Source organism: Phycodurus eques, chromosome 8 (assembly GCF_024500275.1).
Source record: "Phycodurus eques isolate BA_2022a chromosome 8, UOR_Pequ_1.1, whole genome shotgun sequence".
Classification (NCBI taxonomy): domain Eukaryota; kingdom Metazoa; phylum Chordata; class Actinopteri; order Syngnathiformes; family Syngnathidae; genus Phycodurus; species Phycodurus eques.
In genome coordinates, this window is record NC_084532.1 from 15,756,092 (window position 1) to 15,816,515 (window position 60,424).

Here is a 60,424-nt window from a genome sequence, read left to right on the forward strand (position 1 = left end):
CAAGAATGGGAACGAATTCCACCCTCAAAGCTTCAACAATTAGTGTCCTCAGTTCCCAAACACTTATTGAGTGTTGTTAATAGGAAATGTGATGTAACACAGTGGTAAACATGCCCTTGTCCCAGCTTTTGGGACCGTGTTGCAGACACATCCATCCATCCATTAATATTTGCAAAAATCTAGTTTGTCAGTGTGAACATTAAATATCTCATCTTTGTAATTGTATTCAATGGAATACCAGTTGAAAACAATTTGCAAATCATTGCATTGCTTTTATTTACGTTTTACGCAACGTCCCAACTTAATTGGAATTGAGGTTTGTAAGATATTGGCATGAAAAACACTTAAATATACATCTTACCCTAATAGCATGATTGGCCAAGTCATGTTTAACCGACTGTCACAATATGAAGAAAAAATACCACTCTGCTTGCTAAAACTTTTGTTTTTGCTTATTGTCTGTGTCGTTAATCTGCACTCTTCTTTTTTTTTTTTTTTTTTTCTTGTTATCTAAAAACATTCAAATATGACTAATGCAACTATGGTATTAGACGAACAACGTAAAATGACCAAATGACAAGGAGTATCAAAAAAAAAAATATGCGCTGGCCACGACCTTTGCAAGCCAGAGGCTGAGCTGCACTGTACTTGTTCACCGAGTAGCGTATGGCTAGAGCAAAAGGCAGTTATACTTTGTGTTTCTCAGCTAATATGTAATAATAATCCGTTTGGAAACTTAGCACGCCTCTGTACAGTATCAAATGTTCCGTACAGAAAAATCTGAATATGAACACATGTATTACACCCCTATTTAATTGTATGCATAGTTTTTAAATCCAGAGCTGTAATACACAAAGCAGCTAAGTAGAAAATGACATCAATGAGATACTAATGACATTAACAACTACATTATGTTCTAGCGATTCTATTTTCACTGTTAGTTTTGTATTCACAGGCCCAATAGATTTTATAGGCATGCAGTTGTTGAAAGACATCAGATGGCTGTGTTCCACGCCTCAGCAGTTTGGGGGATGTCTGGTTCCTTGCTCAAGTGCACCCCCAAAGAGCTCAGAATTTAAAATTACTTGTCAGTTATAGACAAACATCTAAATATATATGAGGAGTCAACGATCAGTTGTGTTGGCATTTATTTTGGAAATATAGACAGAAATAATACAAAAAAAAAATTGACGATCATCTTTTTTATTGTATCAATTGATATGTATTACCGATAAGTATTTTTCATTAAAATAGTCATTGTAATTATGACATTGTGAGGTTAGGAATGGGATGCAATTAATTAGTTTGCACAGCAGTGCAAGAACGTCGTGAAGTGGCACATGAAGGCACGGTCAGTTACCGCCATACTTACTGTTTTTTATCATATCGTTTTATATTTATTGGCCTTGAAGTGTTTTGCATGCAAATATTTTCTGTAATTATGACTTTATTACTGAATTAGTGATACACTACGACTTGTTCCGACTTACATACTTCGGACAAAAACAAACAAAAAAAAGCTTCTAACTACCTGGGCTTCCTCCTATCGTCCCGCTGTATCCAGGTGCCGTGTTCGGCTGTGACATTACGTCACCAACAATGAGGGTAAGTTAACTTGTGTGCTTATGTTGATAATTATAGCCCACAATAACTTTTCACTTTTGCAGTTGAGCCTCCTCACGTGATTGTACATCGTATAAACCACAGGTGTCAAACTGGTGGCCCGGGGGCCAGATCCGGCCCGCAACATCATTTTGTGTGGCCCGCGAAAGCAAATCATGTGTGTCGACTTCATGTTTGTTGTGAAAATACCAAAAATTGGGGTCTTGTATAATGTTGAGATATTGCAAGCATTTTTTGTTACAATCACCTGTTTGGAATAAATGTAATAATAGTTGAACATTTTTTATTGGCTTCTGATTTGAAAACTAGTTATCCATCAATTTGTTGTGTATATGTCATTATATGAGACAATATTTTATATGGGCTCACAGTCATAATGGCCCTCCGGGGGAAGCCATAACTACAATGCGGCCCGTGGCAAAAATGAGTTTGACATCCCTGGTATAGGCTATCACCCTCTCGGTATGTTTGATTCTGCTGGACATTCAGCATGCACACAGCGTCTGAGAGCTGGCCCTTATTATTCATGTTTTGAAGCCTGATTTTATATACCTAGCGATTGGTTTTATTCATTAAAATTTGGCAGGCTTGTTAACATTACTCTTCTCTGTGGCGTGTCGGATTTACATGATATTTTTTGGGCCTGTTAGGTACCACTTTTAATTGTTGATTATGGAAAGCCATTTGCGCTTTATTCAATATCCTTTGGTATCCAGCTTAATGTCCATGTATTAGTATGGTCTTTATCCTCACTACTAAGGCGATTCAGCGCACAAGTACAGCGACAAGGGCGTACTAGTAGAACAACTGTCTTACTAGTCAAGATTTTTTCCTCTACTGCCTTCCACTACTACATTCTTGCTCACTAGTAGGACAACTGGCATACTGAGACAACTACATTACTAGTGAGGCAGTTAGTCGACAAAGAGTGTGCTAGCACATGAACCTTAAGATGAATATCAAGGATATTGAATACATTGTTTGAGCATTTATAAAACAATTTAGGGCATGAGTAGAAGGACATGCGTATGTTGCACTAGTAGAACAACTGTGTCTTACAAGTAACGTGGGAGGCAAAACTGCTAGTGGGCATCCTAGGATTTAGGCGGTCACAAGTGCATGACACGTGCCTACTAGTTGCTTACTAGTATTGTAGTGCAGCACAGCAGTTTTTTAGAACGCTTTCATTGCGTAATAGTAAGACCAAAAGCGGCACGAGTCGTGGAAAAAAACATGACTTGTAAGACACAGTCGACTAGTGCGCCTTAGTCTTTCTGTTAGTGACTTGTCGTTGTAGTATGTGGTCCTGCTAGAAATCAAGGGTATAGAATAAATGCTCAATCGGCTTCCAACAAGCCTCTTCTCTGGATGGAAGCGCTTGTAGCATTGCGATATAAAATAGTGACATCTAGTGGACAGAGTAAAAATGACTGCCCACCCAACATTCATATCTATTTAAGGCAGAGAGGACGGTGCACTTGAAGTAATGTTTATTAAACTGTCTTTTCAGACAGTGCTTTCAGCATTCTCACGTACAGACTCAAGAGAGAAAAATATATAATTGCAATAGTAACAGTTGCGATTATCGTTATAAGTAAGCACCATAGCACACAAAAAAAAATGTACACAATCTTGTGTGTAAAAAGTTTACACAAAAAGGCTGTTCTAAATGTTGGCACATAATTAGTATTTACAGTAAGATCGGTTGAATATGTTGGCAAATAAAGATGGATAGCTGGATACATCATCATCTTGAAAAGTGAGTGTTGTACACAAACGTGAAATTACAACATGACATTCAGAGTGACAAAAATCATACAAGCCTGAGAAATTAGATTTCATACAAACTTTGGTTGCTGGCAAGAAAGGCCAACAGCTCAAGCCTTGTTCAATGATGACACTATTAAAAAAAAAAAAGAATGTGGGACGTAATTTTCTTAAAAATAACCTGGATATTTTCACAAAAGTTTAGTCAAGTACAAATGTAGAAATAGATTTGCTTTCCTAAGGCAGATGTGCTTTTTCAAAATCTGAGCTGAGCATGTACTGTCATGGGTTTTTTTTTTGCATCACTAGGAGAGGTTGCACTGTAGAAACAAGTGGCATCTGTATGTGTCAACAAGAGCCTTCAGAAGTCATTTGCACCTGTCAGCATTGACCCTGCCTCTTTCACTACATCAATGCTAAATGTACACAAGTATGGCTGAGCTGCATGGACAATAAACTGTGCATTGATGCAAATCAACTGAAACATATATAAATGTGCACGTGATAAAACAATTTAGAAAAGTGCTTTCCCTGGTACCTACTATTTGTACCCATAGAGTGTATTGTTGTGACTTTTTGTTTTGTTTTGTTTTACTAGTTGGGCCAGCCCGGGAACAAAGACATCTACTTGTTTACCTACAACAACAAGTGAGACATTTCAAAAGGATCAATATTCATGCACTAACTACAAGACAATGCTTTCATCCTACACGCTAACACTAGTCATTGAAGTGCTTTTTTTCTTTTTCTTTTACCCCCCCCCGTTCAATAGTACACTTTTTTTCATATTGTGTCATTGAAACATCAGGTCACTGTTCACATTTGGAAACATTTGTCCATGTAAGATATATAATTGTTCATGACCAAGCATGAGAAGGTCTGAAAAGTATTTACTACATAATACATAATTCTTAAGTAAATGCAAAAAGCAGAGATAATTTCATTATTAATTTGTTAATACACTAGAAATGCATGGTTGTAGATGACCACAATGTCTTTTGGATTTTCTCATGCATGCCATTATGCAAGTGGATACACTGACAATTAAGAGTGTAATTATTATACTGAGAAATTAAATACAAAAGTTTTATCAACCGAAACAACAGTAATGTGTCAAATATGAAAAAGTAAATTGAAAAAGTACTGTTATGAACACACCAAATGTGAATATGGTCCAAATAAAAATGTGATCTGATTTTGGCAGCTCAAGAGAATGATGGGGTGGTAACAGATTAAAATACTACAATGAATCTTAGAAATAGTTTTGCTGAGGGACGAAACATTAACATCACTAATAACTTCCCTTTTAAACAGAGGAAGAGCATTGTACTAAATTAGAGCAGTATGTTTGCTGACTGTCTATCAGCAGTGTTTCCAAACTGCTATGTATCATGTGACTTGACGAGGTGGAAGATTTTGTTCATTCATAGGTATTCATGAGTTTCTCAACAGGCCAGTAGCCCAAAGTTTTCTTTCTAACCATGCTCACACTTACAGATGGTACTGTTGTACGTACATTTTTCCGACCCGGGTCATCCTCGCCGAGGTTACTATTGTACACACATATTGCAGGGTTCCTCTTTACTTTAAGGCCAGGCAGGTGAGTGTGGGCTTCTTCTCAGCACCTTTGGTCCAAATAGGCCGACAGAGGAAGTGCAGGAGGCAGGAAGTCCTCCTGTTTGTTCACCACTTCAGTCTGACGAGACCCATGCAGATTACTGCCTGAGAGACCAACAAATGGACAAACATGTTTTACATTTAATTGACCTTTAGGATAGGGTCCAGCACACCCGCGACCCTAGTGAGGATAAGTGGTACAGGAAATGGATGGATGGATGGATGACCTTTTCCATACTGAAAAATAGCTTTAATCTAATTGTTTATGTACCAAGGTTATTCTGTGATCATGGTGTTCCTTTGCTGATGAATAGTGTTGTATTGGCACCAAATATTCCATTTGGTTTTAAAAATTTGCAATAACAAACTTAAAATCTCCTGAGCGCATATGGGGAAATGTTTTATGGTCCAATGCAACCAAGATTGAAGTTTTTGGCCATAATTCCGAAAGGTATTGACGGTGGCGCTATCATGCTTTTCAATCATCTGGAATCAGGGCCTTCGTCGAAGGGGCGGCGATTATGAATAGTTCCAGATATCATTTAGTGTTAACACAAAACCTACAGACTTCTGCTAGAAAGCCAAAAATGTCAGGAAAGCCTACTAGAACTTTATTTAGGGGTTTAATTTGAGGCACTTTAAATGGTGTGGTGGCAAATGTGTGCTGAATCCCATTTAACACAAATCTGAATGTGATCGGTTAATTTGGAAAACAGCCACATCTCCATTTTTAAGGTATGCACACTTGTGCATGGCAACCAGATTATCTCAGTTTTTTATTTTTACTTCCTCTCACAAAAAGATGTTTGTTGGTTTTCAATTGACTTGTACAGGTCACAATTTTTTTGCAAATGATTTATCTTGGTCTCTGGCATTTGAGCAGGGGTGTAAAGAGTTTTTATATCCATTGTAGGTGGAAAGATAAAAAAGTCACACTCACTTGAAGAGACGAGGTCCATGTACTGGCAGACAGCATGGAGCAGTAGCCTTTCAAAGCTGAGCCACAAACAAGAAAATCCACATCACGGTGAATCACTTGTACAAGCAATTAACTGCAACCCTGATGTGATTTGAGCAGCACATTCTTGGAATATTGTTGCTTTGCTATAGTGCAGTATACTGTAGTTCCATTGTTCATAGGCTGCACCCGTCCCCACCTCAAGTCATCAAATACATGTGGGTATACAAAAAACAAAAAGAAAAACTACCTGGTAATTGGGTAATGTGGGATGAGAGACCCATGTTATTTAAAATAACTACTGTACCGAACCAACTTTAGAACTTAGAACTGCCCGCATTGTAGCGAAACCGTAGCTTCTTTCACCAGTGTAGCTTTATGAACGCATAAAAGTTGTTTGACTAAACACAGGTTCCAATTATAAGGTCAGTAGTGATTGGCTGATTTTCTTTCTAACAATCTTACATATACAGGTGGGTGTACAAGTAAGTACTGTATACAGTTTTTGTTATGGACAGTAGTTTCTACTAGGGGTGTCAAATTATTGTGTTAGTTGCGATTAATTAATTACAGTCATATTTAGTGCAAAATGTGTTTTAATCGCGTTAATCTACTTTTTAATCTATGCACTGTTTCCTGTACGCAAACAAGTTGTCCTGTGAGAGGTGGCTTGTATTTGTGTTGCTTTGCCTCCCTCTGCTGGTGTTTTAGGGTAATTATTTTCTTGTCAAATACAATAAAAAGTGTGAAGCAAACTTCTTTGGAATACAAGAGGAAAAGCAACAAGTTGTCTTCGATACTTATATATTGCTTTGAAATGTGTTCTCGCCGTTTTTAATGTGTTAACTTCAGCACTTTAGGACGTGAGGTTTTATTTTATTTGTATATTCTAATTACTTGGAGCTTGACAAAAGAACACAGGAATATTTCTCCTCATGGTTGAAACTAAAGTTTGTAGGCAGCACTTAAGAGTAGTCTCAAAAGCAGTGGAATGTAAATGGATAGGACTCCATCTGTTTAAGTCTGTTAAAAAAAAACAAATGACTATTAATCTACTTTTTTTGTTTTAGCTATATCAATCTTTTGATCTGCCACAAAAATAATAATTTTAAATGAAAATATCTCAAGTTGAGGGTTCTTTTCAGCAATCTTTAGGTGAGATTAAAAAAGAGATCAATTCGATCCAGTAATTAAAAATCATAATTATTTAATCGCTGAACAGGATAAGAGTGGATGGATGGATGAAAATTTGTTTGACTTTTTTCAGGGTGAAGAATGACATTGTGTGTTTGAATATGCTCGAACATAGTCAAACAAGAGTGCGCAGCTTGCACGCACGCGCGCGCGCGCACGCACACACACACACACACACACACACACACACACACACACACACAGTAAAAAAATAACATGAAAAGGATACCTGCTGGAGAGGTTAGTTGTGTAAACTGAATGAGGTTGAGTGAGAAAGAAGCTCAGAAGGTTTTCTTCAAGCACTTCCAGAGTTCCCTGTGAGCAGAAAGTAAAACAGCAGTGAGAAAAAATAGGGGAAGCAACAAAATGTCTTTGTTCTTACTAAAATACTGAACAACATGAGTTTCTTCAGAGGAATGGGCTTAATTTTGGTTATTGACTCCCATGAAAACAAATTTACAGGTCTGAAATTTCGGCTTGGTCTCATTCCCTACTCTAGCACTGTCCTCTCCTCTACAGCCATTTGTTTACTCTGATTTGCTGTTGGTGTGTACAGCATTCAGTGAGCAGCCTGCCACATGCGGTCAAAGACAATACACGTTTCACTTCCATTTCTATAGTTACAAATGCAATTGGGAAAACTACATTCTATTGCAAATCAAAAGTTGAAAAAAGGTATAGAAAAAGGAAAATTAGGTTTTTATCTGCCTTCCTTAAAGTTATTACTAAACTAAAAAGATTTGAATTGATTTTCCTTTCCTGTGAATCCCTGAACTAATATTTAGTTGGTTCACCACTTTTTCTGAGAACTGCTTTACATCTGTGTTGCATGGAGTCGATCAACACTGGCCGCTGTGAACTGGTATTTCTTTCTTCATTTCTAGGTTTCTCCTTGCATCATTTACAGAATATCCAGTGTTCCCAATGCATTTGCGTGTATGGAAACGAAAGATAATATATAAGGATTTTGAGTTTTTCAGTTTTTTTTGATAGACAGCTTTTGTTTAGCATTAGTGTAAGCGCAAAGATGGATAAGACCATGATCCCCCCCCCCAAAGAGCACACTCACCACAGGGATTTGTTTCCGTCTCAGAGTTGTTCGCAGTCTCCGGTCGATTCTCTGGAAACATTCCTGAGCTGTGAAGGCAGGATTTACTGTGGAAAAACAAACAACTAGCATTTAAATTCAGAATCTGTAAGTTCTGTCGCCCCCTACCCTGGAATTCAGAATCAAACCAAAGCCTCCATCGCTTTGATATGACAGAGGCTGTGCCTATTTCCCCGTCTCCCCACCACTCGCGATTGAATATACACCAACGTGTAATACAGCTGTTTCCAATTGCTCACTGTGATCGCAAGGCTGTCACTTGACACTTGACAGCGGGATAGTGGAGGATGTTTGTGCTGGTCGTTTACCCAGGCGTGTCAGTCTCCGATGCGCGCCCCTCCTTTAATTCCTCCTTTCCCATCTTAATCATGCTTTTCGTGTTGCGTCTCCGGACCTCAGCTCTCTGTCATCGGCAATCAAGTGTGGAGGGGAGATAAAGAAGTTGCGGCTCTGAGAAACTCTCCCCATTCTGCGTTCCTCCATGTGGTGCAACAACGTTATGACGTTCAGTTATAATCAAGTGGATAAAAGTTCTGGCTAACCACACCGCTGAGTCACAAGCAAGTTAACTTATACACACACATTAAAAAGAAATGAGATAAGGATCAATAAAAGCAATAAAAACAGAGAAGCATACCTGCCAACCTTTGAAACCAGAAAAATCTAGAAGTCCTGGTGGGGTGAAATCCCCCGACAAAAAAAATATTTTAGCTTTTAGACAGGTTAAATTGTGGCTAAAAACTTCACATTTCTGCCACAATCATAGGGCTACTTTCACCAAATACTGCAAAAATTAAAAGAGGTGATGGAAATTTTATTAGCTAACTAATAAGTATATTCATGTTGACTATTCGCATAACATCAATATTTTTACAGTGAAACAGTATTGGTTCCCTTCTCAAATTATCAGATTTCTGCATATTTTCTCCACTTTAATGTTTGAGATCATCAAACAAATGTAAATATGAGACAAATATAACCCAAGTGAATTTAAAATTGCTTTTTTAAAAATGATTTCATTTATTAAGGAAAAAAAAATATTCAAAGTTACCTGGCCCTATGTGAAAAAGTAAAAAAAAAAAAAAAAAAGTAATTCCCCCCCCCCCCCCACACACACACACACACAAAGTGCGTGTCGCGAAAACCATGTTTTGTATGTGTTTACCGGGACTTGTCTCCATGTTAACCATCCACAGACAGCCCGTTACTGGGTCACTCAGTTCACTACTGCAAGTGCATGAGGAGTTTGCAGTATGTTTTTAAGTACACGGCTAAAAGAGTGTACAGAGAAAGTCTTCCATTCACAGAAGAATAGACTGAAAATTTGCATTAATTCTCCCTCTAACCAGCACAAGACCAATGTGCTTAATATGCCAGGAGACTATAACTGTGAAGAAGTTTTAAATTTGAAACGGGATTATGAGACAAAGCATGAGAATTTTAAAAAGACCATGTAATTCAAGAGGTAATAACAAAAATAAATGTACTGAAAATGGCATTTCATGCTGCAAGCAGGATTCTTGTCACATCTATGACATCACAACAAGAAACTGAAGCAACAAAAGGAACTTCGAACATGAATTACCATTCCTCTGGTCTTTAAGGAGACAACCGACACATTTTTTCTTGGCCACCTCTTGCTCGAGCAGAGATAAAAGTCTCTCCTGTTCTTCTCCAGAGCAATTCATGAAGTCGCTCCATGGCTGAGCGAACAAGAAGAGGAGAATATCAGTGGGTTTATATATTTGACATGAATTTTCCTTCGATTGGATCAGATCACTTCAAGTCCATTAGACACAATACATCCATCCATCCATCCATCCATTTTCTGAGCCGCTTATCCCCACTAGGGTCGCAGGCGTGCTGGAGCCTATCCCAGCTGTCATCGGGCAGGAGGCGGGGTACACCCTGAACTGGTTGCCAGCCAATCGCAGGGCACATACAAACAGACAAGCATTCGCACTCACATGCACACCTACGGGCAATTTAGAGTCTCCAATTTATGCATGTTTCTGGGATGTGGGAGGAAACCGGAGTGCCCGGAGAAAACCCACGCAGGCACGGGGAGAACATGCAAACTCCACACAGTCGGGGCCGGGGATTGAACCCGGGTCCTCAGAACTGTGAGGCTGACGCTCTAACCAGTCGTCCACCGTGCCGCCAGACACAACACAACAGTTAGTCAAGTAAACTGGAATTGAGAAGGAAACAGATGACAATACTGTGTTGGAGAGTGAATTGGACTCCTCACAGTTTAATGACGAAATGAGCATATGTATGTTTGTGCACCTACCTCAATGTAATTGTCATTGGTCCAAGCTTCCGTGAAGATAGACGGGATTGCCGGACTACTGCAAACTTCCAGTTCATCTTTGGGACACTCGTCGTCCCTCTCAAGAAGATTGGCAAGATAGCGTGCTGTTTTGTGAGATGGACAGATATGAAATATAGAAAATAATTACCGATCGTTTGCTATCAACCAAACTTCAATTTAATATATGATACTCAGGCATTGACATTTATAAAAAAAAAAAATTAACATTATGGGCTCTATGCTTGCCATTTTTGACCACCTATCCACCAGCTTTCTTTTTAGGGGACCATATCAGTATTTTATTTTCCTATATTTTAGGGCATTTTAAAAGGTACCCTGCCATCAAAAGCCATTTTTTTCCTACTGTTTTATGCAAAACATAGGTAAAAATTAGTCTATGACTTGGTTTAAGTTTGACATCTATGCAGTCTGTTGATTAAATGCAATGCAAGACGATAAATGGCATAAGGCTTGCAAAACACCCGGATCAGATTTCCGTTTATTTGTGACCTAAAAAGTTAATTAATTATTCAAGTCCTTTCATGATTGCTACACGCCCACTCATCTCAGGAAAAATGGCTGAGGAACAACTCAGCTGTCAATGTGCAAAGCTTTACATCACCTGCCAAACTCAAGTCGAGTTGAGGAATAAATGGCTTTAATTTATTTTTGGACAAATTCCTCGGAAACAAATTTGGAACCAGAATTGTGCTATGTTTGGAACCATTTCATGGAGAATGACTTCGTATATAAGCTTTCACACACTGCTAGAAGTGCATTTCCGGGTCTGGAGCGAGGGAGCCAGTTGGGCAGCCACCGCGCCATCAAGCCATGCAAACACAGTAAATAAAAGCACACGTGGTGGTTTAGAACAATATTTGACTATATGTTGTTGAATGTAGGGATGGATACCGAAATCAGTACTTTTTTGGGTATCTCGGTTCACGTAAAATCAATCAGTACCATGTTTCGGTACCCAAGCGCTCCCACTGTGACTGTGCGGGCAGCTGGAGTGGACGAGTTGGCAAATTTCCATGGCTGCAGGGTGGCAGCAAACTGGTCCAAGCAGGGAGTGCTTCGTGTGGCACAGCAGAAGGCTGTCCAGCCACAGAGAGCGAAAGGGAGACACACAAGAGTCCCACAAAGCTGAGCCCCGTACAGGAAGTCCTCGAGTTACGACGTACTCAGCCTACGACGTTTCGACTTTACGACGCCGGTGCCTCGTCCGCCATTTTGTCCCCAGCACCATAGTGTTTCTGCTTAGCTAGTGCGTAGTGCTTGTCTGTGTTTGTGCGCTGGGAGTATCTTTGCCTTTGTCACCCTCCTTTTTTCAGACTCTCAGCAGTAATGGTAAGAACAGCATCTTATTTTTTTATTTTAATGTAGTTGAGATTCTTTATACGAAATGTTAACCTTTCCTGCTACGATCACCTGACCGTGGTCGGCAGATGCAGGGGAGACGCCTTCTCCAGGGCCGAGGTTGTCCTCCTCGGGATTAACTCCCTTCTCTCGTTGCACATCTGAACTGGGTGGCGGCAACAATAAAGGCACAAAGCACCAATTTGCTGCTTTAATGGCTTTATTAGCTCCTCTGCACATTCAACGTCAACGGGTCTTCCGCGAATCGCTACTCTTCCCCGGTCGCCGTCACTACATTGCCACTGTACACACTCTCACCTGCACGTACTCCTTCCTCCTTCACAGTCCCATCTCACTTACACATCGACGCACACGGCCACACACACTTAGCTTGCTGTCACAATCACGTGGGACAATACCCGTAACGGAAGTATTTCGACATAAATTTCGACTTTATCGGTGAAATCCGATTTACGCGGAAATTCGGGTTACGTCGCCAGCTTAGGAACGGAACTCATTCGTAAATCGAGGACTTGTAGTAACAAGTGAAATATTACATTACATCAGAGCGCATGGTGGATAAAAGGTTCATAAAAGGCATGTGAGCGGATGTTCTCTCAAGTTGGAGAACTTGCATGAAGACAAATGGAATCACCTGATTGCCAAGACATTAGAAAAACTCTTTTTGAAAAAACAAATATATAAATAAATGTAGAAACCTGCAGATGACTATAGATGTGATTTATTGCTCTCAAATTTGTCGTGGAACTGTGTAAGGCTTGAGGAAATAGAATAATTATATTCTAATTTAGTAAAATGTAGCTGTATATAATCAAACACCCTACCTCAAAGACTGTCTGCAGCCAGGTTGGCATTCCCAACGAGAATCAGTTCGCAATTAAAGGTTTTAAAAATATTTTAAATTTAGTTTAAGATATAAAAAAAGACATTAACTTGAAAGCTTGGAATACCAGCACTTTTTAGATCCAGTAGATGTCAGTATTGCGCAACATCAGCCCCTTTTGCTTAAGCTACCCTGAAGTAATAAGTGTGATGGAAACAAAAACCACATGGGCCACAGGAACCTTTTGCTACATGGAACTCCTGCCACCAGGAACTCAAAGTTCCTGTGGTGGTTGGTGGAAAAGCCCCTATAGTTTAAGTTATAACCTGCGATTTCTGGCACCCCCTAATGCTGGAATGCAGCATTACAACAAAGCCTTCATCGCTTCGCTATGATGCAGGCTAAATGCTTGCCCAGCTTCCTCCTCCTCCTTCCAACCCCGCATGCTTTCTCCTTTCTACATGGCTCAATCGACCTGCGCGCTGTCAATATATGGACCTGCCCGGTCGTGGGTAAAACACTTAATTTCTGCCACGTCATTTTAGGGAGCCACTAAGTGATCCAGCGAGGGAATGTATAGGCCAGTCACTAAATATATTGAAATATTGAAAAATATAGCAAGATGTGTCAGAAGGTGATCAGCTTTCTGTCATCGACTCTTGTAGTGGCTTGGGTGAAAATTACTTTTTTTTTTTTTTTTTCACAGAAAATAGTGGATTATAGGTAACTACTGGCTTACTACACTCAACTGAGCAAACAAATGTGTATTTTTTTTTTTTTTTATTCAAATTTAAGAAGTGGAAGGCTCGCCCTGCTAAGATGTAGCAAGATAAAAAGGTGATACGGAGCATATAGAAACACTTCATTTTTTAAGGTTGTTTTACAACCTGTGCATTGTACAAACAAACTGAAATTTGAAGGGGTTAATTAACATTTAAAATGACAATACATTTTAAAGGATATTTATGCTAAGGACAAGAACTGATGATGATGGTTAAAAAACGTATGCAGTACAAGAAACAAAAAATTTTGAAAATCTTGAAAATCTGTACATGGACAAAATAGCCAGCCACGAACAAGCCCGAAGAGTAGCAAAATTGAACAAGGACAGAAGGTAAAGTCATTATTTGTCTATTGTTACTTTGCCATGGAGGTACTGTTTTCATTGCTGTTTATTGTATATATTTTTTTGGTCTGCACACTACTAAGTGAAAGTCTCGTTGGATTCGACTTGTTATCATCACTTGTGTGATGATGACAATAAGGAGCTTACTGTTCTCCAGTCGGCGCAGGCTCTTCTTGCCTTTGGCTCGTGGCGTGAGGTCAGAGTTGCGGATGGCTTGGTTGATATAGAACTGCTTCTTTTTGCTGGGACACGCTCGCTTGGCTGGAGAGTTGGGTAGGGAGGTGCATTTACGCTCCTCGATCAGGCTTCCAACACAATGAATCCATCTATTAGTATCAAAACATTGACCTCATTCTGCATTTATTAGAATCGGAATCAGAACCCTCTTTATTTCCCAAGTATGTCAAAAACACACAAGGAATTTGTCTCCGGTAGTTAAAAGGTGCAGTCTCCAGACTGCACCTTTAAACTGGACGAACGAGTGAAAGCAACAGAGTTATGGGAACTTCCACAACAGAGGCTTCTGAGGAAGAACGGCCTGCCACAGGAGAATGCAGCCCAAAGCGGGTACTAAACTGCATCTAAGGCTAAATACTGGCACGAGACCGATAGCAGTTCTACGGAGCAGTCATCGAATCAATCCTGTGTTCATCTATCAGTCTGGTTTGGTGCTCCCACAAAAAGGGGCAAACTCCGAATGCAACAGACAATCAGGACTACCGGAAAAATCGTCCGTACCCCCCTACCAACCCTTGAGGACTTGCACGCTGCCAGAACTAAGAGCAAGCAAAATCATCTTGGACTCTCCACATCCTGGTCACCACCTCTTCCAGCTCCTCACGTAACCATCAGATATTCCAACAGCTTCTTCCCTCTTGCCATTAAATTGCTACAGGCTATGTGACTCTCCGTAGTGTGTTTTTACGTCTCAAAAGTATATCTATTTTTTCATTATTTTTTTGGTCAAAATGGCTGTCTAGAGCGGCTCCAACTACCAGAGACGCATTCTTTGTGTGTTTTGACATAGCCTGCAAATAAAGAGGATTCTGAGTCACGGGTGTGCTGGAGCCTATCCCAGCTATCTTTGGGCGAGAGGCCGGGTACACCCTGAACATATAAACAACCATTCGCACACACCTATTCACGCCTACAGGCAATTTAGAGTCTTCAATTAACCTACCATGGATGTTTTGGGGATGTGGGAGGAAACCCACGCAGGCACGGGGAAAACATGCAAACTCCACACAGGCGAGGCCGGATTTGAATCCGGGTACTCACAACTGTGAGGCAGGTGTGCTAACCAATAGTCCTCCGTGCCGCTCCTGGAGAATACACTTGTCTATTACTGTGGTTCCGCTGCATGCACTGCATCATACTGAGAGCTGTGGCTAATTGTTGGTTACATTGTCATCAAAACTAAGCATTACTATGTTTCTTAACGCAGATTAATATCATTTGTTGATCTCTTATATTGGATCGCATTTGGTTGTGCAAGTGTACCCAAAGAAATGTTCAGTGAATGTAGGTCAGTAGGTAGTACTGCAGTGGCTGATGTAATGTTTACCCTTTTCTTTACTTTAGGTTGCAGAATGTTACAGCTCACATGTAAAACGAATAAGGGTTGAATAAAGCGTAAGAACAAGTAAATTACAACGAAATTCGGAGCGTAAATTTGGTAGATAAATAAAATCTCTTCAACACGATAACCAAGACACCCATAAAAATAAGTGTTAACAATGACACGGGAAATCAAATCTTAACAAAAAATCGCAACTGTAATTTTGACAGTTCAATTTAGCGAACAGAGCAAGCGAAATGTCGGTGCAGCTAGTGTGTGTACAGTCGCGAACGGGTGCAAATATGCCCATTAAATGGACATTAGCGCAGTGGCTAATGATCGGGACGCGTCATTTACTCACATATAATCCTGCTCTTCATTGTGTTTTGTCAAAACGACCATCTTATTCCGAAGGACTAAACTGAGGTATCTAAACAAAGCTTTTCAAATATATATGACTAAATTCTGTGTCCAAAACAAAAGGTTAAACGGTGGCTAGAGTGAAGCTGAGGTTTTATGTTAGCAGTGGCTACAAGGAAGAAAAACAGCTGTCCCGCAGCGTTATTAGAAAATCCCACTCGTGTTGTAGGCCGGACTGCAATGTGATTGGCTGCAGACACGCGCCACTGCACTGAGATTGGGCCCTGCGTCGAAGTAGGGCGTGCTCTGGACGTGGAATGTGATTTGTGCGGCGGCGTTATGAATCCCACGAAAAACGCAACCAAACACCAAGCCTTGCCCACATTTGTTTTTATTTTGCCCTAGCAGTGGCCGCCATCTTGAACCAGGAGTCCCGCCCCGCTGCTCACCTGCCTTGCCTCAGCCCATTAATCCATAAAGTTTAGACATCGGTAATTTTTTATATTGCAGTGCACATACCAAAATCCACCATGCCAACAGGTTTAATTTCAACTTTACTCTCACTTATCCACCTTTAATATACATACATGCGTCAGGTAAAAGACGGGCATACAAAGTAATCTCATTCTTTACAGTAGTGGCAATCACAACCGGGCATACAAAGTACATGTAATCTCATCCTTTACAGTAGTGGCAATATGTGTCAGGTAAAAGCCGGACATACAAAGTACATGTAATCTCATCCTGTACAGTAGTGGCAATCACAAACCCAAACATTCGGTTTCAAATGTAACAGCTGAGAATTACATTCAGTAGTAAAGATTTTCATACATCAAGATATTTGAGCAACAAGGTTAGGTTCATTTGGACCCATTTATGTCTATTGGTGTCAGTTATGGCTTTGAAATACCATCAAATCACATCAACCTCCAGTATAACATCAACGGCCAGTCACTGCTTTGGACAGTCAAGTCAGGTAAAATTCATAGTATTTGTCACTAACACTAAGCATGACCTTTAATACTCCTTGGTGTTGCTGCAGAACCCCCCCCCCCCCCCCCCCTCCCCCCCAAATTTGCAATAATGTTGTGCCACATGGATATAGTGGGGGACTCTAGTTAACACAAATATCAGCACACAAACAGTTGAACAAGATAAATGTCTGAAACGATCTCCAAAAAAACCTCGTCATTTCCAAATGCAAAATAAAGTTGAGATGCAAAGAGGAACAATTATTTTGGTTCTTCACTCAATATTTTAGGATGCATCAAATCTTCCTTTTTTTTTTTTTTTTTTTAAACCTCTCCTGTTCAGCTGCATGGTCATGCAGAATGGTGGATGGTGGATCTGTATAGCTTTTGGGCTGGAACAGTTTTGTTTGAAACACTCCCTCTGCTTATCTTTTAATTATTCTGTTTATTGAAAATGCAGCTGGATAAAGGGTTTTAGGGATACAGACGGACAGTGGACAATCATCTCTGCGGCCTGACAACCAAAGGGGGTTGGAGGGGTCCCCAGGAGTCAAGAGAAATGTGAAGACACACCACCCACCCTATTACTATGGTTATCAGGTGCTGATTGGCAAGCATTATTTCTGTTCCATGATCGTGTGTGGTGGGGTGTTAATTTTCAAATCTTCATTTGAAATCACAAGAGCAAAGAGGAGGCTTTTGAACCTGAGTGAAGAGACAAAGCTGAAGAGTGTGTGAACAAGGCACCAAACAATTTATGTCTTACTTGAACCTTTTCACTAACGATTTGTGGATATAGGACATCAGCGACCTTTCCAGGCTGAAAATAGGTTAAGGTCCAGATAGAAGTCAACCAGCATGTTTATCCTTACTACTTTGTCACACTGGCGTGTCATCTGTGCTGGTGTCAACCATAAAGAGAGAAGAAGGATCTTTGCTGTTCTGGTTTGATTGATGCACCTCTCCCGTGGTGCCACCATGACCACTGAAGCTGCTGCCGTTCCTGCTTTTTCGACCTCCCTTGCTCCTTTTGCCAGAAGAGGAGGTCCTTTGCTGCTGTGGGACGGGTGCCTTGTGCGAGATGCCTGCAGGGTTAATCTGAATGGGTTGGGCAGTCAGGTTGGACTGAACAGTCCCATTACTGACGATCATGTCTAAGGGCTGTTCATTACCAGTCTGCCCCTTAGCACAGTTGACATTATCATCATCATCAGTCTGGTCCTTAGCAAAGTTGACAAAGACCTAGGCAATGGAGAATATGTTTGTTGTGGTTCATTTAAATTTCAGAGGAAGGGTTCAAGTATCAAGTGAAGGAGCTTCAAAAACATTCAACAACATGAATTTTAAGGATACACTTCATCTAGATCAGCGATACCCAACCAGGGGGCCTTCAGGTGTGACGTGGGAAATTTCACTTAATGCAGCACCCCCCCCCCCCCCCCCTCCCACTCACCCAAATTATCTTTCTTTTGCACATACACTTTTAACTGGAAGCTAATGACGGTTTTACAAGAGCAGCTAAATCCTCGTCCTCCAAAACTATCATCCTCCAAAACTATCACTTTTCAGGAAACCCCCAAAAAACAAAACACAAAAAACAATGTATGTTGAGCCATTAACATTGCATCATCAGAGAGAGCAAGCCATTTTCAAAACTTAGATGGAATTGACCAAACTTGGACATAGGTGGTTTTGGCCCGACACCATCGATATATCATCATTGGTCACCTAATCGCAAAAATAATCGGTGACTATTCGACTATCCAAATAATCGTTTGTGGCAGCCCTACTAGTGCTGCTATTTTGTTGAAGCTGGATATGCGTTCTGACCACTGTTTACTTTAATCGCATGCAATGACGAATGGCCATGTTTTGAGAATCACGCTCATGCTACAAATAATGTATATTTGTTGATCTGTCTATGCAAGTGACGTATAGAGTAACAGGCCAAATAAGTAAGATGGCAGGAAGGACAAAAATAAACAATGTGCATATCCATTTTTGTGACTATTTTGTCTGGTGGTCTGCCATGAGGTTTTTTATAATACAAAATATGTGCCTTGACTAAAGTTTGAGAAACACTGTTCCAGAGCACCTCAGAATATTTAACAAAGGTGACAGTTGACTCATTGCTCACAGTGGCAGGATGTAATAATCTCAGTGACCATTACATTTCTCAATTCAGTTCAAAAACTTTTTCCAAAATTTAGCCAACGCAAAGATGATGATATTACTCATGTATTGACTGAAAAGTATGTTTATTATTGTTGTTGTATGTAGTGGTGCTGAACTGCTCTGCGTCAGACTGAGTCATGTGTCCAGCATGTAGCGAAATATTAGAGAAAGGCCTGTCGCTCTGGGTGTTAAAAAAAAACCTCATTTTTTGAGACAGCTTTTCGATTAGATCTCGACAGGTATACCTTATGAAGTATAGTCATGATCAACAGTGTATCGCTGTGACGTCGTTAGTTTTTTTAATGCATTTTTGCACCTACCCGATCTTTGTATGAATCTGTATCTAATCAAGTGACCAGTGTGATTCCTTTCATGCTAAAATCTCAACACTGATTATCTCTGCAAGAATTGTACACGATCATAGCATCTTCCTTCACATATTCAGTCTGTACACCAAACGTTGGCTAATTGCTCGTGTCTTGTCCTCACCTGGTCCAGGGTGGTCTGTGAAACAGAAAAGTCACTGATGCCCAGCTCCTCATATATGTGGGCCAGCACATCAAACACGCGAGCCAGGCAGCAGGCGTGCGCTGGAAGCTGGTACTGCCGCACGTTCTGGTGCTGCTCCTTCAGCTGGATCATGGGGAAGGTATTCTTCATGTAGTTGCTGACACGGCATGTGTCCGAATTGGATTCACTATCTGTCAGACGAATGATGATGGTGTAGCCATCGCCAAATCTGTTTCAATAACCACATGTTTATTTGTAGCCTTTTTTGTAGCAAATTGGCATGAATGTACATCAAAAACATTGATTAAAACATGTCTCCAACTCCATCATTGCATCCATTTTCTGTACCGCTTATCCTCACTCAGGTCACGGGTGTGCTGGAGCCTATCCCAGCTATCTTTGGGCAAGAGGCGGGGTACACCCTGAACTGGTCGCCGGCCAATCGTAGGTCACATATAAACAAACAAACAAACAAACAACCCTTTCCACTCACATTCACACCTATGGGCAATTTAGAGTCTTCAATTAACCTACCATGCATGTTTTTGGGATGTGGGAGGAAACCGCAGTACCTGGAAAAAACCCACGCAGGCACGGGGAGAACATCCAAATTCCACACAGGCGAGGACGAATTTGAAACAGGGTTCTCAGAACTGTGAGGCAGATGTGCTAAGCAGTCGTTCACCTTGCCACCATGTCGCCATCTCCATCTTATAAATTTGGTAGGAGCTTGTCCCACACAATGATAAGATCCCACATCCTAATTATTCTCATGTGATCAACATATCGCAGAGCTGTACGTTGCACATGCAAGTGTGATTTTAGGAAAAAATTAGCAATTTTTCTGGCAGTTATTAATTTAAATTGGATTCACTATTTTCTTCAAATCAAGCTTCAGTGCAATATTATGTACAATAACATTTACAAATATATAATACCATCAAAACATTAAAAGCTATTACTCTAATAATGCAAGACACTAAAAAGGCTCTGTGAGCCTGTGAGGCTGTCCCTTTTCAAGGTTTTAAAATTGGTTCAATAAGGAAATAAATACCACATCAATCTGAGCACTTGCTATCACAATGCAGTATTAACTGACTATTAAGAGTCAAATACAAGCAATTAGCTTTGTAAAAGCACTTGTATTAGGGTTTATTTGATAAGATCTTACTAATATTGTGCTCTAATTTCAGTTCTGTCAGCTATAAACAGCATCGAGTGACTATGTCAAATGCCTCAAATTGATCTCATCAGATCAGAGTCTAATGTTTTTAGTCAACAATACTAAAATTAGCCCAGAGGGTTAATGCAGTTGGTGACCTGGTAAGGAAGTGGGGAGTCAAGCGATGTTGGCATTTCAGTGAATGGCGTTACACAAATTAGCTATATTCACTTTATTTACACAAATGATTTTTGTTACCTGGTCTTCAAGTGCTGCACAGAGCCAAGACACTGGAAACGGCCATTGACCATGATGGCCATCCTGGTGCAGAGAGCCTCACATTCCTCCATACTGATCATACAAGTGAAACATAGAAGCACCTTTCTATTGCACTCGGAAATTGTTTTTACAAACTGTACACTAAACATGTCCAATAAAATTACTGCTTCTCAGTGCTGGTGTCATGACGTTTATGAGTTTGATGGATAAGTAAATATTTCCCTCTACCTATGTGAAGTCAGGACGACAGCTCTTCCCTCTCTGGTGAAGGAGAGGATGCAGTTCCACAGGAACCTTTTTGCCTTTGGGTCCATGCCAGTGGTGGGCTCATCCTGAGAGCAAAGATGAAGATATACAATGTTGGAAAAGATAATTTTTGACGCGAACTTGTTCAAAGTTCAGTTCACCATTCCAAAAATGAACTAGTTCATAGTTCTTTTATGTTTTTTCTCAATATATCGCTGACGGCCTATTTCCTTTAAAATACTGACATTTCATTTCCCCCATTGTTGCCACACTAATAGCCATCTGCAGCTTTCACCCTACAAACTCTTTTTTACTTTTGTCTTAATGTGCAAACAAAAACGCGCAACACAGTATGACAGGAACGATGGTGAAAGGACATTGATAACTTTGCATTCCTCCCAGCTTTGGCTGACTACACGAACAAAATATTATAATTGTTTTCTGTTCTTATATTAGAAAAACAATTGAATTCCATATCATGACAGTTTGATCATACAGTTTTACTAAAGAATTCTGACACAAATAATAATTTTCCGAGTAATATTTTTTTACAATTACGTGCTGTATTACAAAAGAACCACCAAAGAACATTCACTCTCATTTACGCAGTCGCAGTGTCCCTGAACCCAGCTCACATTCTCACGTAGCTGTAACGTGCCTGCCATGAATGGTGGCCATGGCCGCACTGTATCGGTTGCCTTTTTACCACCGACATATGAAGGCTCGTAAATAGTGTATTCAGCACGTTTTTTCCTTCGTCCCTAACAAAAACGGGCGCTCTTGAATGAAAATGAACTTTTGTACAAAAACCGCTCTCATGTCAGTATGAGCGCATTCTAAATTACCTTCACCAGGCAGAAATGAACTAAGTTCAAAGTAGCTCATGAACTTTCGTTCATTCAACTCGTTCAGGTATGACACTGAAAATGTTTAGAGAATGCATGAAGATATATTTGCAAATCTACTGTACTTCTGAACAACAACATACAGAGGATTCCACTTGTGAAAAATATAGATTTCCTGAGACAAAATGTTAACTGTAGCTATAGTGATTGGTAAATATTGCTTAAAATATCAAACTACTTTTGAGCACCCTCCTAGAAAGGATTTTTTTCCCCTCTAGTTTCTGCCTCTTGATGACCAACTTTCATACTTGTATCAAATAGAACAGGAGAAATAGGCTTTAAATCAGCTTTTTGTTTGCTTGATTTTGCTGTGTCTTCCTTATAATTATTTAAACATTTAGGTTGATCAGTTTAGTTTTATAAATTAATTACGCTCTAAATTTGTGTCTTCATATACACACAACCCTGTTGCTAAAACCTTTTTAGCCTTCTAGATTAAGAGAAAAAAGTGAGCTACATTCCTCAGCAGATATGACATCAAGCCAGCTGCTCTGACCATGGGTTGACGTAAGGTAAATCCTCTTCTATTTTTCATATTTTTTCTGTTTTCAGCCATAATGGGATTGTGTCACTCAAACCAATGCAAGCGTTATTCATATCAGAAAAATACATTAAATTTTTTTTTGTCCCCAATAATATAGTTCTGAACAGTTAACATAGCAGCTAACACAGTGAGCATGCATTAAACTAGTTTTCACATTATTTTTAACTTTAGGACTTAATTCAAAGACATTTTGGAAATATATGTTTTTCAGGTGTCTGAGTACCTGTAGTAGGGTTGCGCCACAGCGAAATATTTGATATAACTAATAATATGTGTACCATTGATGGCTGAGCTGGACAAATCTTATGATATAATGGTTTATTACCCGTTTTTCTTGAAACATAATAATGATAAAATAAAGGTCTGCTTTTAAAAAATGTTGGTGCCTAAATTGATCCCCATCTCCCTGGCCTGGAGACTGGTTGCCGACCTGATGGTGACTCGAACACGTTCACCAAGCATTGCCCCACTAATTGAGAACGTAACCTGAGATTGGATGTGTGGGTGACATAGGAGAGAGAGAGAGAGAGAGAGAGAGATATATATATATATATATATATATATATATATATATATATATATATATATATATATATATATATATATATATATATATATATATATATATATATATATATATAGTGCCAAAGACAAGCTCAAAATAGGCCCCTCTCCTATATATATATATATATATATATATATACACACACACACACACACACACACACATATATATATTCACAGTGGGTACGGTAAGTTTTCAGACCTTAAATATTTCACTCTGTTATATTGCAGCCATTTGTTAAATGATAGTTCATTTTCCCCCCTCAGTAATCTACACACAGCATCCCATATTGACAGAAATAAAATGGAATTTCTTGCTAATTTATTAAAAAGGAACAACTGAAATATTACACAGCCATAAGTATTCAGACCTTTTGCTGTGACACTCATATATTTAACTCAGCTGCTGTCCATTTCTTCTGATCATCCTTCACTTGATTAGAAAAGCCACACAACTGTGTATATAAGACCTTACAGCTCACAGTGCATGTCAGAGCAAATGAGAATGAGGTCAAAGGAACTGCCTGAAGAGCTCAGAGACAGATTTGTGGCAAGGCACATATCTGGCCAGGGTTAAAAAACAAAAAATTCTGCTGCACTTAAGGTTCCTAAGAGCACAGTGGCCGCCATAATCCTTAAATGGAAGACGTTTAGGACGACCAGAACCCTTCCTAGAGCTGGCCGTCCGGCCAAACTGAGCAATTGGGGGAGAAGAGCCTTGCCAAAGATTACTGTGACTGAGCTCCAGAGATGCAGTCGGGAGATGGGAGAAGGTTCTAGAAAGTCAACCATCACTGCAGCCCTCCACCAGTCGGGCCCCGGTTTACGGCAGAGTGGCCCGACAGAAGCATATCCTCAGTGCAACACACATGAAAGCCTTCATTGGAGATTGATTTAAAAAAAAAAAAACTCTCCAAAAAGGACTCCTGGTGAGAAACAAGATTCTCTGGTCTGATGAGACCAAGATATAACTTTTTGGCCTTAATTCTAAGCAGTATGTGTGGAGAAAACCAGGCACTGCTCATCACCTGTCCAATACAGTCCCAACAGTGAAGCATGGTGGTGGCAGCATCATGCTCTGGGGGTGTTTTTCAGCTGCAGGGACAGGGAGACTGGTTGCAATCGAAGAAAAGATGAATGCGGCCAAGTACAGGGATATCCTGGACAAAAAACCTTCTCCAGAGGGCTCAAAACCTTAGACTGGGCCGAAGGTTCACCTTCAAAAAAGACAAAGACCCTAAGCACACAGCTAAAATACCGAAGGAGTGGCTTCAGAACAACTCCGTGACTGTTTTTGAATGGCCCAGACAGTGCCCTGACTTAAACCCTATTGAGCATCTCTGGAAAGACCTGAAAATGGCTGCCCACCAACGTTCGCCAACGTATTAGCACAAAAGAGTGCTTCTACTAAATACTGAGCAAAGGGTCTGAATACTTATGCCTGTGTGATATTTCAGTTTTTCTTTTTTAATAAATCTGCAAAAATTTCAACAATTCCGTTTTTTTTCTGTCAGTATGGGATGAAAAATGATTTTAGCAAATAGCTGCAATATAAAAAAAGAGTAAACATTTAAGGGGCTCTGACTACTTTCCATACCCATTGTGTGCGCACACAGGCTTTTTTTTATGGCTCTGTAGCGGCTGAGTCTTCAGTTGCTTAAAACCCGGAAATGCAGTGCTGCCATTCAGCTGAGTTGAGTGAGCGGAGACCCGCCACGAACTGGTCACGTCTAATATACGATTATACAGTATGTATGTATATAATTACCAAAACTACATCACACTGTCTGCGATTTCAATTCCTGTCGTTTGCAAGCGGTTTTGGTGTTCAAAGGCTATTCAATTCAAACAACAAACCACACAGATGTCAACCTTTAACCATGTCAGACTATTTGACCTATGTGATACTAAAATATTTATATTGTCATTTATTATATATTAAGAAACACATTTATTCTGATGGGAGGGGACCTTTAATGAGTTTTCTTCTCCATATGCTCATTATATGGAAAAAGCGTAACCGCGCTCAGTGTCACAAAATTGCAATCATGTGGCCATCTACGTATGCCCACTTTAACCTCTGAAAATATCAGAACGATTGCCCTAATTTATATACATTTAAGGGCGTTATATCGTTTTCACCCAGTGTCCGTGCTCCACGCTCAGCCGACGGAGCACGGACACGTTGTCCCTGCACTACAGAGTTTGACAGCAAAAGAAAAGAATACTTGGGTCACTAATGATGTAAGTATTCTTTTCTTTTACTGTCGCAGCTGCACTTGCACGCAACAACCGTCTCCCAGACATCTACCTGGTGACGGCGGAAGCAATATTTTGGTCTCCTGGGTGCCGGAGTCTCGGCGACGTCTCCGCCAGTGCTATGGGCCCTTTATGGCAGCACTTCTCGTCACATGCTGTCTTGACTGTTTGTCAATAATGCCAAATTTGAAGTCACATCTGTTGTGGTGCTTTCACTTTCACCTTCTGTGTTATCTAAAGCTCCATGTTGGTCAACAAGTTCAATCCTCACCAGAAATATAACAGGCGGTGCGCCAATGAGGGCGATAGCAGTGGAGAGCTTCCTCTTGTTGCCTCCACTGTAGCCTCCAGCCTCTTGCTTGGCATACTGGCTCAGTCCCATTTTCTTCACACCCCACTGGGCCACCTTAACGACAACACATAATGCACAATTGTGTGACATCCTGTTGAGTGGCCTTAAGGTTATGGGGAAATCTTACTTTACAGATAAAGTAACTGCTTTGGCTAAACACATGACATTTTTATTTCTGACTGAAATTCTACTATGGGCGAATTGTTATTATTGGTACCTCGGTGACAGACTCCTCAGGCACCCCCCGTAGACGGGCATACAGCTCCAGATGTTCGATGCCAGTCAGTAGGTTGCAGATGGCATCAAACTGTGGGCAGTATCCCATCAGGTGGTGAACCTTGTCCATCTCTCTCAGGACACTACGAAACGCAGGAACGTATGTGTGCTGTCACGTCTACTTCAGTGGATGCCAGTGGCGATACAGCCGTTACAAAAGAGGATGGTGGAGAAAATCTGAACCTGTGCTTGTTGAGGAAAGCCTCTCCAAAGGTGACAGTCGTGTCTCCCGTCAGCATACGAAATGTTGAAGTCTTCCCTGCACCATTGACACCGAGCAGGCCAAAGCACTGGAATATATGCGTATTAAAGTATATGAATTAAGACTTTCAGGTTTTCACAAGGTTCTGCCCTTCAAGACCATTCATTTCTCAACATAAAAAATGTGCATACTGTATCTCAAATGGAAAATTTAAGATAATATGGCATATTCACCTGACCAGATAGCACAATCACGTTGTCCAATACAAGAGCTGAATAAAAACGGTGTTAGGTTATTCAGCTACATGAGAAAGTCAATAACTACAGACAACTCTAAATAGGATACAGTGCAGTTATACACGACAGCAAACTACAGTCACAGAAATACGTTAAATGAATACCTTTGAAATTGTCAATCAACACTGGGCATTATTATCTTCGCTCTTCTGTTAAAAGTGAATTTGCTTATGCAAGTGGTCCTAATGTTGTGGCTGGTTGTAAAATGCTTATCGCTCTCACCTCGCCACGAGGAATCCCCAAGCAGAGTTGATTGACTGCTGGCTTTGTATTAGCTTTGTAAATCTGAAAGATGCACACCAACAACAGGATTTAATGCACTGAATTTATGTGTGCAGTTAATGTTTGAATCTTGTCCATTTTATTCTAAAAAAAAAAAAAAAATTCTGAGACATTCAACTATAAGATCATTAACAAAATATGCACTTTGGTCAGGTCAATCATGGTGAGGATGTCAGAATCAGCTTTGCCACTTTTGACCCGCTTTCTTTCCCTGGCCACGTCCTCATCCTCTGGGCCACGAGGAAGGCTCTCAGAGACAAACGACCCTGGCCTGAACACACAAAAGAACAACTGATAGTACATTTACAATTAAGGCACACACTGAGTTCAGTAAGAATTGAATAACATTTTTAAATTGATAATCATTCAACACAGCAGAGGCAATTGTCTCTGAAAAGTGAGCATACCTGACACATGACAGACCAACACAGGAGTTTTGGATACGTCTGTAACCAATGAACTGCAGCATTAAGGTGAAAATAAAGAAGACAACACCCTGTACTGCCATAGCGAAGAGGTTCTTCCCAACAAAGTCCCACTGGAAAGGGTCCAAGGTCTGCTTGGCGCCTGAAGGAACAACGGAATCATGAACGTTCTGGGACTACCGGTTCATGTAGCCTACTATGTAATGTATGTTCATGTTCAGTGTACACAAATGTAATAATTCATCGCACAGCTTCTGCATTGTACTGCATGTGGTTTATTCAGGTGGACCTGATGAATGTACAGTAATTTACTGGCAAGTTTGCAAGTTAACTTTTGACTATCGCCATACCTAGTCTCTGAAAGGTGTCAGCCATGGCTTGGTTCTTAGCCATATCCATGAGTCCTCGTCCTAAGCAGTAATGAGGGAAAATGAGTAACACCTTCTTCAGGATCCTGTTCAACTCTTGTAAATGCTGTAAATGCAAAAACATCCAGAAATTCAAACGCGAGCAAGATTTTAAAACTGTAAATGTAATATGTGAAGCCTTAGACACAAGCACAGTTCGTAGCTGTATTGAAAACTGCCTGAAAATAAATATTCAAGACTGATGATTTTACCTCATCTACAAACAATTCCAAAACAAATGTTGCAATGCTGCCATTAATTCCAATGAAGAGGTTGACACAGGTCAAAACAATGTAGGCTGTGCTGGGAACGGTGAACACAAAGGATGCTGGGTACATCAAGGGGGTGATGGACCACCTGAAGTGATTGGTGAAATTAGCAATACAGGACATACATACTGATGGTGAAATTAGCAATACAGGACATACATACTGAAAGCTTTCTTATTTATTTTTTAAATTCTATCGGTTAGCAGAGAACAAAACAGTCTGTGCTACATACAAAGTCCATACAAACGAAACCCATCTTTTTGTTTGTAATGCAGGCTTTGTATTAGTAATAGTGGTAAACATAAAATAAGAATTCATCAGAGTCAAGATGAGGGCATATGAAGTTGCCTCGCTCTAAAAATAAAATAAAAATCAGTCTGATGACCAAATATAATTAACAATATTGTATATTATACATACTGGAAAATATATCAGTACTAACGTGTGCTGAGCTATGATGAATTTAGGAGGATAAGAGGAAAAATGTGAGCACACTCCTAATGCCTAAACGTACCCGTACAAGAGGAGAAGCAGGATGAGAGCCGGCAAGTTGGTCCTTGAGACATATGCGTCCTGCTGGAAACCGATGAAGATGAGCACCACGATAAAGGCCGGCACTGCGTAGTTCAGCTGAAGCAATGGCGAAATATAAAACAAAAATAGGATTAACCCTCTTGGCTCGATAATAGCCATTCGTGTCCACCTCAATTGATGATGTGCCCCAATACATTTGTCCATTTACTGTAGTCCTTGGTATGTACTGACCATGTCCCAGCAAAAGCTTGCCACCCAGTACAGAACTGGTTGGACGCCGCTGACAAACTGGAGGTGTTTGGCTTTACTGGCTCTTTCTTCAATCAGGAAAAGCACAAAGCTGGCTGGCACAAAGGACATGGCAAAGACCACACAGACAGAAACCAGAACATCCACTGTACTTGACATCCTAAAAACAAAAAGGACAAAAGAAAAAAGAAATACCAAATTATTGCAACAATTTATTCAGTCAATTTATTCTAATAAAGCACACATTCCTGCCAATTATCTACAGTACGTACATTCACCATAAACCACACCAGTAGAATAGTAGAATACTTACACGGCCATTTGGCTAAGCTGCTCCTTGGTGAGGTTCAGTGGGTGATTATAGGCAGTGATGCTTCCTTGTCTTAGTGGACCGGCTCTGAGCAAGCCATTGTTCAACACATTAACAAATGACACCATAGCGTGCCAGCCTTTGTTATTGAACCATAGCTGTATGCAGCAGAGACAAGAAAGATATTTGACAATGACGAAGTCAGAAAATTCCCTCGGTTTGTGTTTTTGGTAATTCTTTCAAGACAAAAAGAAATAAAGCTACCTTGACGTTGTTTTGTGTGTCAAGGCGTTTCAAAAAACCAGGCAGTTTGTTTAAGAATTTATTCAATGCACCATTCTGTGAAGAATCAAAAATGTTACATAGCACAAGTGTTGGCAAAGATATACATACAGAAGGGGTAAATTTAAAAAAAACATAAATACCTGTGGAACTGAGTAGCGTGTTCTCATCTTTCCGACTGAAACTTCGACGTCCTTAAATGCATTCCGGACACCTCCCAGGGAGAAGCCCCCATACCTGCAACACAGTGACTTCAGTAACTCCCACATGGATGAAATAGGACACGCCTTGATAAATGAATTTTCCTATAATTTACCTTAATTCATTCACCAACTTCTTGGTCTTCAGGCTGTAAGACAAGAGGTTTTTTTTGTCATATTCTGTCGGCCTAGATTCAGGGCTTCAGAGTTTAAATGCGCTCTGTAATTAAAAAAAAAAAAAAAAAAATCATATTCCTAAAATGAGTCAAATATAAAATATCGATCACATTCTGTCGGCTAAGATTCGGGACTTCAGTTTAAATGCGCTCTGTAATTTGAAAAAAAAAATCAGATATTCCTTAAAAGAGCCAAATATAAAATATTGTAACTTAAGGTCTCTGATGATGTATTGAGACAATTTTCCACCTGAGAAAACACCATACTACTATTTGATCACTGTGGCAAAAGTTGAATGATTTCCTTTTAACTCGCTTGATGTCTAAGATGGAAAAAAACAATAAATATATTTTACATTAATCTCAATGAAAAAAAACAAATCTAAAGTTGAAGACAGTAGAAAATGAAAATGACATCTATGTATTATTTGATGTACCTTTTCTTCAGAATTTGTGAGTAGGTCTTCACCAGGTAATCTGACATGTTATAACTTGTCAAATTTTGCAGAATGACACCATTATGCCTCATGACCTGAAATTTCAGTATGACGAAATCAGAAAATATTTGACATCATACACTCAATGCGTTATCTGCTGCTTAAATAAAAATAAAATCACATGCCACTTCATCATTAAAAAAGGTGTGATGTGTTATTTTTTCTATGTATTTTTATTATCCTGCATTTATTGCTGCAGTGTTATATATTTGTAAACAATTTGCATTAGGCCTAACACCTGAATTTCCCCTCTGGGGCGCATTAAAGACATATCTCAGTATATGTATAACTAAATACAAATAAAACACAAGAAAGTCCATAGGGGCTGAGAGCAGCATAGAGATCACATTAGCGCAGACTATTTTAACACAAAACATGTTCATGGCTGAACAAGTAATTTTGTTCTATGAAATGAAATGAGCCATAGAATTCATGCAGTATTGAATTTAGTCAGTAAGCATCAGTTACTGTTAACAAATGTTTGATCCATGTAAATCAGTAAGGATGCAACATCATGACATCACACTGACCTGTGGAGGTGGAAGTCCGCCGGCTCCCTCCGGACAGTCAGGGAGCATCCGTTGGACATCCTTTGTGCTGCACTGACAGTCAGGAGAAGGCCTCTCCTTGGTCCAGTTGCCTTTACTGACCATTTGCCAGGTAGAGTAGGGAACCTGAGGCCGTTTGAACAAATATCCCTGTTTGCTATCGCGCTGGTGGCTCCTGCAGTCACATGGGACAGTGGACAAGGTGGAGTCAGCAATTGTAGTCCACCAAAAACAAAACTTGCAAGGTTGAGTTTAAGTCTGTTTGAATCTTACGTAACACTGTTCTTGTTCTCTATACACTTGGTATCAAAACATGGCATGTCCAGCACAGCTTCCAGTAGCTTTTCCATGGCTGGATTTCCAGGAGCATCATTGCTGTAAACATGTGACCCCAGAGGGTGTCAAGATAAAATACTGGGTCATACAAGGGTCATGTGGCTCACCAATAAAAATTAAACACAGTACAACAAAGTTAACAGAGGATATTCAGCACTTTTATTTTTTACACATTTATTTTTCCTTCTATTTCTGTCACAAAGTAGTTAGTTCTTTACATACCATATCGCAATGAGTTCATTTGGTACTTGTCACAACTTTTGACAACGCTATAGTAAAACACAACATACTGTCTAGAACTGTACGGTGGCCTGGAAGTGCAAAACAATTTAACAAATTGTGAAACACTTTTACATTTGAGAAAACAAACTAACAAAAGCAGAAACACTTTTGCATTTCAGAAAACACTTAACAGAAACACGATTACAAAAGACGAAACAAATTACAAATCGGATAGAGAACGTCCAACATTATTGGGAATTCCGCGCTTTTTCCTGGAAGGACACGCCCTGCTCCCATATTACTGGCTCAAGGACACGCACCGCTGCACTATGATTGGCTGTTGTATCCATGTAGAACACACACTACTGCTTCCAGACGGTAAAAGTAGTATGTGACTTATTAATAAGTGTGCCGGCGTTAATGTACATAAATGCCACTCACCCTAAAGCCTATCGAACACTGCGCAACGTGGTCGAGCCCGACTGGACCAAAACATCCCATAAAAATAGTTGCCGACGCACCCCGGCACATTGAGCGATTGATTAAATAGACGCCCTAAAAAGCGAGGCTGTATAGGCGTTTGATGGCTGTATATACAATATATTGTACTTCACTATGCCATACATTACTAATAAGACAAAACTCACATTTCTTAAACCATAAAAAAAGAATATAGGTTAGTATTGATGTAAAACAACATTTGATGCTTTACATACTATTTATATGGCATGAGCAGAGGACGCGGTGGCACGGCTCGCAAACCCGGAAATGTATTTTCACCTTGAGGGAAAGCTACTGTGCATTTTGATTGAATGTAAAATGGGACATTAAAACGGAGATTCTAATTTTGAATCACGTTAAAACCTGTGGCCAACCGATCGGCCGCTCATGGAAACAGTTGCCAAACCATGCACACTGCGCCATAGTTCAGTTGGGTTCGGCGGCGGAGCTCGGTGTGGGCCAGCCTTAACCACCATAATCCTAACGTTAACACATCCTAAACTGCCTTGACCCCAACCCTCGTCCTAAACCTAATCGTATTACACTTCTTTACGAGCAATCATGTTGAAGCGGGGCAGGTCTTGCCGAGAAAGTGCGTGGAACTTCTCGAAGAATGCATGTTGGAATCTTATGCGTCAATCTGTGATATGGGACGTTCCCTTCCCGGTTTGTCTCAATTGTAATTTGTTTAGTCTAAAATTGTTTCTGCTTTTGTTAATGTGTTTGCTGAAATGTAAAAGTGTTTCGTTTTTTTGTAAATTTGTTTCCTGAATTTAAGTGTTTCTGCTTTTGTAAAAAAAAATTCTGAAATGTAAAGTGTTTGGCAATTTGTTATAGTTTTGCACTTCCAGGCCACCGTAGCAATTTACTAACAACAAAGTACAGTACTTACTCGTCCCCTCTGCTGACCAAGAAAATACATTCAAGTTTTATGCATTTAAAGTAACGAAGCAAGTACAGAGCGAATTGAGTGACTAAGTTTACCTGAAGAAGGTGTACTGTTCTCCATACATGGAAGGATGGAGCTCCAGGGCTGGGTACTTCCCTAACTTTGGTATAATAAGACTGACCAACAGAGCGACCAGCACAAACACAGCAGGCAGCACAATCTGTAGCCAACAAACACAATACAGTGAGTGAACCCCCGTTTGCGTTCCAGACCTTCAATAGGTGAAAATCTGCCACGTAGCAAGACCATATAATTGTATATTCACGCGCACGCACACACACACGCAGAACAGCTGAAATATTTAACGTGTCACAATTGTTCGCACTAAATATATTTCCAAAGGTGCTGTTGACATGACATTTTCACCAGATGTTGGGAACAACCCAAGTTATCCATACATACAAAGAAAGTAGAACAAATAAGCTCAGAAAGTTATGTGTAATAATGTGAAATGACACAGGGAAAAAGTATTGAACACGCCAACTGGTATTTAACACATTCAGTGCCACTGACAGCTTTAGAAGTCAAATATCCATGTTAACTGGGAGGGCTGACACTGAATGAGTTAATTTGTACACTTTGTACAAAAGCCTTTGTGTGCAATGACAGGTTCAAGACGCCTCATCACTCAATCTGATACTCTTTTCACCTCCAAGACATTCTTAGCCAACTCTTAAAATAACCCCGACTCCATTTCTCTTCCCATCTATACCAATGTATCAACCTTTCTCATCATCATCATGTAAACCAACTCCCGCAACATTCAAAGTCCCCACATTCAGTTCTAGGCTCTGTGCTTTCCTCTTCTCTTTCTGCCGAAGAACCCGCTTTCCTCCACTTTTTCTTCGACTTCGACCCACGGTAGCTGAATTTCCAACGGCGCCGGTGACGGACGTTGTTAACCCGGGCCACGACCGATCCGGAATGGAATTCTTTGGATGAACGCTCATATTTGTTTGGCAAAGTTTTGCCCTTCCTAATGCAACCCTCTGCATTTATCCGGGCTTGGTACCGGCCTACAGTTTGCACTGGCTTGCGCCCCCCATTAGGGCTGCATTTAGCGTGTTCCCCCCATTGCGGGTTTTGGCGTGGTGAGCGTGCATTGAGCCATGGCGGCGGAGTGCATTACTCACTGTTTCCATTGTGACAACAGTACCTGCTAATTCCAGGTCTTTTTGAAGCTCTCCACAGGTCGTCCTTGGCTCTCGGACACTTCTTTATTCTAGCACTCCTGTCACAAATCTTGCAAGGACCACCTGATCAAGGCAAATCAATGGTGGTATGATTGGCTTTCTACTTACATATTATGGCCCCAACCATGCTCACTGGAACATTCAGAAGCTCAGATATGCGCCTGTAACCAATGCCATCGTTATGTTTTGCAACAATGGCTTTTTGACGGTCTTGAGACAGCTCTTTGCTCTTTCCCATCATGAGATGTGTCTAGACTCTCTAGGTCAATAAGACCTTTTTGTAGGCCATCAAGCGGCACGGTGGACGACTGGTTAGAGCGTCAGCCTCACAGTTCTGAGGACCCGGATTCAATCCCCGGCCCCGCCTGTGTGGAGTTTGCATGTTCTCCCCGTGCCTGCGTGGGTTTTCTCCGGGCACTCCGGTTTCCTCCCACATCCCAAAAACATGCATTAATTGGACTCTAAATTCCCCGTGAGTGACTGTGAGTGCGAATGGTTGTTTGTTTCTATGTGCCCTGCGATTGGCTGGGAACCAGTTCAGGGTATACCCCGCCTCCTGCCCGATGACAGATGGGATAGGCTCCAGCATGCCCGCGACCCTAGTGAGGAGAAGCGGCTCAGAAAATGGATGGATGGATGTAGGCCATCAATTACTGAACCCGCTGATATTCATTTGTACTGACAAGGGGCTGGATTTGCTGTTTGATTATTGATAAATCTTAGGTCATGTCTTGGCTTTCCATCCCTTTTTGCACCTCCCTTTCTTCATGTGTTCAATACGTTTCCCCTGTGTCAATTCACATTATTACACACAACTTTTCTGATCTTATTTGGTTTATTTTCTTATATGTATCAATTACTTGGGTTGCTCCCAACATTTGGTGAAAATTTCATGTGTGCATGCGTGTGTGAATATGCTGATTCATCCAGATCATTTCATTGTTAGGGCACTGAATCGATCACAAACTGGAGTGTTCTGCTTTCTTAAGACGTTTTGGCTCTCATCCGAGGAGGCTTCATCAGTTCATGCAACAAGGATTAGTTAGGACGCACTAGCCCACTACTGTACATATTGTAGTGGGTACATGCATGTGCCTTTCAGAGGCGTGGCCTGGTGGGTCAGATGTGACATCAGCGAGTTTGCATGAGTGTCTGGTTGAGAGCTGTGGCGGATAGTGTGTGTGCTCACTATATTTTACTGTTCTCCAAGCAATCAATGAACAGCTGAAAAGTGCATTGTTGACTGTGGCGCTCCATTTCCACATGTGAGGGCATTGCAGTTAGTATTTTGTAAAATTCCATAAAAATATAATTGCTTAAAGAAACACGATACAGCAGGTGAACACGTCATTTCTGAGTGAGACAGATCGGATCAATAAACGGGAAAGAATGCCTTATCCTTAATACTGACACACATTTCCTCTGCTATTTGCCCTTTGTTCACCTGAGCAAAGAGGCCTCGACGACTCCTGCGAGCATAGAGCCATCGTTTGATAAAGAGAGCTCTCAGCTGCTGCCTGGTCAGCCTCCATCCAGTCAGTGTCAAAGCACCTTGGCCAGCTCCGCTCAGCAGGTCCGTCTCTTGAGGTTCTGTGACAGCACATTGCAAATGCATACATCATCACACAACAGCATTGACATTATCAATAGATTTGAACTCATCAAAGAGCAAAAAAAATCTCCTGCAGCTTGTTAGGGAGGTAAGACATTTTTCTCAGTGCAAACACTTTTTGGTTCAGAAATATTTGAGAAGTTTAAAGATGACCTCATGGACAGGATAGGAATGTTGCGACAATTGTCTTGGTACAACTAAAAGATAGCGCTTCTAAGCTTCTAAGACATCTAATTATATTGTTCTTTTGTCATACCTATACTGCTTACAGCCCCTAAGGGGCATATTTACATGGTCAGGGGATCGTTGTTTGTCTTGACATTTTTGCTCTATATATGCCCTGTGAATGAGTGGTGACCAGGCCACGTGGGTGTAGTCTGCATTTCAGCCAAAGTCACTTGGGATAGGGTCCAGCGCCCTATAATTATTGACCAGATTAAGGTGCAGAAAATGAACTGATGGATGCTTAAACTAGCCAATCCTGACCTCATTTGTTTGTTTGGCACAGTACCTGAAGTAAGTTGCAATTTCTTTTGTATTCAGGCCTGTTCACACTGCACTTGCACAGTGTGAAAGGACGACGACAACGGCAATGGGGGTGCAGCCATTGCATATTTGGAAGTAGCGCCGCAACAGCCTAGAAGGAAGTCGAGAGACTTTCCCCACTGAGTGGAGCGCAACTCGGTACTATGTATTTCTTTGTTGGAAAAGAAAGCCCTAACTTTGCGTATTTTGAAGAGGTGACGCAAAAAAAAAAAGGACAGCAATGTCCTATACTAATTTCACGGCAGCAACTCCAAGTTCAAACTGTGGAGATGTGAAAAGGCAGTTTGAAAGTCTTATTATTTGATAATGTATTATAGTTCGGGATTGTGGGACACTGCAATTATTATGCCTTTCTCCACACACACAATGAATGGGAAAGTCGAGGGCATCAAGACGCTTTGCCCAGTGCAGGGAGAAAAGGCCTTTAACTCAGGTTACCTTGCTTACAAAGCTGTGTCCGTCCTGGCAGCAGTTTGGGAAATAAAACAATCAGAGGTAGCACAAATACACCGTGCGACAGTGCGGCAAACACACACCTATCTTTGGCTCTTCTGCATGCCTGTGTTCGCTCTGCTCTTGCGATCGCTGAGGATCATTAGCCTGCAGCTTTGGTTCTGCATCAACTTCAGTTTCCTCTGCGACTCGTAGAAAGATCTGGAAAAGATATCACTCTTTCACACTGTAGTAGTACTTGATAGTTTTTGAAGGCTTGATAATTTTATTCAAACAACATTTGGTTCGAAAGGGTTTACACAAATAACTTATCCCCGCTCATCATTTAGTTAGTTCGAGCTCTCAGTGCCATGAGGCACACATGTTTTTTGTAATCTGAAGGTTTCCACAGGAGCAGGTGATTGGCCCACTGCCCAACCCCAGCACCTGGTATTCCTACATGGTCTCCCATCCAAGTACTAACCAGGACCGACACTTAGCTTCCAAGATCCGACGAGATCAAGCACTCTCAGGGCACCGCGTGGGCGTTCATTATTTTAGATAGGGGTTATTGCACCACCTGTTCCTCTGGCATGGACAGCCTGCAAATGTGTTTTCATGAGGGCAGCGATTTACTTACGTCCTCCAGTTTACTGTCAGACAAGCCGTAGCTGATAATTCCAATCTCACTCATATTCTGATCCAGTTCTGACAGGAAGACAGCCAGGCATCTGCTTTTGGCGGATTTCTGGGGTAGATTTATCACCGCCTCACACCCTGACTCCTCCACCAGACTGGCACCGGGAAAGTGGCGGTGTGCCAGGGACAGCAGTGGAGCCATGCCTACCAAAAAGGGGCCAATCAGCACGTCAAAAAATAAAACAAAAATAATAAAACTGTACCCTAATCAATCAACTGAAATCAACCATCTCTATCATAGAACACTCACATGAGCTATCCCTATTACCCAGACCTGTGTCTCCATTGCATGGTCTGGGTATGTCGCCACTCCTCAATAAATCGCTGTCCTGAAACACATTACACTTGCACTGATTCGTTTTTCACATATTATTTCTGATATCTTGTGACTTTCAGTGTTAATCAAAACTCAACATTAATGACTTTGTAAAGGCATAATTAAATACCCTGTAAAGTGGAATCATGTATTTGTTTCTAAACACATACACATTTGAAGATCATTGCTAAAACGATGTGGAAAGTTTGAGAACTCTGTAGGACTCAATTATGTTAACATTGTTTTTCATCATTTCTGTCCAGCATGATCACCCCTCCCCCACTATATACTGTAAGAACTGTGTGCATTTGCAATGGCTACATCCCGAAAAATGCATCTTCCCTGGATGCCACCGCTTACAGAACAGCTTAGAGTCATCAATGCACATGTGTTATGTATTTTGTATTATTCAGACCACCGTATGTTGAAACGAAAAGCAATGTTGGTACAGTATATATAACTAGTCTGAAGCTTGTACTTAAATGTAATGTGTGAACCACAGGCTAAATAACGTGTGCTGAAGTGTTTAATAAACAGTTAACTATCCTTGTAGTGTGTGTTATGTGGACCGACACACCAATTGAGGAGCTGACAAATTGGACGGGCCCGCCGCCCATCTACGGTGTCCGGAAGCCAGTCAGCTCATGAGCTAGCTGGTTGCTAGTGACTCGGTGGGATACATTCCTGCCACTGGAGGCAGTGAGTGGATATATTTATTTTCTCAAACATATACGGAAGTAGAGCCGTAAGAAAAATGCTAGATGTACAAACCCATTTGACAGTTGAGTGGAGCATGGTTTCAGCGCATTCAGCGGAAAGGCCGCAACGTCTGATATGGCTTGTTTTTTTTCATGATTTTTAAGCATCATAAAAAAGGTGCCATTTTTTTAATTCATTCAAACTTGGCGGGCTTGTCAAAAACACTTTTGTGGTGTGTCACATTTATAAGACATTTTTATTTTCTTTGTCACCGATTCTGTTCATAACTTTTATGGACAGAATTTCAAGTCACTGCCGAGGCGTAGAGGGGGTCCGGTTTGGTGGCCTGAGTATTGCATCTCTGCTTTTTGCAGATGATGTGGTTCTGTTGGCTTCATCAGGCCGTAATCTCCAACTGTCACTGGAGCAGTTCGCAGCAGAGTGTGAAGCGGCTGGAATGAGAATCAGCACCTCCAAATCTGAGACCATGGTCCTCAGTCGGAAAAGGGTGGCGTGCCCTGTCCAGGTCGTGGATGAGATCCTGCCCCAAGTGGAGGAGTTCAAGTATCTTGGGGTCTTGTTCGCGAGTGAGGGAAGAATGGAACGGGAGATTGACAGGCGGCTAGGTGCAGCGTCTGCAGTGATGCTGACTTTGTATCGGTCCATTGTGGTGAAGAAGGAGCTAAGACGAAAGGCGAAGCTCTCGATTTACCGGTCGATCTACGGTTCCTACCCTCACCTGTGGTAGAGAACAAGATCCCAGATACAAGCGGCCGTAATGAGTTTCCTCCTCACAGTGTCCGGGCTCTCCCTTAGCGATAGGGTGAGAAGCTCGGTCATCCGGGAGGATCTCAAGAGGAGCCAAATGAGGTGGTTGGGGCATCTGATTCGGATGCCTGCCGGACGCCTCCCTGGTGAGGTGTTGCGGACACGTCACATTGGGAGGAGACCCCGGGGACGACCCAGGACACACGCTGGAGAGATGTCTTTCGGCTGGCCTGGGAACGCCTCGGGATCCCCCCGGAAAAGCTGGATGAGGTGGCTGGGGAGAGGGAAGTCTGGGCATCCCTGCTAAAGCTACTGCCCCCGCGACCCGACCTCGGATAAGCGGTAGAAAATGCATGGATGGATGGATTTTTATTTTCACTTTAAAGGCACTTTAAAGTAAAGTGTTAGAACAGAATTACAATTCCGTTTCATCTTTGTACTGAGACTTAATAAAATGAAAAAAATTATGAAAAAAAATTTGGTGTGAGAAAGCAGCTTACTGGTGCTGATACTAGTTACTGTTGGTACCTTTTTGACCACAGTCAGGGAGTAGCCAGATCCCAGTTTAGATTTAAGAAAGAGTGGTGACCCGCAGCAGCACAGCCTTCCTTGGGAGATGATGGCAATACGATCACCAAGTAGCTCTGCCTCGTCCATGTAGTGAGTGGAGAGGATGATGGTTCGGTCTGACAAAAAAAGAAAGAAAATGAAGCGCATTCAATGTTATTATGGTTGCATCTCAAGCCTTTTCTCTTCCCCCCAAAATTCACTATTTAATTGTTGGGACCTATGTTATTTTCCATCCTACAGTGTCACTTTGTTAAGCAAAAGTATACTAGCATGCACCTCCAACTGACAAATTCAGTTCACCTTTGCGGTATTTCAGCAGCATGTCCCAAATGCCCCGACGGGAATACGGGTCCACCCCTGCTGTAGGTTCATCCAAAACCACCACCTTAGAGCCTCCGACAAATGCAATTGCCACTGACAGCTTCCTCTTCATGCCACCTGGTGATATTAAAGGGGGACAGTCAGCATCATTTTTTAAAAAGTTATCAACTGTTAGAGCAAAATTGTAATGTTTGTGAACAAACCTCCCGATCATAAGTATTTTTTTGTGAAGAATGAACTTAAAATGCACTGTTTCAAATTATTACCCACAACAGTTTTAAAGGACTGAACTTGATAAATGTTGAATTGGCAGCATTAGGGGGTCATTTACTGAAATCAAGACATTCAATCAAAAACATCTTCACAGCTAAAGTTACATTTTAACATAGGACCCCTTATTTGATAGCAGCATCGCAATTCTTACATCAATTCAACTTAATTTTTTTTTTTTACATAGGACCCCTTATTTGATAGCAGCCTCACAATTCTTACATCAATTCAACTGAATTTTATTTTTTTTAAAGTCAGAATATTCTCCCAGAGCTGCTGTTTGGATGTGAACTGCCTCCCACCCTCCCTCATAGATCTTTTGCTTGGGGATGTGCCAAAGATCCACAGATTTGAGGTCAGGGAAGGATAGGGGCCATACCATGAGTTTCTCTCCTTTTATGCACATTGCAGCCAATGACGCAGAGGTATTCGTATTCCTCGAAGCATGAGATTGCATTAATGTCATGCATGAAGATGATTGTAATAGACAGCGTTTTTTCTTTTTGTACGATGACGCAATGTGATCAGTAAGAAACTCTGCATACTTAATAATTTACACACCTTCAGGGACCCTAAAGGGTAGACCAGCTCTCTCCATGAATCTAGCCCAAAACATGAATCTGCCACTTTCTTGCCGATGTCCCAGCCTCGTTGGTACATGGTGGCCATCCACCAACTATCCACTACTCCATCCGTCTGGACCATGCAGGATTAAAAGGCACTCAGCAGTGGTGTACCTGAATAAGTTCAATGAACGAATAGTTCATGAACTAGTTCATATTTTGGGTGAACGTAACTGAGCTGAGTTAGTTCATTTCTGCCTGATGAACAATTAATTATATTCAAGAGTGCCAGGTTTTGTTGGGGACTTCCAGGACAAAACTCGTCTGAACACACTATAGATGAGCGGGGGATAATTCAGTGTAGCCCTGGCGGCCATTCATGTTTACAATAGGCAGGCACGTTGCAGCAACCTGAGTGCGTGAGGTGCGTTCAGGGACACTGCATAAATGGGAGCAAATGTGTTCTTTGTTTCTTTTGTAATACAGTACAGAATTGTAAAAATGGATTACTAGGAAAATTATTGTTTTTGTTGAACCCATAATATAGGATTTGTTTTTTTAATTGAAGAATAGATAAGACAAAATATTGTGTTTATAGTCAGCCAGATCTGCGAGGAATGCAAAGTTACCAATGTCCTTTCACCATCGTTCCTGTCACTGTGCTCCATGTTTTTGTTTGCACATTGAGGACATTAAGTCCTGTTTTTGTTTTGATTCCTACCTTGCAAGGAACAAGTTTTTCCTCATGTTTTTGAGATTGTAGGGTGAAAGTTGCAGCTGGCTACAACAGTGAACTGAACTTTTAACTAGTGCATGAATGAATGCTCATCAGCGAACAAGCTCATGTTGAAAGGAATACCTCTGCTTTATTGGCTGCTATGGGCATAGCAAGGAGACAAATTCATGGTGTGGCCCCAATCCCCAGCCCCGATTAGTCGTGGATATTTATTTATTTATTTACAGATCATTTTAATCATGTACTACTGTCAGGTCATACTGACAAGTATATATATACATTTTTACCATGCTGTAAACATATGGGGGCACGGTGACCGACTGGTTAGAGCGTCAGCCTCACAGTTCTGAGGACCCGGGTTCAATCCCCGGCCCCGCCTTTGTGGAGTTTGCATGTTCTCCCCGTGCCTGCGTGGGTTTTCTCCGGGCACTCCGGTTTCCTCCCACATCCCAAAAACATGCATTAATTGGACTCTAAATTGCCCGTGAGTGACTGTGAGTGCGAATGGTTGTTTGTTTGTATGTGCCCTGCGATTGGCTGGCAACCAGTTCAGGGTGTACCCCGCCTCCTGCCCGATGACAGCTGGGATCGGCTCCAGCACGCCCGCGACCATAGTGAGGAGAAGCGGCTCAGAAAATGGATGGATGGATGTAAACATATGAGCTTACCAGAGAGGGATTTAGTTTGTTCATGGCGTTTATGAAGCAGTCCAACATCTTCAAGCCACGAGTCTAGCTCGGCCTTCACTTCTTCCTCAGACATACCCTTCAGACGGCCATAAAACCATATATGCTCCTCCACTGTTAGACTGCAGCAGAGAGACAGAGACAATATGACAATTAATGATTAATCAAGCGTTTTATTCCTGACATACAGCACATTCCCAAAAGGTTAGGGAGACAGCTTTCAGGTGTGATTTGAGGATGAACCTAAAATGCAATATAACCTTTACAGGTGAACTTAATTTGATCTCTAAACTTTCGAATATGCGTGTTCAACGTCTCAGTACTTTTTGCACAATTTACTGTATTCTAATAAGCTGCTGAATGGCAAAACAGGTGTTTGATTCATGAATTGACATACTTTTTCCAGTTCAATTAAAATTGGTATTAAAAACATTTGGACATCACAAGAGCAAGACAACGCCTAACAATTGACAGTACCTCACTCCATTGTAAAGCTTTAACAGCATGTTCTCAGAGTGAATGTTGCTACAGTGATAGACTAGCGTAATCACAGAAAGGCATACAAGCGCTCCTTGTTAGAGGACAAAAACCTCAGCAAAAAGTCCTAAAACAATGAAAAGTTGGACATGTGCATTCTCGTTTAGAGAAGGTCGAATTAAGCTGACCTGTAAAGATTATAGTGCGACTTTAGATTCATCCTGAAATTTCACCATGAAAACCATTAACCTTGTTTTTGTGAGCAGTCATCTACCAGTCATGGTACTTAGTAAGAAACCATGCCAAAACCTTTGACTGATGGTGTATACAACAACAATGAAGCACACACACTCCGGGCCACTTAAGGTTACAAAATTCAAACTTCAGCCTTTACACTTTACAAAGACACTCATGTTTAGATTTCAATGACGATGTCAAGAGAGGTGCTAATACAACAAGGTTTATCATTATGCTTGCAGAGATTTTGGCTCACATGGAAATAACTTTTGTATTGGCTCTTAGGCTACCTTAGGTACAAGGGCCACAATTGTGACGTTTGTTGCTTTTTGATTACATAAACTGTAGGTCGGATGAGCGCGACGGCAACGTCCATACTGGACTCGCATTGACAAAAAAATCAGGGCAAAAAAAATTTGAATTGACCGAAAGCGTTACCAGATTTCGGTAATGAACGTGCATCTTATTTCAGTGTCACTGAGTATAGAATAAGCAAGACAATCCTTACATATCAAACAGGACATTGTATTGTGGACAAACTCCTAGTGTCCTTCGGATGGTGTCAACGTCTTGGCGGATGTCCATCCCATTGATGTAAACAGTCCCCGAGGTGGGCGGGAACAGACCAGTCAGTACAGATCTGACACACACATTTTTGTGATTAGCACAGATGCTGTACGAATTGAAATCAGTGACATGATCTTACTTGTGTATAGCAAATCAAATACAAACAAGTATTTTGAAACAAGGGGTGCAGGTGTTTATACACATGGCTTCAGCTTTAAATCAGAAATACTACAGAAACCTTCCAAAACTAAATCTGCTCGTACATGGTAGTAGTTTTCCCTGCACCATTGTGACCCAGAAATGAGGTAATCTGCCCCTCATAGAACTTCAGGTTGAGGTGGTTGACAGCCATCTTGGCTCCTTTCTTGTAGATTTTCACCAGGTTACTGATGCTGACACCAAGGACCAGGTTACTTGGGTCTGCTTCAATGTGATCTACATACAGTACATACACATAATTGCTATGAACAGCCCATGAACTGCACATTTGAACAAACTATGCTAATGTTAAAATGACAATATTCTAAACACAGTATGCAATGACTTTTGTCCTTAAGGTGTAGCTGCCTGCCAGTGAAATTAATGAATACACAAATAACAAATTATATAAACGGTATAACAAAATAAGTGAAGGAAATTAAAAAAAACAAAAAAGTGGCAGTTTTTAGTCTCACCTTTATCCTGCTCGGCAGGGGCAGAGGGGATTTGCATGCAATCCTCCAGCGGAATTCCCCTCCAATAGTTGATATGAAAGAGGAAGTACCACGGCCGGGGCACGCCATATTCACCTGAAACACACAATCGTCCGCTCTTGTATGAATTATTGTTTAAATTCTAGAGTCAAAAGCATTTTTGTCATAGTATAATGCTAGTTGAAAAGAGCTAAACAGCATACAAACAATTCACGCCTCAAAATTTGGATTGTGCTGTGTATAGTGAAATGACACATTTTATGACAACAATATAGAGCAGCCTACTTCCCTCCCTAGGAGGTACTGTATACTCAGCTGTCTAACTATGTCTACACTGTCAGACATTTAATAAGGTCGTTACAGTAAGTGTTGTCGGTAAGTTAAACTTGAACTACAGCAACTTACCGACAACAGTGTCGAATCAATGTTTCTATTTATTGCGGTGCTGATGAGTTACACAAGGTAAGCAGGGGCTCTATTGGCTTGCAGAAGAAGTAGGCCAGGTAACTCTCACCTTACCTTCACTTAGCATTGAGCAGAACTACCGGGATGTCACTATTGCACACACAACCCAGTCAGGGTTTCATGAAAAAAAAAAAAAAGTGCAACATACATTAAATCTAGAGTTGAGTAAGAAACACATTCAACGAATTACGGGTAACAAACACACATGATCAATGTTATGTTAATCCTTATCGTTTATTAACATCAAGTATTAACGTCTTAATTTACGGCAAGTTCATTTTATAGCTGAATGCATGCTGGGAGCACACGGCTTCACAGTTCTGCTCCATGCAAAATACAGTAACTCTCTGTGTGACGTCAACCAAAATCCCATGATGCAGTGGAAACTGTAGTTAATTACTATCGATCACCTTTAAGTGTTTTACTCGACGGCAGGGGCCTCAAACTCATTTTTGTGACGGGCCACATCATAGCTGTGACTTCCCTCAGACGGCCTCTACAACTGTGTGAACCCATATAAATAACGTATCACCTCATATAATTACACACAGTATACACAACAAATTGATGAATAACCAGTTTTGAAAAAAGAAGCCTCTAAAAACATGTTTTTCAACTATTACATTTCTAAGCAAAGGCGGATTTGTAAGCAAAGGCAGATTGGTAACAAAAATGCTTGCAATATCCCAACGTTATTACACTACGACACAATTAGAAATTTGGATTTGCTTTCGCAGGCCACATAAAATTATGTAGCATGCCGGATCTGGCCTCTGGGCCACCAGTTTGACACGTGCGCTGTAAGGTATGTAGTAAATAACTATCATTTACAGGAAGTCTTAAAAGTTGCTAACAGACAAAATTAGTCAAAACATCAAAAATTATATGGAAGGAAAATATAATGAAATCCAAACCTGGGTTTACAGGTAGACCAAATATAAATGCTCCATAAAAACACCTCAATAATAAACCAAGATCCAAAAGAATGGTGTTCTACTCCACTTACAAGTTTTATAACCATTAATCGCTTCCTATGCTGCAAGTTGCATTTTGCAAAAAGACTTATGTACAGAAAATAAAGCAAAATGCAATCATACCAGGGAAAACAGCTTCGATGTACCAGGCTGCTATAGCATATATGAAGGCATCCATATAAAGCATCGCTATAGATGTAGCAAAGTTGTAGGAGTCTCCCTCCACTGGACTGGACTGCAAATTGTTCCACTGGATCCCAACACCTTGCTCCTCGTATTGAGAGAAATACTCAGAGCCAAACCCAAAGGCCACAGGAGACAGAAAGCTCTGGGGAAAATCAAAACACTTTTTCAGTACTAAAAGATGTATATTTAGCAAATATGCCACATTGCGTTGAGAAAGAAGACATTCACATTAATTTCACTTACAGCGAAAACTTTAAGAGTGGTGGTGACGCGGTCTCGCCATGCCACAAACAGTACGTATGGAAGGTAGAGGCTAAAGTATATGAGCCCCCCACATGCAGCAGCCATGTTGGCTTTGGAGAAGAAAGTGCTGATGAGGAAACACTGCGTGATGGTGGCAGTGGCAAATGCCGTCAGGAAAAAAAACAAGACAATCACATTGCTGTATGGCAGGATGTCACCCCACTAGAGAGAAGGAAATGGAAATGTATTATTATTGTAATTATTAATATCATCATCATTATCATTTTATTATTATTAAAGCACGAGATTTGTATGGGCAAAAGTATTATGATACCTGGCCAATAATTACACTGAACAAGGATTACACTGTTTCTAAGACTTGACAATTGATTTCGTATGTTAGCCTGTCCCTTCTATTCCAGTGTGTTATTTCTGTCAAATACATTTGATGCAGTGAGCGAGGTCTTCTTGCCTTAAGCACAGCAATAAGGAGCGTAGAAGACAGCAGGAAAGGCACAAGACTGCTGATGAACCAGCTGAGCCACAGTGTTCCTGTACTCAGTCCCATAATCTTCATGGTTTCTTTCAGCCTGGCTTCCTTCTCGTAAACCACACCCTTAATGATTATCGCCACAGAATAGATCCAGGCCAGCGTCAAGAAAAGCGGAAGGGTGCGATTCAACACTCGAAGAAAACTGAGAACCACATAGTTTTAGTTCGTGAGAGCGTGAACAAAGAAAATTGAACCCTTAATCAGTTGAATACCGTGAACACTTGCACTCTCGGAATGTAAAACAAAAGCTGTATGACAATTACATTCATTTAAAAAGGTTAAGAATGCAGTTTTAATTCAATCATAAAACAAAACTGGTTCCAATATTGTGACTCCCATGTAGCTAAGTAACGCAAGCAAAATATTTAACACCCCTCAGTTTAATCCAGTAGTTCTACACAGTACAACCATCATAAGTCTAAAACCCATACCACTCTTGACAGTGTCAATCAAAAACTGCCCAATATTATCGTTGTGATGATATATTTTCGATAGTTATTGAAATGGATCTCCTTAGGATAATCAATGTTGTGGCAAGTTGGTATGTAAGTCTTTCAGCTCACAAATACTGTGTATAAATGGGTTTAAATTGCAACATACTGAATTTTGATGCTGCAAGACTTACATATCATCCACAAAGCAAGGGTATGGCATTTGCTGAATGTACAGGCCAATGTTTTGTTGTACATTTGTCAGAATATGGGACACGGCTTTTTCCACCAGGTCCTGAACATACACAAAGCCGCCCCTAATGTAGCGCATGTCATTGATTGGGTCAGCTGCTGGACCAGGATCCCAAGACCTGGAGAGAAAAAAAACAACAATCAGCGTGCTCAGAAATGGTGAGCAAAAAAAAAAAAAAAAAAAAAAAAAATGGCACACAAATTTTCAAAAAAAAGTTTACAAATATATTTATCAAAATACGTTGTTAAAATTGGGTTAAACGCACTTTAGTGAATTCAGATATTTGATTTTAAATACTGTACATTATACATTTGAAGATAACTGCTGAAAATGTACAAAGACTAAGAACAGTCAGTTGTGTTGATATATGGTTCTATTTTCATTGACTACATAACTGCAGCAGAGCGCAAAAATTGCATATCATGATTTTCGTGCAAGCTTAAGGCTCGTTGCGCGATTGCCAATGTGGAAGACCTGTCTGCGCCAAGCAGGGCAAAAATTGGTGGCGGAAAGTCGGTCTTAACTCCCGCAGAGACAACGCCTAACTTGACGCACGGTAGACCCCTGGTTTAACGTCATTTCGGTGAATTTAATCCGCGAGCAGAGATACGTGCGATCCGCAGACGTGGTGCATTTCAGATGTATGTCATTCATGTGAACAGCAGGCATCTATCCCTCTTGAGTCATCGTAGAAATAAATTCATCGCAGGCATTGAATTTTTTATTATCTGGCTGGCACAGCTGTGGAGGTGCACACTAACGAACCAGCGTTGGGATAGATACATTAGGTCCACGGAAATACTGTACTTAAGTTGCCAGCAGTTATCACCAGCTCGTACTGTACTCAATAAGCGTACCCGCTCAGTCTTGTCTCACACTGGCCAAGAGCAGTGACATGCTCCATACACGCACGGATCACTGGTGCACTTCCGCAGAGACGTCTATCTGCATGTGAGACTATGAGCGCGCCACATTTAAAGGGAATGAGAGGAGCCGCTTAAATTGGCGGTGAGTAAGTCGGCTCAAGGCACACCTACTTTGGTGCAACACCAGTCTAACATAGCACCAGCCAGTGACGCCCTTGGGTGTCCGTAATGAGTTGCCCTCGCCCCCAGTTACCCCGAAAATTAATCTTTCCTTCTTCGGAGGGTTCGCTGGCATGGCCGCTTGTGGCTCGTTGGTGGTCCTTGAGTGCACACACGACTTGGTGATATAGTATTCCAGCCACCAAAGGCTTTTTTTGTGGCTCAAACATGTAATTGTGTAGTCATAAGAAAGATGAAACCGCGTCTGCCTCAGTTCTGAGAATCCGGGTTCAATCCCGGCCCCGCCTGGAGTTTGCATGTTCTCCCCGTGCCTGCGTGGGTTCACATGGCACTCCGGTTTCCTCCCACATCCCAAGAACATGCATGGTAATTGGTAATTGACACATTGCCCGTAGGTGTGAATGTGAGTGCGAATGGTTGTATGTGCCCTGCGAATGGCTGGCAACCAGTTCAGTGTGTACCCCGTCTCCTGCCCGATGACGGCTGGGATGGGCTCCACCACGTCCGCGACCCTAGTGAGGAGCAGCGGCTCAGAAAATGGATGGATGGGTTGCCGAAGTAGCATCCTTTTTCTCTAGGTTGTCGAAGAGGTATTTGATGAGTTGACGGTTGAGGTAGGAGTGGTTTCAGCTCATTCAGTGAGCACGCCCACAGTGAGAACAGATTTTTCTTTATTTTAAAGCCGAATTTTATATACTTGGCCATTTTTTAATGATTCCACTTTTGACTCAAGACACTTCACTTTCATTTTACAAGGGACTTTAAAATGTTTCATCTGGCATAACTTCAATAAGCATCAGACTACCTACCTGTCCTTTATTTTATCAGTGCGGGTAACATCATCAATGTCCATTCGGATCTTGTAGATGATGTTGGGCGGCAGCTCAGCAGATGAAGAGTTGGGAAGCACAAACACCACACCTGCCCAAAATTGCCTGTCCTCTAGGAGCTCCAAAGCTCTGCCGATCAGCTGATCTTCGCTCGTCAACCCCTCCAACTTGTTGATGAAGAAGCACTGTTGGAGACGAGACACGGAGCTGTGCACTTGATCTCAGTAGAACTAAAATTTGCATTTGAAGATGTAAACCTCTGTGACTTGTGCAAGATAGGTGATGGCGGAGTCTAGGTCTTGGTAGATATCCCGCCAGGTTGAATTTCCGCCCCTACTCCTCGGTGCATCTGATGAAGGACTGGACAAGAAATGGGCTAACCGTGAGGCTGTCCATGACGTTTTTTCCAGTCGCTGGTTGACTCGTGTCGCAATGTTGGGCAGCTGAAGCAAACCCTGCTCCGACCGCACAAGCACGCATAAACACAAACACAAGTAAAATCGCATAAAAGTGTTGTGAAGACATGAGTGTTGATGAACAGATTAACGTCTATATTGAGTCAGACCTGCAGTAGCGGAATCTCTACTCTAGTCTCCATGATTTTGATTATTTCTGGCCCCACCTCCAACCAAGCCTCATTCAGGTCCTTGAAGATCTGAAGGTCTTTAAAAGTCTTATTCACCTTCAATAGACAGAAATAATGAATTCAGTTTGAATATATGCATTTAAATTGCTCAGCACACAAACATTTGACTCTGATAATTCTAAAACCATTTTTTGAAGTCTCTACAGTTTACCTCTTTCATAACTTGTTGAACTGCAGGCGTGTCTGGTGCATACAGCAGTTTTCCAATGAGAATGGGTTTAACTACTCGCCATACAATAAGGGACATGGGATTAGCCTTTATACTTTGCATCAAATTCTTGCAGAAAGGAGCTTTTTGGGAGGGAAAATTAGACAAAGAATTAAAATAGTCAAGGCACAGGCAACACACTAGGTGTTTTACTTACTGGTCTGATTAGTAGGGGCATCGTTCATGTCTTCAAAGCCGTTTGTTCCCATGATTGATTTAATATTGTCGTCTTTATACCACTTGAATGACGGGTTTCGTTTACTGTCAATCTCAGAGCGATCGCACATGATCCTTGAGAATGCCTGGAAACCTTCCCTGGAAACTTTCCCGTGAGACAACAGGCTCAATTCCTTGCTCATGTCCGAGAAGCTGGAAAGGGATGAGAACTGAGGTGGGTGGGGGGTACACAATGCAACAAAAAGGGAAGCAAAAGATCAATTGACATGAGGTAATCTTCCTGTGCAGTTATGTTTGCATGCACTTACAACAGTCATGATGTCAGAAAACTCGTTGGAAATATTGTTGATGGATAGGCCGACGTCTAACAGGTCGAAAGGGGTGACACCGGACTAGATGGAAAACAATAAATACCTTGAAAACGGTGTTTTGGCAATGGCAAAGTAAAAAAAAGTAATCATTTGCTTCATTTTCCTATTTCTTATACCATGAATGTCTTGCCGAGCTTGGTCGTGTCCAGCTCAGAGATAAAGAGCCGATGGGCCTCCTGAATGACATCAATGGGCAGGTTACACAGCTGAGTTTGCAGGTCAACCAAAGAGTCTTCCCCTGCGTCGACTCTCAAAAACTTTTTTAATTCCTCTATATTGCACACGAGGTCTTTTAGCTGCAGCTCAGGTCCTGTCAAATAAACCTACATGGAAGGAATAAAAAGGTGTTAGAAGGGCCAACCATGACATATGATGAAGTATCTACAAGTACATGTTTCTGCAGGAACCTGTGCAAATGTGGTACAGTTCTTGGTAGTTTCAAGCTAGCTCATAAAAATTACACACTTGTACAGAAAGCCATGCGCAGTTTCAAGAGTCCAACCATTACCACAATGTTCTTCTATTTAACATACAATGGTAAAGCTAAAATCCATTTTCACAGACACGGATCAAATTTGGCATGTGTTGCAGCCATAAAATTCTAAGTTAATGATTATTTGCTAAAAACAATAAAGCTTATCAGTTTGAACATTAAATATCTCGTCTTTGTAGTGTATTCAATAAAATATAGGTTGAACATGATTTGCAAATCCTTGTATTCTGTTTTTATTTACGTTTAACACAACGTCCCAACAAAATTGGGGTTGTATGACAAAGACCATTTCGGTCATCACAAATGCTTATATGCATGCAGGTATGTCAGAGTTAATATGGTGGCACACTGAAGGTGCTAAATTGATGGAACAACAGATATATACATGTAAAACTTAGTTTTACAAGGGAGCTTAGTTAAATTCATTTTTACTCTTTTTTTATTCTTTCAATAAGATGACTTCGGGAAGCCTGCAGAGAAGCTGAAACTTTGACATATTGGCATTAAACTGAGTAATGAAGTGAAGATTAGTAGAGCAAACAACAACAACAACAAAATGGATAATGTTCCCATTACAATTGCTTTTACTTGACATCAGAGTATGTTGTGAGGTCGGATGCATCATTATGGCAATTTCACCTTAAAATTGAGATTAGCACTCAACAGCTTCTTCACAGTCTCAGGTGAAAGGCCGGCTTTGGTGAGCAAGTAGGGGGAAAACTTCTCATTGGCTCTTAGGAACTCTGCTACTGGGAGAGCTGGAGTGGATCATAAAGAGAAATGAGTAGTGTTAGAACTGAAAGTTAGTGTGCTCAATACGAATAGTTCTATAACAGAATATTATCTTAAAAACACATGAAAATAAAACAACATACAATGGCTAAAGAATGCCTGATGAGTGATTTTGGGGCAATACAAATTATAAGGCTTAAACTGTATCAAAAGTACAGTATATTGAAGTATTAGTGGGTCAGTGTTGAACAATAACACCTGCTAACACTCAGGAGGAGTTTGTAACAAGTAAAGCAAAATTGGCTGTTGACATGTTTAAGGGTTTTCTTGTATTTTTCTAGTGCATAAAAAAATTACAATCGTCCAAAGAGACAGCAGTATCTCTGCATCAATAGCAGATTTTTCAAAGTATACTCATGGTTGTTTATTTACTACTTTTGTTGGGGCTGGGGGGGGGGGGGGGGGGGGGGGATGTACTGTATAGCCAATCAACTGGTTCCATCAGCTTGAAGCTCTGTGTAAATGTTTTCATTCCATGTGTCAAATCTGGAATCATATGCATTAAATTATTTTAAAAGCATCGTCTTTTCATACTCAAAGATATGTGAGAGAAAATATAAAAATTTCAATCACATGTCGAAAGACTTATGACAAGAACTGTTGTCAGTGCTGGTCCAAAAACAACATTACCATCAAGTTTGAACTGGGCTGTTATGTCAACTGATCGCTCAGAATCAGAACTAATGTCAAAAGGAAAGTCAAACTAGGGGTTATACATGGCCAGAATCCAGGTCTCTCTCCCAACTTCTGGATGGTGCTCCTCAGACCCTGGAGGCTGTTGAAATCATGCTTTGCACTGTAGTCCAAAAGCGTCTGTGCATCCACAAAGACACGAGAAATTCTGGAGGCATAAAAAGAAAGCCTTTTGACATGTATCTATGGTAGACTACTGTATAATGGTGCCTTTTCAGTTAACTTCTGAGAGAACACAGTTTGCCCACTTGATTCCATGTTTTGGCATTTGAAGTCACTCAACTCAGCAACTAACACAGCAATAATTAAGCACACACGATTCTTATGGATTCTGAAGAAGGTTGTAAGGTTGTAATGTTTGTGACCAGTAAACCCACATGGCGTTGTCAAAGTTGCCAACTTTGCCTGGAGTCTCCCCTAGTGTTGGGCTGCTATAGCAGGGATTGTCGATGTTGCAGATAAAACCTTGAATCCAGGGCAAGGTGCCTGCTGATGGCAAGGCCTTGTTTGGAAAATGACCTGACAAAAAAAAAAATAATAATTAACCCAGAACACCACAGCATGACAATGCTGGCCAAAGACTTGAAACAGCGGATCCAAAACTTTACTGCTGTTACATAAGCACAGGCTGTGTTTCTTAATTTTGATGATGTCTTCATACAGTATGCAATGTTACACTTTTGTGAACCATACCTGGAATACAATCATATTGTATTTGATATTACGTATGTCATTGTAATTTAAATGATATAATATACTATACTACTAGTAGATCTTAGATACCAGTAGAATATTACTTCATGTAATCCTCAAAGAATATGTCATTGTAATTTTAATGATATAATCATACTATACTACTAGTAGATCTTAGATACCAGTAGAAAACTACTTCATGTAATACTCAAAGAATATCATACGTAGAAAGCCCTGAGATTAACATAACGTCAAGATATACTCATTCGGTCCAGATTTGTACTTTTTGGTGTCCAAGGAACATTCATTCAGAGATTTGAACACAAGCTTCAACTTTGAGTCAGACAAGCAACTCATAGAGGTTTTGTGTTTTTTTTACGGTTATATTAAGCTATTGTCTGGTGGTGGCATGTCACCTACTGCTAGCGCAGGAATTGGAAACAACAACAGTCTCTGTGGAGAAGTGTGTTAGTTACCAAATTATTTGTTAGTGGATGGCTCAAGGCTTGTAAATTGTGTTCTGGCATATAGAAAAAAATGGCAATGACATAATATTACTCACATTGGCCCTGCTGAAAAGGACGATTGCTGTTACGAACATAAATGAGGATAAGAAAGAGGAAGAGCGGCCAGAAGAGCTCGATAATCAGTTGAATCTGCATGGGCGAGAGAATGCATGGTTAATGCTGAGTGACCTGCACGGCTGTCCACCTCCAAAACCCAGTACCGTAGCAGGGACATAAATGTACACTGCAGTATAATCAGACTGTGAGCATGTCGGAAGAATACTTTGATGACTTCCTTATTTCCATCAATATCCTATGAGGAAGCAGAGTTGGGTACGCCTACCCCTGGGGTTGAGGCCACCAATGTCGTAAAGCTCCTCAGTGGCAGGGCCTGAGAAGTGGATGAGATCCGCCCAGAGTTCCTAAAGGTTCTGGATGTTGTGGGGCTGTCCTGGTTGACATGCCTATGCAACATCGCAGGAACTTTGCCTATACACTGGCAGACCTGGGTGGTGGTCCCCCTTTTTCCGAAGGTTCACTGCCAAACTTAAGTAACTTCGCCAAGCTAAGGACGACACATATCAACAGGGCCCTGTATAATCGAGCTGGAAACCAGCTGACTAAAGAAATAAATTAACATTGCAAAGAGGAACTATGCGGCAAAGCTGGAAAAACAGTTTAGCGACTCTAAATCAGTCTGGCATGCATTCCAATCGCTGACCAATTACAAGCGACGATCCCCCCAAGCTGAGAACAATAAGAGCGCTAGCCATCGACTTGAATACCTTCTACTGCAGATTTGAAAAGCACACTTTACTAACCCAAACCCACCCAGCCACACCACCGACCACAATCACACCTCTGACTTCTGCGTTAACCATCAACCGACAATGTCTCAAAAGTCTACTCTGTCAATTGACTGTCTGTTGTCGTACTAGAGCGGCTCCAACTACCGGAGACAAATTCCTTGTGTTTTTTGGACATACTTGGCAAATAAAGATGATTCTGATTCTGGGGGATGTGGGGATTCCACTCCTCAGCCTCCCTAGGTCTATTCAGAGGTTCTGGAGAGGAGGGTAAGTCAGAAAGTTGAATCACAGTTTCAGGAGGAGCAGTGAGGTTTTGGTCATGTGAAACCAGCTCTACACCCTCAGCAGGGTCCTGCAGGGCGCATGGGAGTTCACCCAACCACTCTGTCTACATGTACTTTGTGGCCTTGGCGAAGGCGTTCGACCGTGTCCCTCGGATAGTCCTGTTTGGAGGTGCCCAAAGAGTATGGTATCTGGTTATGGTTGTTATACTACATATAATAAACAGACAATGTACATGTTTAACAAGTTTTCCTACAGTTGCTTTGTCTCGGCCATTCAATGACTTGTAAGTGCTTCAACCTGTTTTGGGGAATGCGGAAGTTGGTTGTGTCATTGGATGTATCCTATTTTTGAACCCCAGTGGGCGATATTGTTTTAGCCGTTATAAGCCTGCGTGTTTGCATTAATAAATGATTAAATGTGGAAATTGGAGGTCTATCTGTATCCGTCAATCAATCTTCAAATGTTCCATCTCTATTATTTGAAACTTAAGTTTACACTTTTAAAACTTAAGTACTGGCCTAAGTATTCTCTTTTGCTGCCAAACTCTGAAACCTCGCCCACTGGATAGCCTCCTGGATGCAGATTTTTCTGTATCACAAGAACTCTGCCTCACTACCCACAGCCAGCCAACGTCAAGTGTGTTGATCATCTTGATTACGCCACACAACTGTCTTTTTTTTCCCCCCTTCATCATGTGGGTGGCGGGGTCGCTCACATTTTAAGATGTTGAAAATCGGTGTGTGTGTGTGTGAACCCTGCTTTGCATGTTAGTCTTGTCTATTTCTGAACACAATTAATCAGAAAACAAATAAATAAATAAATAAATAAATAAATAAATGAATGAATGAATGAATGAATGCACCTTGTTTCTTCTGCGGTAGGTGATGTTCTTCCAGAGCAGGAGAACAAGCTGCTCGAAAATATCCATCACTCAACAGCTACTTGACCTCTATGGATATCACTGTAAAAAATAAAAAATAAATTAAATAAAAAAAATAAAAAAAACGCATGGTGAGAGATAGTTCTAAAAGAGCCATACATATTGTAGTTCTAGGTGCCGTTTCATTAAAAATTAAATGCTGCAACACAATCATCAATACACATGCCAATGGAAGTAGTAGGAATTTAATACAGTAGACCCCCCCGTTATTTTGTAAGAGTAAACCGACGTTTGCTTTTATATATAGTGAAGGTTGTCTTACGTGGCCAGTTCGGTGTGCTCAGGACTGACAATCCTCTGTTTATCCCGAAATCCTTCTGATCCCAGCAGACTAATCACTTTTGCTCGGCGTGTTTTCAAATACAGTTCTTTCTGTAAGATCGTTTTGTACGTAGCCCTTGAGCTTTGTGAAAGAAAAGGCTTCTGGTGCCAAAAAGGTTTGATCTGGCTGTCATCTTTTAAATGTACAGTACTCACTGAATAATGTTGTCAAGCTAGTTACTGACAGTTGTTGTGTATTTGTTGTTGCTGACTGACAACTAACAACAAATGTCAGCGAGCAATTAAATATAACGTAGTTATAAGCTGTTAAATATATATTTTAAAAACAACAACCTTGTTAACCCCAGACAGCCGTAAAAATGTCTATACCTTTACAGGTTACAGAGGAAAACGTCAGTTTTATAGCCAATTCGTCCAGGTGCTTGTCATTGACTCTCCATTTCCCCGTTTGTCGCAAGAAGAAAATCATACAAGCCCGGCCCACAGAAGGCGCTAATTGGCCAATACCATTACATAACCGGAAGTCAAAGAAGCCGGTAAGGGATTTAATTGGTCAACACCAATGTTTTGGAAAGTTCAGACAGCTGATAGGCCATGTGGCAGAACGAGCAAGTTAATGCGTTCTTCACCGGACTCTGTTGTTTTTGTTGATTAGTTTTTTTAAATTGAAGGAACAAATACATAAAACAAAAAGGCATTTCACATTATATATCACTTACATATGTACATTTAAGAGCCGTAGGGTACTGCACGGGAAGCGTTGCAGTATGTGACAGAAAAGAGAAGCGCGCGCGCGTGACGCACGCACGCACACACACACACACACACACACACACACAGGGCTTTATAAAATAGTTTATCAAGCAGTGAACCAAGTTTTAAGGCCGTATTATTCTTTACAATCTTCAAAGACCTATACCAAAGTAGAAAATCATTCAACAGGGGTTTGTCTTAAAATATCTACATTTGTGAATTAAAAAATAATAAACTTCCATAATATAATAGCACATTATAAGAAAATCCAATTGCTTATCTTTGCCAAACACACCAAACTTAATGGACTCAACCGTCCAAAGTAACAGTTCAGTGTTTGGACTGAAGGCCCTGCATATCCAACCAAAATGCCTGTACCAATTTGCAGCTAAAACAAAAATAAAAATAGAACTAGATGTTCGAGGTTGAAAATGTCCTGATCACAAATAAAGAACAATTCGACTCAATATTAAATTTTAGTCTCAAGAATTCCTTAAATCTCTTTATAATTTGAAGATTTACTTGAACTGTAAATGAAAGCTATCTAGTTCTAATTTGTTTGATCTTATCACCCTTGAATTCACCCTAATTTTGCCAGAAAAGAATTCCTGTGTTAAAGTAGTCATGATAAATCATCACACAAATAAAAAAATTCCTTGTATGCAGACCTGTTTTAGTCCAGGGGAGACATTAAAGCAGTGCCTTCACTAACCATTGACAGGATGTGGAATGGCTCTCATCAGCCTTTCTTCTATTTAACACAATACTGAAGATTATATTTATCACAGAACTCACCATTCTGTAGCATATTCCCATTCCGTCAAGGAAATTAGCAATTTCACAGATTTTGCTCATTCTCCATTCCATACGTGTACACAGATTTTCTACTCCACAGAATACAGGCACGTGTTATGTAGAGTGAAGTTATGTTTGAACATTTTCTTCCAATAGAGGAGAACCAAAAATTGCATTTTAACACAAAAAAAAAATCTACCCCACCCAATTTAAAAAAAAAAAAAGTACATTGGGGACAATATTCCAAAAATCTTGCCACTTCATTTTCAAAACACGGTTCATCACTTCAAAATCAAGAGGTTCACCTCCCTCTCCATGACTTTTAACCATGTCTACTTTCATAATGTACTGGCATCTATTCCTCCATATAAACCCAAAATTAATGCTGTTAATTGCCTTCATCATTTTAGTTGAAATGGGTACAGAGAAGGCCAGATAAATTAGCCAAGACTAACAAATAATCTGTTTTGGATAATAGCACCCTCCCAAAAATTGTAATGTCTGTTAAGCATGTATTTATATTTATCTATATATGGATTTTGTTTATTTATATATGGATTTATATTTATCTAAATCCATTAGTTTTTTCCTTAAATACCCAGGTAATTAACCCCGTGCTCGACTGTAATCCCATTAACTGACTGTAGAGGACAGTCATGCAACGTCAAAAGGTCTCATTTATCTTGATTTAATTTCAAAGCAGAAAGAAGCCTTTGAGAATATATAGTCTTTAAGAGCTAGGGAATTTGATTTTCATTTTTCAAGAACAGCCACTATTTGTCTATCCAACACATCTAACCCTCTAATAGGGCCATTCGTCATCGGAATCAGAATGAGCATCATCTTTATTTGCCAAGAATGTAAAAAACACACAAAGAAATGGTCTCAGGTAGTTGGAGCCACTCAAGTACGACAGCAGACAGCCATTTGAAAGAAAATACTTTTGCGACATAAAAACATAAATAACACAATATGCAGACTCACTGAGCAATGAAAGATTACCAGTAATGTGGTAATACGGATATTTGTAAATGTTTTTATTTTTTATTTTACAATTGTGCAAATGCAAAAGATGCCGAGTCCTCTAGCAATTTAAACAGTTTTAAGTGACTAGTAGTGCAATAGTCTAGAACAGTGTCAATTGTGCAAATGGTCCAGATACTTCTCAAGCACATCAGTGTTGGTCAGTATTGGTCAACAACAGATAAATAGTGCAGAGCGGCGAGACTACGAGTCAGTGAGTGCACGAATAATGTATAATTGGCTCGACAAGGATGTGACAACCATCTCAAGACAAAATTGGCAGCATGTTGCAATGGAATTGTAAGTTAACTCTTGGGAAGAAGCTGTTGCAATGTCTGCTAGCTTTAGTTTGCATTTTTCAATAGCGCCTACTTGAGGGAAGGAGCTGGAAGAGGTGGTGACCAGGATGTGGCGGGTCCAAGAGGATTTTGCATGCTCGAGTGTTAAAATGGGTAACATCTCTGCTGGCATTATGAAGTGGTGAACTTCCACAACCCTGACGTATCCATCTCAAATCTTGAGGAGTTGCCATTTACTGAAGCTACAGAACTTTTAATACCCTCATAAAGTATACTAATAAATTCAATAAATCTGTCACCAAACCTAAAATAAGTGATATAAAGTCCTCAAAATAAAGGTGTGCTAACCAGTATAAAAGGCCCTATGAAAATCTAGAAATAGAATAAAGCCCTCATAATGAACCACATTTATACCTCACTCAGTCCATTACTAGGGTTATGCCAGTCATCCCCACAGCTTAAGAGAAAACCGACATTTTTGTTTACATGTATAAGTAATAAAGGTTGTTTTACGAGGCCGGCGTTTTCTGCTCAGGGCTGATAATATTCTGTTTCGTGTTTATCCCGAAATCGTCCTGATGCCAGGAGACTGTGCGTGTTTTCAAAGACAATTGCGTCGTAGCCCGTGAGCTTTGCGAATTTAAAGGTTTTATGACGAAAAGGTTTCTTCTGGCTGTCTTTTATACGAACAGTAATTATTAAATAATGTCGTTACGATAGTTAATGGACATTGGTTGTGTATTTGCTGTTAACAGCTAACAAGTCAGTGACCAATTAAATATATCATAGTCAAAGCCTATTAAAAAAAAAAAAAAAAAAAAATACCCAACAACCTTGATAACTCCCAACAGCCATAAAAATATTAATTTATACCTTTACAAATTACAGACTAAAACGTCATTCAGTTCTAAAGTCAATTTGTCCGAGTGCTTGTCATTGATTCTTTATTTCCCTGTTTGTCACCAGGAAGAAAAATCTTACAAGCCCTGCCCCCAGAAGGCGCTATTGGCCAATACCATTACATAACCGAAAGTCAAAGAAGCCGATAAGGGATGTAATTGGTCAACACCAATGTTTTGGAAAGTTCATCCAGCTGATAGGTCATATGAGAGAAAAATTAGACAAAGCGTTCCTCATTAGCAAGTCGTGTCCATGCGTTGCGTTCAGGCCCTTTCACAAAATATTGGCAAGGCGGCTGACTGTGCTGAGGGGGCGTCAGCGTGTTTTGAGCGTCGCGTCAATGCACAGGGCGTCTGATATGGGCTGAAACATGTACCAGCAGGAACTGAATTTGAATCGTTTATATTTGAATTCCTACACTTGAACAATTGCATTTAAAAAAAATGACTTTGAAAAACATAATGTGGATTTGTCTTGTTTAATTTGAAACATTGCATTTTGTAAAACAAAATCTGAATAGTGTTATTTGAAATTGAATTTATTAGTTCCGAACTGAATTCCAATAAACTTGAAAGGAAACGTGAGAATTTCTATCCGCAATGAATATTATATTATTATTAATAAAATTATATAAATAA

The 60,424-nt window shown here is 40.6% G+C and overlaps 2 protein-coding genes across 6 annotated transcripts; both read right to left on the minus strand.

Moving 5' to 3' along the window:
- Nucleotides 1-3,096: 3,096 nt before the first annotated feature.
- On the minus strand, nt 3,097-16,046 carry r3hdm4 (R3H domain containing 4). Its single transcript, XM_061684419.1, has 8 exons — nt 15,830-16,046; nt 14,058-14,215; nt 10,561-10,685; nt 9,853-9,970; nt 8,229-8,314; nt 7,389-7,474; nt 5,948-6,003; nt 3,097-5,112 (listed from the first exon to the last, which is right to left on the minus strand). The coding sequence occupies exons 1-8, from the start codon at nt 15,868-15,870 to the stop codon at nt 5,009-5,011; spliced, it is 774 nt and encodes a 257-aa protein (XP_061540403.1). The 5' UTR covers nt 15,871-16,046; the 3' UTR covers nt 3,097-5,008.
- Nucleotides 16,047-17,102: 1,056 nt separating this feature from the next.
- Nucleotides 17,103-56,467, minus strand: abca7 (ATP-binding cassette, sub-family A (ABC1), member 7). 5 transcript variants are annotated; one of them, XM_061682822.1, is made up of 50 exons: nt 56,386-56,467; nt 55,657-55,755; nt 53,757-53,850; nt 52,879-53,020; nt 52,525-52,649; nt 51,656-51,774; nt 50,640-50,846; nt 50,461-50,544; nt 50,133-50,361; nt 49,919-50,058; nt 49,687-49,803; nt 49,379-49,576; nt 49,101-49,306; nt 47,187-47,363; nt 46,481-46,703; nt 46,009-46,230; nt 45,703-45,907; nt 44,123-44,236; nt 43,712-43,883; nt 43,390-43,521; nt 42,150-42,289; nt 39,892-40,029; nt 39,550-39,707; nt 37,489-37,567; nt 37,180-37,382; nt 36,644-36,761; nt 36,546-36,569; nt 35,394-35,539; nt 32,792-32,916; nt 31,022-31,123; nt 30,731-30,923; nt 30,141-30,235; nt 29,644-29,676; nt 29,471-29,564; nt 29,310-29,384; nt 29,049-29,203; nt 28,718-28,895; nt 28,467-28,582; nt 27,896-28,040; nt 27,627-27,750; nt 27,259-27,418; nt 26,996-27,122; nt 26,792-26,854; nt 26,255-26,361; nt 26,013-26,154; nt 25,715-25,849; nt 21,154-21,257; nt 20,905-20,997; nt 19,464-19,713; nt 17,103-18,041 (listed from the first exon to the last, which is right to left on the minus strand). In XM_061682822.1, exons 2-50 carry the CDS (start codon nt 55,720-55,722, stop codon nt 17,679-17,681), a joined length of 6,957 nt encoding a protein of 2,318 aa, XP_061538806.1. In that variant the 5' UTR covers nt 55,723-55,755; nt 56,386-56,467; the 3' UTR covers nt 17,103-17,678. The 5 variants fall into 5 exon arrangements, with proteins under 5 accessions (XP_061538806.1, XP_061538809.1, XP_061538805.1 ...); XM_061682825.1 differs by having other exon boundaries at nt 49,919-49,989; nt 55,997-56,461; XM_061682821.1 differs by having other exon boundaries at nt 55,997-56,461.
- Nucleotides 56,468-60,424: the final 3,957 nt, after the last annotated feature.

Bases quoted from the DNA above. Each gene is read 5' to 3' on its own strand.
- abca7 (XM_061682822.1), bottom strand. From the start codon at position 55,722: ATGGATATTTTCGAGCAGCTTGTTCTCCTGCTCTGGAAGAACATCACC. The intron at 51,775-52,524 runs GTATAACCCCTA...GATCCACTCCAG, and splicing joins GAGACCTGGATTCTGGCCAT to CTCTCCCAGTAGCAGAGTTC. The intron at 43,884-44,122 runs GTGAGACTAAAA...TACTGTATGTAG, and splicing joins CCCTGCCGAGCAGGATAAAG to ATCACATTGAAGCAGACCCA.
- r3hdm4 (XM_061684419.1), bottom strand. From the start codon at position 15,870: ATGGTCGTTTTGACAAAACACAATGAAGAGCAGGATTATAT. The intron at 7,475-8,228 runs GTGAGTGTGCTC...TTCTGCTCACAG, and splicing joins GACGGAAACAAATCCCTGTG to GGAACTCTGGAAGTGCTTGA. The intron at 5,113-5,947 runs GTGAGTGTGACT...TTGGTCTCTCAG, and splicing joins CATGGACCTCGTCTCTTCAA to GCAGTAATCTGCATGGGTCT.